The following is a 65,738-nucleotide window of genomic DNA, read 5'->3' as shown; positions in this document are numbered from 1 at the left end:
ATCAAATATTCAACTTGACTAAACAAATATTACATTTGACTAATCAAATATTCAACTTGACTAAACAAATATTACATTTGACTAATCTAATATTCAACTTGACTTAACAATTATTACATTTGACTAATCAAATATTCAACTTGACTAAACAAATATTACATTTGTAATATGACACATGACATGATTTTCTAATACTGGGCTTAACTAGCTTTTTTATCTCATGTTGTACTTTTCTTTTGTATAATGTTTTGTAAAGTATGTATCCTTGGGGATCCATTCAATAAACAATAAACAATAGACATTTGACTAATCAAATATTCAACTTGACTAAACAAATACTACATTTGAATAAACCAAACAAATATTCAACTTGACTAACACTTATTACATTTGACTAATCAAATATTCAACTTGACGAAACAAATACTACATTTGAATAAACCAAACAAATATTCAACTTGACTAACACTTATTACATTTGACTAATCAAATATTCAACTTGACTAAGCAAATATTACATTTGTAATATGACACATGACATGATTTTCTAATACTGGGCTTAACTAGCTTTTTTATCTCATGTTGTACTTTTCTTTTGTATAATGTTTTGTAAAGTATGTATTCTTGGGGATCCATTCAATAAACAATAAACAATAGACATTTGACTAATCAAATATTCAACTTGACTAAACAAATACTACATTTGAATAAACCAAACAAATATTCAACTTGACTAACACTTATTACATTTGACTAATCAAATATTCAACTTGACGAAACAAATACTACATTTGAATAAACCAAACAAATATTCAACTTGACTAACACTTATTACATTTGACTAATCAAATATTCAACTTGACGAAACAAATATTACATTTGACTAATCAAATATTTAACTTGTTTGAGCAATTATTACATTTAACCAAACCCATTTTCAATTTGACCAATCAAATATTCAACTTGACAAAACAGATATTCAACTTGACTGAATGAATAGCAAATTTAACTAAATAAATGTTCTTCTTGACTAATCAAATATTCAACTAGACAAAAGAAACATTGAACTTAATAGACCAAATGTCACAGTGAGTGTGTTGTGATTATTTTACTGTGTTTAGTGTTTATTTCTGTTTCAGCACTCCTCCCGTCCTTAGTTCTTTCCACTTCCTGTGCACCTCCTTGCTGGTCACAGCCAGTGTGGAGTGCTGATTGACACACCTGCCTCAGTTTGGTGATTAGGACACAGACTTGTTTACAATCACCATCGGAGTGCTTTATATGCCAGTGACGGTGCTGGTGCATTGTTAACTGTTCACTAATAGTATTGCCATTTCTTGTGCACAAGTGTGTGCACGGTTTTGATCTGCCTGCTCTTACTGCGCTAACGATGATTCAATTACTGTTAGGGATGTCCGATAATGGCTTTTTTGCCGATTTTCCGATATTGTCCAACTCTTAACTACCGATGCCGATATCAACCGATACCGATATATACAGTCGTGGAATTAACACATTATTATGCCTAATTTGGACAACCAGGTATGGTAAAGATAAGGTCCTTTTAAAAAAAAAAAATTAAATAAAATAAGATAAATAGATTAAAAACCTTTTCTTGAATAAAAAAGAACAATATAAAAACAGTTACATAGAAACTAGTAATTAATGAAAATGAGTAAAATTAACTGTTAAAGGTTAGTACTATTAGTGGACCAGCAGCACGCACAATCATGTGTGCTTACGGACTGTATCCCTTGCAGACTGTATTGATATATATTGATATATAATGTAGGAACCAGAATATTAATAACAGAAAAAAACAACCCTTTTGTGTGAATGAGTGTAAATGAGTGTAAATGGGGGAGGGAGTTTTTTTGGGTTGGTGCATTAATTGTAAGTGTATCTTGTGTTTTTTATGTTGATTAAAAAAAAAAAACGATACCGATATTTTCCGATATTACATTTTTAAAGCATTTATCGGCCAATATCGGACATCTCTAATTACTGTTTTTCCTGCGAGCCATCTCCTGTCTTTACATCATGGGCTCACAACTACTGCAGCAATGCGAGTTCCTGACAACAAATATTCAACTTGACTAAAAAAAAATACTGCAATTTGACCAAACAAATATTACATTTGATTAATTAAATATTCTTCATTTGGAGAAAGATGCTGTTTGTCAAGAACCAGGATATAACTAGGTATGTGTTGTCAGCCAACTGAGCAAGTTCTCGATGTTTGGGGCGGGATGTTATCTATCACAGGGTCTGCAGTCTGCACTCACAGGCCGCAGTGGAAGCCATACACCATTTGTGCATCGTTGAGCGTAAGAGGCCGAAGCCAGTTTGAAAGCGGTTCAGCCTGACCCAAGCGGGCCAGCGAAAGCATATTCCCGATGTTGATGTGCTGACCTCTGGGATGAAAGCATGGAGTCTGGAGGAGTTTTCTTGCCACTCCACGTCTACTTTGGAATCCGCCCAGTTTGCTACTGTGGTAAATTATACCGTATACAATTTTCTTATATGATTGTGAAGTAGCATGTGTTTGTATTTGGGCACAGAATCCTTTAGAGGATTATTCTACTAAGGTCAAAGGTGCACATGTCCATCACAAACACGCCAGAGAGTCAGGGCTTTTGCCCCCAGGACATTGAGGAACTTAAGGGATAGCAGCAGTTGGATTTTAGGAGGAAGTTTAAACACAATAACGACATCTGGTTGGAAACCCCCACCGGTAGGAGTAGAGATCAGGGTTCGGAGGTCACCCGACTCAAACTGATCAGAGGATAAATGTCAGGGAAAGATTGACTGGCCAGACTGACCAGCTCCAAGGCTAGAACTACAAAGAGTAAGGGTCTTCGTGTAAAAGGTATTTAAGGACAGTGGTCCGAGAAGACAGCAGAAGTGTAATCCGACCCACTCTTTCTCCTGGAAACTGCGAGTGAGGCGAGTGAGGCTCGCTGAAACAAATAAAGCTTTTTGTTCGACGATTCCTCGTTGGCGTCTTCTTGGCGCATCACGCATCACACAGTAACTCTGTCCTGGGAGAGTGGCACGACCATCAAGTATACAACACTCTATTGGTGCCTGACTGGTTAAAGGGGAACATTATCACAATCTCAGAAGGGTTAAAACCATTAAAAATCAGTTCCCAGTGGCCTATTTTATTTTTCGAAGTTTTTTTCAAAATTTTACCCATCACGCAATATCCCTAAAAAAAGCTTCAAAGTGCCTGATTTTAACCATCGTTATATACACCTGTCCATTTTTCAAACAAACATGGCGGATAGAACAGCAAGGTATAGCAACATTAGCTCGGATTCAGACTCGGATTTCAGCGGCTTAAGCGAAATTGAAGAAGAAACTGAAGCTATTGAGCCATATCGGTTTGAACCGTTTGCAAGCGAAACCGACGAAAACGACACAACAGCCAGCGACACGGGAGAAAGCGAGGACAAATTTGGCGATCGCCTTCTAACCAACGATTGGTATGTGTTTGTTTTTAAGTATTGTAATGTTTTTAAGCTAAATTATTGGTAAACACAGTTTATGTATAATAATTTACGTAAAACCGCGAGTAATGAATAAAGTTTTCATCCATTAATATATTCTGTAGACATACCCTCATCCGCTCTCTTTTCCTGAAAGCTGATCTGTCCAGTTTTGGAGTTGATGTCAGCAGGCCAGGGAAGCTAGGGTCGATATTCTTCTCTTGATCATCTTCGGTGGCATAAGGGACGGTAGAAGCGATGTGAGCCAAGACATCCAGGGGGTTTAGCTCGCTCGTCTGCGGGAACAAACTGCCGCCATTGCTTGCCGTGCTAATGGGGGTCTGGCGGCAGATTTCTTTGACTTTATCGTTGGAAATGCATCTGCTTTGAGTGTCGCAGGATATCCACACATTCTTGCCATCTCTGTCGTAGCATAGCTTTCGTCGGTAAAGTGTGCGGAACAAACGACTGACCATTTTCGTCGGCTTTCCCCACACCCTCGTATTTTGAACAAATTTCGGCCAATTTCTTGCCACTTTCGCATCTTTGGGCCACTGGTGCAACTTGAATCCGTCCCTGTTTGTGTTGTTACACCCTCCGACAACACACCGACGAGGCATGATGTCTCCAAGATACGGAAAACAGTCGAAAAACGGAAAATAACAGAGCTGATTTGATTCGGTGTTTGTAATGTGTTTGAGAAAATGGCGGATTGCTTCTCGATGTGACGTCACAACTCCGAGAGCGAATAATAGAAAGGCGTTTAATTTGCCAAAATTCACCCATTTAGAGTTCGGAAATCGGTTAAAAAAAAAAAAGGTCTTTTTTCTGCAACATCAAGGTATATATTAACGCTTACGTAGGTCTGGTGATAATGTTCCCCTTTAAGGTTGTTTAGCAATTCCAGTGCAAAGAGGGGACACAATGGGTGTCTCAATTTAAGCTGCCGATGTCCTCTAAGAACAGGAGTCAGGAGCCGGTCACGCAGAAGATTAGACAGTGTGGCCCTCTTACGACAAAGCTCAGATGGTTGGATACCTGCTAATACAAACAGATTGTCCATTGGTGTGGGACGCAGGCATCCAGTCACTTAGCTCAACGCATCGTTTATTGGTTTATCTTTGAGACGTGTGTGAGCACTACAACACCCAGCAGTTGTGTGGTACTCAAGGGTAGCTATGTCCAAAAAGTCACCTCAGAATCCCAACGTGTGTTGTTAGCTCTGTGCGCAGTGACTCCAGGTGTCGGCGAAACGTGAGTGCCCTGTCCAACTTAATGCAGAGGTATGTTGGTTTGGCAGAGTATGTCCGTCAACAGTGATGTTAGGCGCACGTTTTGCCTCCCTATTGTAAAGAGCCTACTCAGTGGCCTAGTGGTTAGAGTGTCCGCCCTGAGATCGGTAGGTTGTGAGTTCAAATCCCGGCCGACTCATACCAAAGACTATAAAAACGGGACCCATTACCTCCCTGCTTGGCACTTACCATCAAGGGTTGGAATTGGGGGTTAAATCACCGATGCTGCCCACTGTTCCCCTCACCTCCCAGGGGGAGAACAAGGGGATGGGTCAAATGCAGAGGACACATTTCACCACACCTAGTGTGTGTGTGACAATCATTGGCAAATGGGTTACACTTGTATAACGCTTTTCTACGCCGTCCCCACCATACTTTAACTTTAACTTAGATGGAAGGCTGCTGTCACTGTTTTGGTTACACTGGGCTTCAGCTTCCATTTCTGGAGGTAAGTAGATAAAGTGGCCATGCCCTGGGCAAGATACTGTATCTCTCTAATGCCTGCCAGTTTCTTGCAAAATGCATGACTGACAAGTCATCCGCATGTGCAAATGTTTTGGCAGGTCGTGTTTGTAGATGTTGAACCAGAATTGATCACTGTGGATTGCCATTTTTCAGGCGTCGCAACCTGCTTTTAGGGGCCATCACCGCTGGTGAGGGTAAAACTGCTGAAGTGAATTATTAACTGATATTATGTTCTACATATTGTGAATGTTTATATTCAACTGGGAGAAAGCGAACCACCAGGTTTGAGTAAATAATGTTTGAGCCCATAATAAATTAAGGAGCCTTAGTTGGATATTTGCATGTGGACTAGAATTGGCTCCCTCACAAGAAGAAGCAATAAAACCAGGCTTCGGAATGCAAAAGCTATAGCTCTATCCTGGAGGAGAGATTCCATTCTTATCTTAATGTCAACCTACAAGTTATGGCATACATCTGTTGTCTTCCCAGTCACTTACACACGAACATCTCCTTACATGGTCAGTTTGTACTATCCTGAATTAACACACACCCAGACAGAGAAATAAGGAATACAAGACTGTGGTTGGGAGTCCTTCATTTTTGACCTGAGCTCCTCCAGGTACTGCAGACCTGTATAATGATGCTCGTTTGAAATAAAACAACTTTTTGTTCAGCAAAGCGTCTCCGATGTCTCTTTTGATCCAGCCGCACTGTCGTGTCGGGGTCGCCCATGCAACCCCGAGAGGGACCAGCAGTAGAAAATGGATGGAATCAAATATTCAACTTGACTCAACAAATAATCAAACTTGACAAAGCAAATATTACATTCAAACAAACAAAACTAGTGTTAAATTTAAATAAACAAATATTGACTAAAAAGGTGCTGAATCAGGGGTTTGCCCTGTTGTTCTGTAGAACGATTGTCTTATCGCAAATATGTTGCTTGGTGATATTAAATTACTTATTTTTATGATGTCTTATCAGTGAGTGTTATATTATGATATGAGATGACCGATGCATCCTCTTTTGTGATATCTGACAGACACACGAAACAAATATTCAGCTTGACTAAGCAAAATTATGATTTTATATATATATATATATATATATATATATATATATATATATATATATATATATATATATATATATATATATATATACACACTATATTGCCAAAAGTATTTGGCCAGCCATCCAAATGATCAGAATCAGTTGTCCTAATCACTTGGCCCGTCAGCAGGTGTATAAAATCAAGTACTTAGGCATGGAGACTGTTTCTACAAACATTTGTGAAAGAATGGGCCGCTCTCAGGAGCTCAGTGATTTCCAGCGTGGAACTGTCATAGGATGCCACCTGTGCAACAAATCCAGTCGTGAAATTTCCTCTCTCCTAAATATTCCAAAGTCAACTGTCTGCTCAAAGGCAACTCAGCCACAAAGTGGTAGGCCACGTAAACTGACAGAGAGGGATAAGCGGATGCTGAAGCGTATAGTGCAAAGAGGTTGCCGACTTTCTGCACAGTCAGTTGCTCCAGAGCTCCAAACTCCATGTGACCTTCCAATTAGCCCACGTACAGTACGCAGAGAGCTTCATGGAATGGGTTTTCATGGCCGAACAGCTGCAGTGGTGTAAAGTACGTCGCCACTGGACTCTAGTGCAGTGGAGACACGTTCTCTGGAGTGATGAATCACACTTTTCTATCTGGCAATCTGATGGACGAACCTGGGTTTGGAGGTTGCCAGGAGGACGGTACATTTCGGACTGCATTGTGCCGAGTGTGAAATTTGGTGGAAAAAAAATTATGGTGTGGGGTGGTTTTTCAGGAGTTGGGCTTGGCCCCTTAGTTCCAGTGAAAGGAACTTTAAATGCTCCAGGATAGCAAAACATTTTGAGCAATTCCATGCTCCCAACCTTGTGGGAACAGTTTGGAGCGGGCCCCTTCCTCTTCCAACATGACTGTGCACCAGTGCACAAAGCAAGGTCCATAAAGACATGGATGACAGAGTCTGGTGTGGATGAACTTGACTGGCCTGCACAGAGTCCTGACCTGAACCCGATAGAACACCTTTGGGATGAATTAGAACGGAGACTGAGAGCCAGGCCTTCTCAACCAACATCAGTGTGTGACCTCACCAATGCGCTTTTGGAAGAATGGTTGAAAATTCCTATAAACACACTCCGCAACCTTGTGGACAGCCTTCCCAGAAGAGTTGGAGCTGTAATAGCTGCAAAAGGTGGACCCACATCATATTGAACCCTCTGGGTTAGGAATGGGATGGCACTTCAAGTTCATATGTGAGTCAAGGCAGATGGCCAAATACTTTTGGCAATATAGTATATATTTATATATATATATATATATATATATATATATATATATATATATATATATATATATATATATATATAAAACAATTATTCAATTATACATTTACACACCAATGCCTGAAAAGGAGCAGGATGAAGAAAAATCTCATATTTTCCTGCCCCCTTCAACATAATACGTAGTCTTACTTAATGATATCATATAAACCAACAATTACATTCAAATATAACGAAAACAAACAAAAAAACATACAAAAACAAACAAAAAAACATACAAACAAACAAAAAAACATACAACTCGTTAGGTCAGGAGACTATTTCATCCCTACAAGCCTGTTTCGCAGGTTTCCCTGCTCTTCAAGGGATTTTATTGAAGCGTCTGTGGTTGTTACATATATATAGGGTACATTACATGGTGGTGTGGCCTTTGTTACACATTAGTGTCTTGCTTCTGTGCCGGCATGATGAGACCAGTTTGTTTAATGTCGACATGCTGGGGTGGTATATAATTGTTTTAAATTATTTCAGGCACAGGTTACATCTTTTAGTTGCACTGTTCTATGGTGAGCTAGATGCGACAATTCGCAATGTAATGGCGTAACCAATTTTATTGTCTTTAAGAGTCCATATGTATTTACTCAGCTCCGTAGAGTTCTTGAGTTGGGGCCTACGGAATGATGCTGTGTAATTGTTATAACGGGTTTTAAAGGTGTTTTCTTTGAGTCCAATACATGTCTCTGTGTTTCAGGTCTCCTTGTGGGTGACGCTGGCTTGGTAAACAAGGACTCACAGAGTACCGGTCTGAACACCACAGGACTCTTTCAGGTTCCTGGGATCCACAATCTCACAGAACCTGAAGTGGACCTCCCACATAGACACAGTTAGAAAAAGGGCACAGCAGAGGATGTACTTCCTGCGTCAGCTCAGGGAGTTCAACCTGCCCCAAGATCTGCTGATCATGTTTTATACCTCCATCATTCAGTCTGTTTTCACTGTCTGGATTGGATCTACAACCAAGCTGGACAAACACAGACTGCAATCGTCAATTGGGACTAGAGAAAACATCATCAGTGTCGACCTTCCCCACATCCTGAACAGGGTGAAGAAACGGGTAGGTAGCATCACTGCAGACCCCAAGTGATAAGTTAGTAGGGTTGTGAAAAAAAAAACTGATACGACCGAATATCCCTTTGACAAGTGAGGGATTTGTAACAGCCACCTCAATCAATAAGAATCAGCTGTGAATCCTCAAGATTAATTGAGTGCAGAAACATAAACCGGGTGTTGCGCTAGACTCGCACTATGCAGTTGACAGTTTATCTTTAAAACAACGCGAGACCCAGGACTGCCTGAAAAATTATTCACGCGCTTGCTGCTTTGACTTATGTGATTGAAGACCAGAACATATGTAAATAATAGCTGCAGCGTTAGCAGGTCACCGTGAAATATATTACGTTTCAAAAGTTTGGAATGTCTTTGGATTTTACAAGAAGGCCCAAAAGCCACTGCATTTTTAAGATACGGTATGCATATTAAGATATTTACATTTTATTGATTGAACTGAAGGCCTTGTGTTCTATTTTATTTGATAATTTTAATATCATCACAGTAGGGTTGTACGGTATACCGGTATTAGTATAGTACCGCGATACTAATAAATCATATTCGGTACTATAACGCCTCTGAAAAGTACCGGTCCACTGTAATGATACCAAGTACAGTAGCGTATCTAGTCGATACTACTACGATTACGTCGATATTTTTTGGCATCACAGCATCTTCTATCGTCTTTTTTTTTAATGCATATTATGTTTATAAACTCAGGAAATATGTCCCTGGACACACGAGGACTTTGAATATGATCAATCCTGTAACGACTTGGTATCAGATTTTTCCCCAAATGTGTGCTATCATCCAAAACTAATGTAAAGTATCAAACAATAGAAGAATAAGTGATTATTACATTTTAACAGAAGTGTAGATAGAACATGTTAAAAGAGAAAGTAAGCATATATTAACAGTAAATGAACAAGTAGATTAATAATTCATTTTCTACCACTTGTTCTTAATAATTTTGACAAAATAATAGAATGATAAATGACACAATATGTTACTGCATACGTCAGCAGCTAAATTAGAAGCCTTGGTTTGCTTACTTACTACTAAAAGACAAGTTGTGTCGTATGTTCACTATTTTGGGGAACATTATCACAATTTCAGAAGGGTTAAAACCATTAAAAATCAGTTCCCAGTGGCTTATTTTATTTTTCGAAGTTTTTTTCAAAATTTTACCCATCACACAATATCCCTAAAAAAAGTGCCTGATTTTAACAATCGTTATATACACCTGTCCATTTTCCTGTGACGTCACACAGTGATGCCAATACAAACAAACATGGCGCATAGAACTGCAAGATATAGCGACATTAGCTCGGATTCAGACTCGGATTTCAGCGGCTTAAGCGATTCAACAGATTACGCATGTATTGAAACGGATGGTTGTAGTGTGGAGGCAGGTAGCGAAAACGAAATTGAAGAAGAAACTGAAGCTATTGAGCCATATCGGTTTGAACCGTATGCAAGCGAAACCGACGAAAACGACACGACGGCCAGCGACACGGGAGAAAGCGAGGACGAATTCGGCGATCGCCTTCTAACCAACGATTGGTATGTGTTTGTTTGGCATTAAAGGAAACTAACAACTATGAACTAGGTTTACAGCATATGAAATACATTTGGCAACAACATGCACTTTGAGAGTGCAGACAGCCCAGTTTTCATCAATTAATATATTCTGTAGACATACCCTCATCCGCTCTTTTTTCCTGAAAGCTGATCTGTCCAGTCCAGTTGGAAATGCATCTTCTTTGAGTGTCGCAGGATATCCACACATTCTTGCCATCTCTGTCGTAGCATAGCTTTCGTCGGTAAAGTGTGCGGAACAAACGTCCAATTTCTTGCCACTTTTGCATCTTTGGGCCCCTGGTGCAACTTGAATCCGTCCCTGTTCGTGTTGTTACACCCTCCGACAACACACCGACGAGGCATGATGTCTCCAAGGTACGGAAAACAGTCGAAAAAACGGAAAATAACAGAGCTGATTTGACTCGGTGTTTGTAATGTGTTTGAGAAAATGTGTGACGTCACATTGTGACGTCATCGCTCCGAGAGCGAATAATAGAAAGGCATTTAATTCGCCAAAATTCACCCATTTAGAGTTCGGAAATCGGTTAAAAAAATATATGGTCTTTTTTCTGCAACATCAAGGTATATATTGACGCTTACATAGGTCTGGTAATAATGTTCCCCTTTAAGGACCAAATTGCAATAAGAAACATATGTTTAATGTACCGTAAGATTTTTTGTTAAAATAAAGCCAATAATAAAATTTTTAGTGGTCCCCTTTATTTAAAAAAGTACCGAAAAGTATCGAAATAATTTTAGTACCGGTACCAAAATATTGGTATCGGGACAACACTACATCACAGGTATTTATGGCCTTCCAAAAATACACAAATATGGGGCTCCCCTCAGACCCATTGTCAGCAGCATTAACTCTGTGACATACACTATTGCTGAGTATTTTGCCAACATCTTAGCACCTTAGGTTGACAAAACACCACATCAGGTTCAAAACTCAATCGACTTTGTAGCGAAGATCCGAACTCTAAAACTTCGCTTTGCAGCGACAGATTGTCAGCTGTGACGGCAGCTCTGTCGTGTTGCCTCTGGTTAAGTACGTTTGTAGATTGAATGTGCCTCGATGGCTGTCATATTTTCTTGTCCACAAACGGGGTATTGTTTGGATTGCAATTGATTTGTTGTTCATTATTCCCTTGTAGTAGTAGTGTTAGGGTTACCCTTACCTTACAAAACTGAATCGTTCTTTTTTTAGAAACTAAAGTACTCGTTCTGTATTGAGCTGTCGAAGGACGCACTTTGTTTCGTAATTTTATAAAAACATTTCAGTAAATTATCAAAAGATTCCATTGAATGACAATCAATAGCTTCACAACAGTCTTCGCTACTCTACTTTACTGCTTAGCAACCCTGCTTTTGTCTTGTCCTGAAATCACTGTTTGTTTATCAAAGTTGTTAAACATAATATTGTCCGCAGCTTTATGATAGTGACACTAAACTTTACGATATTGGCACTACAAAACTCACCAACAGGTAGCTGGTAATACAGTAACTCACCAAAGGGTCAAATAACATTTGCTTTAAGTCTAAAGTGTTTCATGTAAGTGTTCAATTCAGACATTAAGCTTCTAGGTAATGACAAATTACCACAAAAAAGCATCTAGACAATGACCACACTCTTGAAGTGAACGTGTGTTTTGTAAAAAAAATTAAATTAAATACAAATGAAATGTTGCCAGTCCCATAAAAATATATTATTATCTTTGATGTCTTTTGTTTGTGTCAAGTTTCATAGTGATGAAAACTAGGAGACCTGTTCTATCGTGAACATCGTGAACATTGAATATATTCTTTTTTTTAAGCAAAGCAGGACAGATGTCTGTAGAGAAAGATGTCTATTTTTATTATGTTAAGTTAAACAGGAATTATTTTTACATACCGCATTTTCCAGACCATAGGGCGCACCGGATTATAAGGCACACTGCCGATTGAATGGTCTATTTTCTATCTTTTTTCATGTAAAAGCGCACCGGATTATAGGACGCGTTAAAGGAGTCATATTATTATTATTATTTTTCTAAATGTAAAACCCTTCCTTGTAGTCTACATAACATGTAATGGTGGTTCTTTGGTCAAAATGTTGCATAGATGATGTTTTACAGATCATCTTCAAGCCGCTTTCTGACAGTCGCTTCAGGATGCGCCGTTTTGTGGGCGGTCTTATTTACGTGGCTCACCTTCGACAGCGTCTTCTACCCGTCATCTTTGTTGTAGCGGTGTAGCGTGCAAGGACGGGAGTGGAAGAAGTATCAAAAGATGGAGCTAACTGTTTTAATGACATTCAGACTTCAATCAATAACGGAGCAGCATCTCCTCATCCGGAAACAACAACACAGGAAATGTGTACCGTGAAAAAACGTCCGACCGGAACTCTAATAACTAAAGTTCCTTGGGTGAATAATGTAAACTCACTACACCGCTATGTTTTAGCCGTTTCATGGCGAGTTTACTGACAGATATAAGTAAGAACTTTACACTACTTTATATTAGAAATGGCAACAGAGGAGGATGAACGTCCCATAACAAGAAGATAGAGAAAAAGCGGAAGATTATTGACTACGATGTCGGCACAGACTACAAAGGCGGATGCGCGCAATTTTTCAGGATTTATGTAGATCCCAAATACAGATCAGCAGGTACCAGAAGGTAAGAAAAGTTACTTTTGCATAACATTGCGAAACAAAACGCCAGATAATATGTCTTACCTTATACACACACACCCCATAATAATACTTGTATGTTTAATGCGCCGACAATGCACCAAGCGCAGCGGCTTTATAGCTTACCAAAGTCGTATTCAAACATTTTGATGGATTTTTGAGTGCTGTGTGTAATGTTCTATATTTTCAATGGAACATATAAAATGTTGGTGTTGTTTACTTGAGTCATATTGCCATTATACCTCTTTCCACATATCTTTTATGTTTGACTGCCATCTACTGGTACACCATGTACCAAATAAAATTGCTTCGAGGTCGGCAAACAAAAAAGGATTTTAAGTGTGCCTTATAGTCCGGAAAATATGGTAAGAAAAAGATTAATTTTATTCTGTTGATTTTGTTATTTTGCACAAAAAATATTATTGAACAATTTGTTTGCCGTATTATTCCAAATACCTGTGCCTGTTTAAATTCAGGTTGGAGTCAAATAGTATAATAAAGTATGTGTGTTTAGATTATCAGGTCATATAATCCACAAAGGTTGAATGGATGCAACTGGACTCTTCTAAAGCGTCTTCAACAAACAAGAATAATCCAGTTGCTTCCTTTCAAGCTTTGTGGATATTTTCCATCTCCTTTCACACAAATAAAAATGGCAAAAAAAATCAGCCCCGCAAGGTGTCCCTTATTTTGCCAACTCTAAGTAGTGTGTGTGTATGTGTGTGTGTGTGTGTGTGTGTGTGTGTGTGTGTGTGTGTGTGTGTGTGTGTGTGTGTGTGTGTGTGTGTGTGTGTGTGTGTGTGTGTGTGTGTGTGTGTATTACAAAACTCAAAACCAGAGAAGTTGGAACATTGTGTAATTCGTAAATAAAAACAGAATCAAATGATTTGCAAATCCTTTACAATTTATATTCAATTGAATAGACTGCAAAGTCTTTTTTTTTTTTTTTGCAAATAATCATTAACTTATAATTTAATGGCAGCAACACGTTGCAAAAAAGTTGGTATTTTGGTTGGTATTATTTGTGGTATTTTAGGCTTCATATTTCGCCACACATTTTCTATTATGTTAGATCCACTATGGACTGGACCCTCACAATATTATGCTAGATCCACTCGACGTCGATTGCACCGGTCGCCCTGCGGGGGGTCCCCACATCTGCGGTCCTCTCCAAGGTTTCTCATTGTCCCATTGGGTTGAGTTTTTCCTTGCCCTGATGTGGGTTCTGAACCGAGGATGTCGTTGTGGCTTGTGCAGCCCTTTGAGACATTTGTGATTTAGGGCTGTATAAATAAACATTGATTGATTGATTGTTTTTCAATGGGAGACGGATCTGGCCTGCAGGCAGGCCAGTCTAGTATCCGCACTCTTTCACTACGAAGCCACGCTGTTGTAACACGTGGCTTGGCATTGTCTTGCTGAAATAAGCAGGGGCGCCCATGATAACGTTGCTTGGATGGCAACATATGTTGCTCCAAAACCTGTATGTACCTTTCAGCATTAATGGTGCCTTCACAGATGTGTAAGTTACCCATGTCTTGGGCACTAATACACCCCCATACCATCACAGATGCTGGCTTTTCAACTATAACAGTCTGGATGGTTCTTTTCCTCTTTGTTCCGAAGGACACAATGTCCACAGTTTCCAAAAACAATTTGAAATTTGGACTCGTCAGACCACAGAACACTTTTACACGTTGCATCAGTCCATTTTAGATGAGCTCGGGCCAAGCGAAGCCGGCGACGTTTCTGGGTGTTGTTGATAAATGGCTTTGGCTTTACATAGTAGAGTTTTAACTTGCACTTACAGATGTAGCGACGAACTGTAGTTACTGCCAGTGGTTTTCTGAAGTGTTCCTGAGCCCATGTGATGATATCCTTTACACACTGACGTCGGTTTTTGATGCAGTACCGCCTGAGGGATCGAAGGTCCGTAATATCATCGCTTACGTGCAGTGATTTTTCCAGGATCTCTGAACCATTTGATGATATTACGGACCGTAGATGGTGAAATCCCTAAATTCCTTGCAATAGCTGGTTGAGAAATCTTGTTCTTAAACCGTTGGACAATTTGCTCACGCATTTGTTCACAAGTGTTGACCCTCGCCCCATCCTTGTTTGTGAATGACTGAGCATTTCATGGAAGCTGCTTGTATACACAATCATGGCACCCACCTGTTCCCAATTAGCCTGTTCACCTATGGGATGTTCCAAATAAGTGTTTGATGAGCATTCCTCAACTGTCGGAGTCTTTTTTGCCACTTGTGCCAGCTTTTTTGAAACATGTTGCAGGCATCAAATCCAAATGAGCTAATATTTGCAAAAAACAACGAAGTTTTCCAATTCGTACATTAAATATCTTGTCTTTGCAGTCTATTCATTTGAATATAGTTTCAAAAGGATTTGCAAATCATTTCATTTTGTTTTTATTTACCATTTACACAACGTGACAACTTCACTGGTTTTGGGTTTTGTACATGTTATTCTGCTGTGTGATGTTGCCTCATTCTATTTGATATCCAGTTCATTTTAGTGTGGTGCTGGTTGTTGCTTTCACGAATAAAAACATGATTTCCTGCATTGCACTTGCTGTGCTTCTGACACTGTCATGTTGACATAAAACACATCAAAAGTAACGTGCCACGTTACATCAAACGTATCGCTAACGGTGTTGCAAAGTACGTAAAAGTGAATACCGTATTTTTCGGACTGTAAGTCGCAGTTTTTTTCATAGTTTGGCCGGGGGTGCGACTTATACTCAGGAGCGACTTATGTGTGAAATTATTAATACATAACCGTAAAATATCAAATAATATTATTTAGCTCATTCACGTAAGAGACTAGACGTATAAGATTTCATGGGATTTAGCGATTAGGAGTGACAGATTGTTTGGTAAACGTATAGCATGTTCTATATGTTATAGTTATTTGAATGACTCTTACCATAATATGTTACGTTAACATACCAGGCACGTTCTCAGTTGGTTATTTATGCCTCATATAACGTACACTTATTCAGCCTGTTGTTCACTATTCTTTATTTATTTTAAATTGCCTTTCAAATGTCTATTCTTGGTGTTGGCTTTTATCAAATACATTTCCCCAAAAAATGCGACTTATACTCCAGTGCGACTTATACACTGTATGTTTTTTTCCTTCTTTATTATGCATTTTCGGCAGGTGCGACCTATAGTCTGGTGCGACTTATACTCCGAAAAATACGGTAATTAGATTAGTTGCCAGTAGTAAAAGTAACGCCATTATTTTATAACGGCGTTATACAATAACGCCGTTATTCCGAACACTGTCCAACAGTAGAAGGAGCGCACTTTAATCACAGGAAGGAATGCTTTTGTTCTTTAGTGGTGTGAAAAAAGAATGTGTCCGTCAACAAATGTTAACCATAGAATCATTCATAAACCGTATCGAATCTTATCAAATCGCTTGTTTTTTAAAATAGATTGTTTTTCAATCGTATCATAGCCCATGTAACAAGATGCGTATCAAATCGTCCGTCACAAAAATGTTTACCACCCTATAAGTTAGTATTTTGCAATTATTAGCAAGTGATAAGTTGTGATACGTTTGCGCTGACGTTGCTGGTTTAAATAAAGTTTAGGCCTAGTGAGTAGTGTACTATTAATTTTAGTAAACTACACTGACATGTTTATTTCTTATCAATTACACAAATGTTGAAGGGACAAAATGAATTTGATGAATCTGTGCTCTCAGTGTAAAATGTGTATAATTTCAATAATAATAATAATAATTACCATTCAATCAATTGACATCATTGACAAACCTGCACGTGTTACAACTGAGTATTGTGTTTTGTGAATAAAAAGTATGTTTGTGTTCTGACCATGACAATACACACAATGTGTATCTTTGTTCAGAGTTGATTTGTTGTTGGACACTACTTTCAATCGCACAATATGTCAACTGATAGCTGCACACTTATCTCATAAGTGCTGAATGGAAAACCATAATCAGCTGAAGAAGATTAAAGATGGTCAATGGTCAATAACAGAGCGAGATAATTATTTATCACACAACCTATTGATGTTGGATTATTACATTGTACATTGTGAAATCATATATCTGTTTATTCAGATAGATCTTAACAACTGTATTTAGTACATAAGGCTCTATTTGAGATTCAACCCACGTCCAATCAATGTCAATATTAAACATTTGATTAGTTATCAAGACAATCATTATTATTACATAACTTCATAAAACTACTGTAGTTATGCGTACTACTTTCAATTCTATGGTTTTCGTATAAATTTTTCTAATCTAGAAGTTTGTGGCTTTTTTTAAATTAAAAAGCATGTTTAATTCATTTCAAAGGGGAATATTGATTTGAGGTGTGAATATTTATATATAGTCCAAGAACTAATTAAACTTGTACGTCGAGGCAGTACTGCCCCCCTCAGCTCAGGGAGTGGGGTCTGCTTTGACCTCCCGTTTGACTCGGGTTACAATAGCAACGCATCCTTTTCTGATCCACAGTCCACTGAGTTTGGTGTTTTTAAAGACCTCAGAACACCATCTTCTTATTGTTGGTGTGTGTGTGTGTGTGTGTGTGTGTGTGTGTGTGTGTGTGTGTGTGTGTGTGTGTGTGTGTGTGTGTGTGTGTGTGTGTGTGTGTGTGTGTGTGTGTGTGCATGCACATGTACTTTAAAACTGACCACGGGCCTACCCTATGATGTAATACTTATATTATAGTTTGCGTTCAGAAATATGGTGGGAAAAATCTAAATATTAATTGTACTGTATACATTGCATGCAAATATGTAGCTAATATAAGAGTGACCTATATGCGGCCCAGGGACCATCGTTGGTTTATTGGTCCTCTGAAAATGTAATTAATTAATTACAAATATGATACTTTTTGTCACTCTTAAGACAAAAGCTGAAATTAATAAAAAGTTTAGCATACATTTATGTACTTTGAATTGGTTTTAGCGTGATAAAAAATAAATATGTATAGACATACTGTATGTATGTCTATACATATGTAAGCGTGTATATATTGACGGAGATATATGTATATCTACATATATGCATATTTAAGAGTTATTTCTTTCTATAGTCATATTTGTAATAGCTATTGGTTACCAGTTGTACTCTTTCTATTTTTTCTCCATCTCGTGTCCGATGGTACACTGTAAGTTACCTTGAGCTCGGAATGCAGGGAGTAGCAATACTCATTTTTGTTACCTCATCCTGTCTCAAGTAGAATAATAGACATGTGTATTCGCTCTGATGGGTGGGGGCTATTGGCATATTGAAGAAGACAGCACTTCCGTAATGTTTTCAGATCAACTTGGCTACGCAATTGAATGTGTTGTTCTAGGTTGGTCTCTTTCCAAAGCTTTGGGAATGAATTACAAAATACCTATTCTGTTCTGGTGATCATTCAAACTCAGCTTATATGTCATCAAAAGAACTTGGGATTGACCAGTAACTTAAATTCCCTTGGAGGAACATCTGGTCCAGCGCAACAATTTATATATATACTTTATATATACTGTATATATATGTGTGTGTGTGAATATATACACACACACACACACATATATATATATATATATATATATATATATATATATATATATATATATATATATATATATATATAGATATATATATAATTTTTCATTATTGATAAGTGAACCCCAGACAGACTATTTTTACAAGTTTTTATTACTGTGACTGGACAATTAGTTTGCTTTAATGAAATGTTTTTTTCAAACATTATGCCTTTTAAAAAGCTCAAAACAAAAACAAAAAAACGCGCTTTTACAAAAATTACATCTATTGCGTTGATGTTTTGCCAGTTTTTGTATTTTATAGAAATACAGAAATTGTATTCCTGCTGTAGGAGCACTTGCATTCAGAAGAGAGGCGCTATGATTCCATTTTTAGATCCTGTTTTCACACATTAATAACACAAAATGTGGATTGTTACGATCATGATTTGATTGTCAAAGATGTTTGGTAATGTAATCTGTATGTCCATCCATCCATCGGGGTCGCGGGGGTGCTGGAGCCTATCTCAAGTGCATTCGGGCGGAAGGCGGTGTACACCCTGGACAAGTCGCCACCTCATCGCAGGGCCAACACAGATAGACAGACAACATTCACACTCACATTCACACACGAGGGTCAATTTAGTGTTGCCAATCAACCTATATATTTATAAATATATATATATGTATATATATATATATATATATACTACCGTTCAAAAGTTTGGGGTCACCCAAACAATTTTGTGTTTTCCATGAAAAGTCACACTTATTCACCACCGTTGTCACCGTTATTCACCACCGTTGTGAAATGAATAGAAAATAGAGTCAAGACATTGACAAGGTTAGAAATAATGAATTGTATTTGAAATAAGATTTTTTTTACATCAAACTTTGTTTCCGTCAAAGAATCCTCCATTTGCAGCAATTACAGCATTGCAGACCTTTGGCATTCTAGCTGTTAATTTGTTGAGGTAATCTGGAGAAATTGCACCCCACGCTTCTAGAAGCAGCTCCCACAAGTTGGATTGGTTGGATGGTCACTTCTTGCGTACCATACGGCCAAGCTGCTCCCACAACAGCTCAGTGTGGTTCAGATCTGGTGACTGCGCTGGCCACTCCATTACCGATAGAATACCAGCTGCCTGCTTCTTCTCTCAATAGTTCTTGCACAATTTGGAGGTGTGTTTTGGGTCATTGTCCTGTTGTAGGATGAAATTGGCTCCAATCAAGCGCTGTCCACTGGGTATGGCATGGCGTTGCAAAATGGAGTGATAGCCTTCCTTATTCAGAATCCCTTTTACCCTGTATAAATCTCCCACCTTACCAGCACCAAAGCAACCCCAGACCATCACATTACCTCCACCATGCTTAACAGATGGCGTCAGGCATTCTTCCAGCATCTTTTCAGTTGTTCTGCGTCTCACAAACGTTCTTCTTTGTGATCCAAACACCTCAAACTTGGATTCATCCGTCCACAACACTTTTTTCCAGTCTTCCTCTGTCCAATGTCTGTGTTCTTTTGCCCATCTTAATCTTTTTCTTTTATTGGCCAGTCTCAGATATGGCTTTTTCTTTGCCACTCTGCCATGAAGCCCAGAATCCCGCAACCGCCTCTTCACTGTAGATGTTGACACTGGTGTTTTGCGGGTACTATTTAATGAAGATGCCAGTTGGGGACCTGTGAGGCGTCTGTTTCTCAAACTAGAGACTCTAATGTACTTATCTTCTTGCTCAGTTGTGCAACGCGGCCTCCCACTTCTTTTTCTACTCTGGTTAGAGCCTGTTTGTGCTGTCCTCTGAAGGGAGTAGTACACACCGTTGTAGGAAATCTTCAATTTCTTAGCAATTTCTCGCATGGAATAGCCTTCATTTCTAAGAACAAGAATAGACTGTTGAGTTTCAGATGAAAGTTCTCTTTTTCTGGCCATTTTGAGCGTTTAATTGACCCCACAAATGTGATGCTCCAGAAACTCAATCTGCTCAAAGGAAGGTCAGTTTTGTAGCTTCTGTAACGAGCTAAACTGTTTTCAGATGTGTGAACATGATTGCACAAGGGTTTTCTAATCATCAATTAGCCTTCTGAGCCAATGAGCAAACACATTGTACCATTAGAACACTGGAGTGATAGTTGCTGGAAATGGGCCTCTATACACCTATGTAGATATTGCACCAAAAACCAGACATTTGCAGCTAGAATAGTCATTTACCACATTAGCAATGTATAGAGTGTATTTCTTTAAAGTTAAGACTAGTTTAAAGTTATCTTCATTGAAAAGTACAGTGCTTCTCCTTAAAAAATAAGGACATTTCAATGTGACCCCAAACTTTTGAACGGTAGTATATATATATATATATATATATATATATATATATATATATATATATATATATGAATGAAACTGTTGCCTTGCCATTGCCCAGGCGGTATCTCCTTCAAGCTCGGATTCTCTCCCAGAGACCTGGGAGCCTAAGGGTTCTGCACAGGATCTTATCTGTTCCCAGTATTATGCTCCTCTGGACAGAGATGTCAGATGTTGTTCCTGGTATCTGCTGGAATCATTAACCCAGCATGGGGGTACCAGCCCCCAGTGCATCGATCATTTCTGGCACTACTGTTGTTTTCACACCCGATGTTGTTTTTCGCTCTTCCTTCAGTTCTTGGTGTTTCTCAAGCTTTTCGTGTTCCTCGGTCTGGATGTTGCCATCTTCGGATGTTTATTCACCACCATTATGTCAGACTGCTTGGCCATCACCACAGTCAATCTGGATCTAGAAGTCCCACAGGATCTTGTTATAATTGTTCTCAAGTGCCTTGATTCTGGGACCTCCAGTCCATATTTGGTACAAATGTTCTGGTACACTATGCCTGCTACCTGGTAATGATGTTCCATTATTATTATTATTATTATTATTATTATTATCAGAGTAGACCTTAGCTGGGTTGTTGGAGAAGATCATGTTTATTCTCCTGGCATCTACTTCTCTTGTGTAACTCTTAAGGTGGGTAGCTAAGGCTCTAAGACTTTGCTTAGCAGTCTCAACTGCCTCAGCTGTGGACATTGCTGTACTTCTTGGGCAGATTATTGTTGGCGTTTACACCTTTGCTCAGCTCTGCAAAGCCTTTGCTTGAATCAGAGGATGTTGCATTCTTTAAGGACTTCATGATATTCTCTCTTAGGTCAATTGAGCTTGTGCTTAGCTGTTCTACAAAACCCAAAACCAGTGAAGTTGGCACGTTGTGTAATTCGTAAATAAAAACAGAATTCAATGATTTGCAAATCCTTTTCAACTTATATTCAATTGAATAGACTGCACAGACAAGATGTTTAATGTTCGAACTGAGAATTTTTTATTTTTTTTGCAAATAATCATTAACTTAGAATTTAATGGCAGCAACACATTGCAAAAAAGTTTCCACAGGGGCATTTTTACCACTGTGTTACATGGCCTTTCCTTTTAACAACACTCAGTAAACACTTGGGAACTGAGGTGACCAATTTTTGAAGCTTTTCAGGTGCAATTATTTCCCATTCTTGCTTGATGTACAGCTGAAGTTGTTCAACAGTCCGGGGTCTCTGTTGTCGTATTTTAGGCTTCATATTGCGCCACACATTTTCAATGGGAGACAGGTCTGGACTACAGGCAGGCCAGTCTAGTACCCGCACTATTTTACTACGAAGCCACGCTGTTGTAACACGTGCAGAATGTGGTATGGCATTGTCTTGCTGAAATAAGCAGGGGCGTGAAAACGACGTTGCTTGGATGGCAACATATGTTGCTCCAAACTCTGTATGTACCTTTCAGCATTAATGGTGCCTTCACAGATGTGTAAGTTAGCCCATGCCTTGGGCATTAATACACCCCCATACCATCACAGATGCTGGCTTTTGAACTTTGCGCCTATAACAGTCCGGATGGTCTTTTCCTCTTCGGTCCGGAGGACACAACGTCCACAATTTCCAAAAACTATTTGAAATGTGGACTCGTCAGACCACAGAACACTTTTCCACTTTGCATCAGTCCAGCTTGGATGAACTCGGGCCCAGCTAAGCCGACAACGTTTCTGGGTGTTGTTGATAAATGGCTTTCACTTTGCATTAGAGTTTTAACTTGCACTTACAGATGTAGCGACATACTGTAGTTACTAACAGTGGTTTTGTGAAGTGTTCCTGAGCCCATGTGGCGATATCCTTTACACACTGATGCCGGTTTTTGATACAGTCAGAGGGATCGAAGGTCACAAGTATTCAATGTTGTTTTTTGGCCTTACGTGCAGTGATTTCTCCAGATTCTCTGAACCTTTTGATGGTATTACGAACCGTAGATGGTGAAATCCCAAAATTCCTTGCAATAGCTCGTTGACAAATGTTTTTCTTAAACTGTTCGACAATTTGCTCATGCATTTGTTGACAAAGTGATGACCCTCGCCCCATCCTTGTTTGTGAATGACTGAGCATTTCATGGATGCTGCTTTTATACCCAATCATGGCACCCACCTGTTCCCAATTAACCTGTTCACCTGTGTAATGTTCCAAATAAGTGTTTTATGAGCATTCCTCAACTTTCATAGTCTTTTTTGCCACTTGTGCCAGCTTTTTTGAAACATGTTGCAGGCGTCAAATTCCAAATGCAAAAAATAACAAAATTTACCAGTTCGAACATTAAGTATCTTGTCTTTGCAGGCTATTCAATTGAATATAAGTTGAAAAGGCTTTGAAAATCGTTGTATTCTGTTTTCATTTATGATTTACACAACCTGCCAACTTCACTGGTTTTGGGTTTTGTATTTGTGGGTCTTGGTACCCATATTCAATGTTTGGCGTTGGTGGCGACTTCTTGAAGATTTTTAACACCAAACCAGTAGTTTCTTCTTAGTCGATGTGGTTGTGGTTTTTCAAAGCATCCATTTTTCCCAGGTTCTCTGCATGGGATCACTGCCAGAGTAGCACTCCATCAAGTCCATAAATGTCTTATTCTTGTTCCAGTAGCCAATTTCTTGCCAGTCTTTTGGATCCCTAACACCTGACGCAGACCTATATATATATACCCTGCGATGAGGTGGCGACTTGTCCAGGGTGTACCCCGCCTTCCGCCCGATTGTAGCTGAGATAGGCTCCAGTGCCCCCCGCGACCCCAAAAGGGAATAAGCGGTAGAAAATGGATGGATGGATGGATATATATATATATGTATATATATATATGTATATATATGTATATATATATGTATATATATATATGTATGTGTGGGAAAAGAATCACAAGACTATTTCATCTCTACAGGCCTGTTTCATGAGGGGGGGTTCCCTCAATCATCAGGAGATTTTAATGGGAGCATTCACATACCATGGTTTATATAGGGCACAGAGTGGGTGGGTACAGGCTGGCGTAGGGGCGTGGTGATTGGCTCATGTGTTACCTAGGAGGTGTTTCCGTCTGTGGCGGCATGCTGTTACAATTTCGCTGCGCTTGTTGAGGGATGACAGGTCTGGACGGTAAATGATAAACATTTTCTCTTTCAAGCATAGGTTGCATCTTTTATTACCACTATTGTAAGGTGTGCTGGATGCAAGAATTTGCCATGTTATTGAATATTCAACATTATTGTCTTTGAGGTCCCAAATGTGTTTGCTGAGTTCAGTGGTATTCCGCAGGTTTTGGTTCCTGAAAGAAGCCTTGTGATTGTTCCATCTGGTTTTGAACTCCCCCTCGGTTAATCCTACATATGTGTCGGATGTGTTAATGTCCTTGCGTGTTACCTTAGATTGGTAGACAACTGATGTTTGTAAGCACCCCCCGTTGAGAGGGCAATCAGGTTTCTTTCGACAGTTGCAGTCTTTGTTGGTTTTGGAGTCGCTCTGTCTGGGGGCCGACGGCTCATTTGCAATTGTTTTGTTGTGGTTTGAGATAATTTGTCGTATATTGTTCATACAGCTGTAGCTCAATTTAATGTTGTTCTTGTTGAATACTTTTCTTAGGGTGTTGTCTTTGGGAAAGTGTTTGTCAATCAGATTGAGGAATTTGTGTCCAATGTTAGTTGAGACGTTTTTGCTGTATGGGGGGTTGTACCAGATGATGTCGTTTCGTTTTCTGTTCTTTTTTGGCTGGTTTCCTGGCGTGGGTTCATAGGTGAGGGTGAAATTGTATCCGCTTTCATCAAGGGCTTTTTGGTACGGGGGGGTTGCTTGGTCAAATTCAGCTTTGCTAGATGACAGCATCGATAGCCTTTTATTAATTCCGGTAGGTATTCTTTTCGTGGTGGTGGGTGGGTGGTTGCTGTCATGGTGCACGTATTGGAGTGTTGTGTTGGGTTTCGTGAATGGTTGGTAGCTGTTATTTCTCAGGTTGAAAGTGACGTCAAGGAAGTTGACGGTTTGCTTGTTGGCTTCAATCGTGATCCGTAGGCCGTTCTCTTTGAAAATTTGGCATATGCGCTTCTTGGTATTCTCGCTGCTCCTTGGCGAGGCGCGACACACTGCCAGTCCGTCATCACGGTAAAAACCAAGGTTCAGATTGAGGCTAGCGAGCTGGGAGAGGAGGAAACTCCCAACGAGTTCACACGTTTCTGCTCCGTCAAAACTTCCCATTGTTCTTTTTTTGCCATGGTGTACTGTTGTGGATGAGAATGGAGTTTTTTGCGTAGATGATGATGTTTCTTTCGTTGCCTGTGATTGAGTCGTAGCCTGAGGCGAAGTCTAGTGCTTGAGTTAGTAGGTCTTGCGTGATGGAAGGGTAAAATTCTTCGATATCAAAGGAGATAAAGTTGTGCTGTTGTTTGTCTTGGATGTTGTTGAACCATTTGATTACTGCTGCTGTATTTCTCCATTGATTGAGTGGTGTTTTGTCCTTGATTTTTGTGTTGACTCTGTCCAGGATTATTTTGCTGATTTTTCCTATTTCAGATTTAGTTGGGTTTATTAGTCGGCATGTTGGGTTATTTGCGAAGTTGGGTTTGTGGTCCTTCAATGTGATGAAGGCTTCCTTGTTGGCTGTGGCGTCCACCCTGTCCTCAATGTCCAGTTCAGCCGCGATCCTTTTATTTTCCAGGTGGATGTTCTGTAAGGTGTTGGGTTGTGCTTTTTTGTATGATTTGGTGATGCTTCTGTCCAGTAAGGTGTGATGTTCTGGTATGTCCATTCTGTAGAAGTTTGTGGTTTTATCGGCAGCTATGATGAGGTTGTTTACTTTCTTGATGCGTTCCTTGTCATTTTTCAGCTTGGTGAGGAGTGGGTTGCGGATTGGCTTGAATTTGACTGATTGTATCATTTTGAGCATGTCGTTCTCAAAATCCTTTACTTCCTCAACTGTGGGTGGGTTCTTGGTAGATTTGAATCCGTAAGTTTTCTTTTGCGTTCCTTTTGTTTCAGGGTGGAGGAAAAAATGTGCTTTCCACCGCATCCTTCTTAGGAAGTGTTCCGTCTTTTCTATGAGCCTTAGTTTGTAGTCATTCTGCGCGGGTATGGGAATGTTCTTCGTGGAGTAGTCGATGTTGAATTTTTCCATTTCTGATCGTCGTACAGTGCTCAACAAATGTCAATTTGGAGCGGAGTATATGTCTTAATAAGGTTATCCAAAAAATAGTGCTCGATACCATAGTAGAGCGCAATATATGTATGTGTGGGGAAATAATCACAAGACTATTTCATCTCTACAGGCCTGTTTCATGAGGGGGGGTTCCCTCAATCATCAGGAGATTTTAATGGGAGCATTCACATACCATGGTTTATATAGGGCACAGAGTGGGTGGGTACAGGCTGGCGTATATGATATCGAAGAATTTTACCCTTCCATCACGCAAGACCTACTGACTCAAGCACTAGACTTCGCCTCAGGCTACGACTCAATCACAGGCAATGAAAGAAACATCATCATCCACGCAAAAAACTCCATTCTCATCCACAACAGTACACCATGGCAAAAAAAGAACAATGCAACATTTGACGTCACTATGGGAAGTTTTGACGGAGCAGAAACGTGTGAACTCGTTGGGAGTTTCCTCCTCTCCCAGCTCGCTAGCCTCAATCTGAACCTTGGTATTTACCGTGATGACGGACTGGCAGTGTGTCGCGCCTCGCCAAGGACCAGCGAGAATACCAAGAAGCGCATATGCCAAATTTTCAAAGAGAACGGCCTACGGATCACGATTGAAGCCAACAAGCAAACCGTCAACTTCCTTGACGTCACTTTCAACCTGAGAAATAACAGCTACCAACCATTCACGAAACCCAACACAACACTCCAATACATGCACCATGACAGCAACCACCCACCCACCACCACGAAAAGAATACCTACTGGAATTAATAAAAGGCTATCGATGCTGTCATCTAGCAAAGCTGAATTTGACCAAGCAACCCCCCCGTACCAAAAAGCCCTTGATGAAAGCGGATACAATTTCACCCTCACCTATGAACCCACGCCAGGAAACCAGCCAAAAAAGAACAGAAAACGAAACGACATCATCTGGTACAACCCCCCATACAGCAAAAACGTCTCAACTAACATTGGACACAAATTCCTCAATCTGATTGACAAACACTTTCCCAAAGACAACACCCTAAGAAAAGTATTCAACAAGAACAACATTAAATTGAGCCACAGCTGTATGAACAATATACGACAAATTATCTCAAACCACAACAAAACAATTGCAAATGAGCCGTCGGCCCCCAGACAGAGCGACTCCAAAACCAACAAAGACTGCAACTGTCGAAAGAAACCTGATTGCCCTCTCAACGGGGGGTGCTTACAAACATCAGTTGTCTACCAATCTAAGGTAACACGCAAGGACATTAACACATCCGACACATATGTAGGATTAACCGAGGGGGAGTTCAAAACCAGATGGAACAATCACAAGGCTTCTTTCAGGAACCAAAACCTGCGGAATACCACAGAACTCAGCAAACACATTTGGGACCTCAAAGACAATAATGTTGAATATTCAATAACATGGCAAATTCTTGCATCCAGCACACCTTACAATAGTGGTAATAAAAGATGCAACCTATGCTTGAAAGAGAAACTGTTTATTATTTACCGTCCAGACCTGTCATCCCTCAACAAGCGCAGCGAAATTGTAACAGCATGCCGCCACAGACGGAAACACCTCCTAGGTAACACATGAGCCAATCACCACGCCCCTACGCCAGCCTGTACCCACCCACTCTGTGCCCTATATAAACCATGGTATGTGAATGCTCCCATTAAAATCTCCTGATGATTGAGGGAACCCCCCCTCATGAAACAGGCCTGTAGAGATGAAATAGTCTTGTGATTCTTTTCCCACACATACATATATTGCGCTCTACTATGGTATCGAGCACTATTTTTTGGATAACCTTATTAAGACATATATGTATATATATATGTATATATATGTATATATATATATATAAGTGTATATATATGTATATATATGTATATATATATATATATATATATATATATATATATGTATATATGTATATGTATATATATATATGTATATGTATATATATATGTATATATATGTATATGTATATATATGTGTATATATGTATATATACAGTATATATGTATATATATATGTATATATATATATATGTATATGTATATATGTATATGTATATATATATATATATATATATATATATATATATATATATATATATATATATATATATATATGTATATATATATATATATATATATATATATACTTTTTTTTCTCGCATCTCTAAATCTACTTTTTCATGCCGTGTAAGACAAAATAAACCTTTGAAGGCCTTTTGCACAAAAAGTCACAATTTTCATTATATATATATATATATATATATATATATATATATATATGTATATATATATATATATATATATATATATATATATATATATATATATATATATACACACACACACATATATATACCCACACATATATATGGGACAGTTCCTAAATGATACTAAATGACATTTGTAACTTTGTTTGTGCAAAAAGCCTTCAAAGGATGTTTTTTTTCCATACACGGTATGAAAAATGTAATTAAGAGATTTGAGAGAAAAAAAATGTATCCGAAAACTTTTTATGCCCTTTGAAAAATGAAGGACTTATATGTCCCGTTTGGCTTTGGGGTATTGTTGAATAACTACCAGCATATTGCACACTTGTAACAATTTTGCATTTACATTATAAAAACATGTATAATTGAGTAGCACTACAAAAATGAGCGCCAAAATACAGCAAAAATGTGCTGTAAGGACAAAAAAGTTGTCACATGAAGGTTAAAACATGCTTGTGCTTGCCTCTGTTCTTTTGTGTGAAATATAATCTTGTAAAGTTATTGTAAAAAAAAAAAAAAAAAATAAGTGAAATGAGCAGAAACAACCTTTGAGGACTGTAATGAATCAAACTATGATCAACAGAACACCGTGATTATGTAACAACACAACAACCATGTTCTCTTGCGAAGTGCATAAAAAGGTCTCGTCGATGATTGTCCACGTGCACTTCAAAGGTCTCCTTATCAAAGCATGTCTTAATATTAATACCTTTTACAACCCTGAAGCTAATAAACGGCTGGCAAAACTCCCTCCACGGACTGAATAAAAGGCTCCACCGTGCTGCTGTTGTTTGGGTCTTTCCAAGGTGAGTTTCTCACAGACTTACTTTGCAAAAGTTGCTCTAAGTAGGATTATTCTTCTCGCAAGACATGCTTTCCATCTGTTGCATAAATCATGTGGTTCTTTGACAGTTATCCGGTGTGTGGTTCTGTTCGATCAAGATGACCAGGTTGACGATACTTGCAGGTAGTACATATCTGTACTAAGTTGTATCGTACTGTACTTGTGGCGTACTTGACGTGTTTTTTTCTGCTTCTATCAGGCTTGTGTCTGGTGATATGCCAGCTGGGTAAGTTGTTATATTTTCAAATCAACACCTTTTCATTTTGCGCCCTCATCATTAGAAACATTTGACATTTAAACCGATACGATATCAATTCCGACACTTGCTCCCCCGTATTCCACAATACCAATTTTCGCTACTTTTGTGTGTTCATGTGTCAATAATTGTTAATTGTTTAATAATACAATCTCATGTTTTTGATGTAACTTTAAACAGTGAGATAATGTTAACTATGCTGTCCAGTTTGTTTGTATTCTTACACTTCTGAGTCTCATTTGCAGGTATTATATAGTAGACCATGGGTCGGCAACCCAAAATGTTAAAAGAGCCATATTGGACCAAAAATACAAAAAATTATCTGTCTGGAGCCGCGAAAAATTAAAAGCATTATATGAGTGTTATAATGAAGGCAACACATGATGTAAATGTCTATATTAGGTATAATAGCCTACTATCAAAGGCTGACGCAAATCTTCGTTGACAGAAATGTTGTATTTTAATTTTTATTCTACACATTTTTGCAACATTGGAAATCATTAGTAAAATGGAGGCTTCTCACAGGATGAGATAACTTCTGGAAATTACTGGCTCAGAATGGCCAAAGGTATAGATGTGTGTGTCCAAGTTAAAGGAAACGGCAGGCTGTCTTCTAATGGATTTATTACAATCTTTGCAAGCTGGGTAACGTTTGCTGTGGTCTGGAACAACATGGCACACAAACAACTATGAGAAATGCAGCCAATCTTACATACAGCTAATATGTCATGTGACATTCAAATATAAAGGACATAAGTAAAGGAAATTAAATGAGCTCAAATATACCTACAAACAGGGCATATTGATACAATATGTACATACAGCTAGATGGATTGACCAAATATGCCTGATAAGCACTCCAGCAAATCAATAAAACTCACCTTTGTGCATTCACGCACAGCATAAAACGTTTGGTGGACAAAATGAGACAAAGGAGTGGCATGAAACACTTCTCTCTGTGGCAGCATCGGAGAAATTTGTACATGTAAACAAACTACGATGAGTTCAAGGATCGCTAAAATTAGTAGGACAAAACGGTGCTTGCCAAATACTCTCATCAGTGAAGCATGTATAACATAAACAGTGGGATTTATAACAATTAGGAAGGTTTGTGTCATGTTTAGTCTCCTACAGAAAATATATTAAAACAAAAAATATGTTTTTTCCTTCATCTTTTTCCATTTTTACACATCTCTGAAAGAGGTCCAGGGAGCCACTAGGGCAGCGTCATGCAGCTCTAGAGCCGCGGGTTGCTGACCCCTGTAATAGACTTTACATGCAGCTGCAATTCCAAGACATCAGATTGCAGTAGTGGTAAAGTGAAACCTTGATTTCGGAACTTAATTAGTTCTTGAACAGGGTTCGTGAATAGAAATGTTTGTATATTGAAGCAAATTTCTCCACAAAAAATAATGTGATTATTAATAACGGGTTCCAACCTTGACAAATAATACAAAAGTCAAAAAAACAACAACAGAACTGTCCTCCTCCTAAGCAGCCGCCCTGCTGACACACACACTCACAGTTTGAAATCACAAAGCTCCTTTACTTTAACAACCAGGTCGCTATAATGATTAGGACTAACAAATAGATCCACTTTACTTCTTAGGGCAGTGTGCCAGTCTTTTGTTGAGTCCTACATAGTGTCTATACTGTAAATATTGTACTTATTATACACCAGCTGTTTGATTGTAACGCCCTTAGTTGTAGTTTTTTTGACCAAATTTGGAGTTGTTGTAATTACCACGTAGAGCCGCTAATGCTAATCTGTGACATGAATACGGCTTAGCCAATTCAAAAATTAGCATCGCCCTTTTGGAATGAGGAGCTTTGCTTTTGAGCGCTTACTACCGGGCATGCTAGCCTTGTTAGCATGGAAAATTGTAGCATTACCTACAGGCAGCCCGCTACGAATATGCCTGTTTGCCCGCCAGGTGCTTTACTCAGCAACTGACGCGACGTCACATGCAACAAAGATTTCGAAATGTGTTACCGTTTGATTTTAAGTGAATCGATACATAGTAGTACTGACGGAATTCGGTGGATACCGGTATTTATACAAGTATGGAATTTGCCGGAATTCAGAGTCATGACTGTTTCTCTTCCTCTGACGTAGGATCGGCCACCCAGATGATATGCTACTTCACGAACTGGTCCCAGTATAGACCTGGCGAGGGGAAGTACATGCCACAAGATGTGGACCCCTTCCTGTGCACCACCCTGATCTACGCCTTCTCTATCATCAACCATAACAACGAGTTGGTTATGTATGAGTGGAATGATGACGTGCTGTACCAGTCCTTCAATGGCTTGAAAACTAAGTAAGTGGCCAGGCGGAGGCACTCAAACCACAGCACGTGATGGGCAAATAAAACTGTGTGTTTAAACTGTGATCGTGATGATTGATCATGCTTTGATTTCCAGGAACCCTCATCTGAAGACTCTTCTGGCTGTTGGTGGATGGAACTTTGGTTCACAGCAGTGAGTCACATTTCAACCATGAACGATTTTATTCATATCGTCGCAACACAATACATGTTTCCATATTGTGTAGATCTAGAACATGGACATTCAACTAAATAGTTTTGGGGACCACATTTCCAGAAAGCCAACGACCGAGGTCCAGTGTAATTTTGTATATTCCGGATAACCTACGGTAGACATTTGATTTTTGTCTATTACCTGCTCTGTGGCCTTGCGGTTAGAGGGTCCACCCTGAGATCTGTAGGTCGAGAGTTCAAACCCCGGCCGAGTATTATCAAAGACTATAAAAATGGGACCCATTACCTCCCTGCTTGGCACTCAGCGTCAATGGTTGGAATTGGTGGTTAAATCACCAAAACGATTCCTGAGCGCTGCCACCGCTGCTTCTCAATGATCCCCTCACCTCCCAGAGAGTGGAACAAGGGGATGGGTCAAATGTGTGTGTGTTACTATCAATGGTACTTTAACTTTTAACTTTAATTTTGTCAGAGTTACAGGAGCGCTCTGATGCTTTTAAGGACCTTTTACAAAAAAATCTAGTCAAAGATCATCTTTATGACGACACTATAGTGTTTTTAAGAATCTCCTGCAAAAACGTGAGTCTCTCACAAATTCTTTTTTAAGTGAACTCGCAGGCTATCAGTTGAATAACACAAATGATGAAAAAGAGAGGGCCGAAAATGGAAACTTGAGGAACACCACTAATATGACGAAAGAAGTCGCAAGCTACAGCAAGACCTTAGTGACATAAATCACTATTACAAAAAATAACTGCCAAAAGGGGGGACTTCAAGGGGTGCCTTGAGGAACGCCTCAGTTATGTAATTCATCAGTTTAGACCCCATTGTTCTACGCTTGCTAGTGAAGTGTATTTCTGGTCTTGTCATCCTCGTCCGGACAGAAGGACGACACGGCAGTGCGGCTGGATCAAAAGAGACGTCGGAGACGCTTTACTGAGCCAAAAGTTGCTTTATTACAAGCGAGCGTCATTATTCAGGTCAAAAAATGAAGGACTCCTAACTTGGAGAAGCCAAACCATCAGTTTTATATTCCTCCTTTCAGTCTCTGTGTGTGTGTGTTAAGTCAGGAGAGCACATACTGACCATAAAAGGAGATGTTCGTGTGTAAGGGACTGGAAAACAACTGCTGTAAGCCATAACTTAAATGTTGGCGTTGAGCAAGACAGGTAGTCTCTTTTCAAGGATAAAGTTATCACTTTTGCATTCCGAAATCCCAATTAGGGCCTCTTTCCTACGAGAAGTGATCCAATCCACCTGCGAATATCAAACTAAGGGGCCTTATCTTATTATGTGCTCATACTAAAATACCACTATTTAATTAAACTTGGTGGTTTGCTTTCTCCAAAGTGAATATAAACATTCACCATATGTAGAACATAATATGAGTTAATTCACTTCACTAGCAAGGTTTGAATGTCAATGTAAGGATCGACCAATGTGTTTACAGCGATTCAAGTTCCTCTATACAACAGGAACACTCAAGTGTTTGCAGGAATTTGCTGCAAAAATGTTTGACTCCCAAGTTTCATTCCCAGGCTGGATTTAGCAATTGATTTAGCCTTGGTCTACAACATGGTCTGCAACCTTTTGCATCAAAAGAGCCATTTAGGCCTGTTTCCACCCAATCAAAACCCACTTGAAGCAACAAAACTATTTGAGCACTAAATTGTTAAGTACGGCTACATGTACAGTTTCCTTTCAAGATATAGTCATGTTTTGGTCCACGGTCAGGCCTGGAACCAAATAACAGCAATTAACGAGGGATTGCTCTACTGGTTTCTTTCTAGCTCCTCCTGACGAGCCAAAATGTGAAGTGGCAAAACCAGACACACAATGCTAACAACACAAAATGCAAACAACACAGCTAACTGTCCTCACAGTTCGGATAACATTTTCCATTTCTCTCTAGTTACACGTTGAAAAGAAATAACAGAAAGATGAAAGTACATTGCATTGCTAACATACAATGTACATTACAGAACATATTTAAATATCTATATATATATATATATATATATATATATATATATATATATATATATATATATATATATATATATATATATATATATATATATATATATATATATATATATATATATATATATATATATATATATATATATATATATATATATATATATATATATATATATATATATATATATATATATATATATATATATATATATATATATATATATATATAGTCGAGGCTTGTGGTTTATCCGTTAGACAGTGTTCAATACCGGGGGTAGAGCATAATAGACTTTCGCAGGTTTCCCTGCTCTTCAGGGGATTATTCAGGAAAAAACCCTGAAGAGCAGGGAAACCTGCGAAACAGGCTTGTAGGGATGAAATAGCCTCTGTGTTTTTTCCTGACCTAACGTGTATATATATATATATATATATATATATATATATATATAATTTTTTTTTTTTTTTTTTTTTTAAAGAAACCTTGAACAGAAGCCAGACTTAGTGCTGGTTCGAGTTAGTCGGTGGATCAACCGGTTGTACTTGTGTCCAGGTTCTCCATTGTGGTATCCAACCAGGCCAATCGTCAGAAGTTCATCCAGTCTTCCATCAAATTCCTGAGGACTCATGGTTTCGACGGTCTGGATCTGGACTGGGAGTACCCCGGAGCTCGCGGAAGCCCGCCAGAAGACAAGCACAGGTTCACTTTGCTCTGTCAGGTAGGCAACGATATGTCTTGATCATTAGTTTACTGCTGGTGTAGTGTTACCAGGTGTATATGTATGTACTACATACCATATATTTTCAACAGGGGAGGTCCCCACGTTCATGGGGTCCACAGGGTTACTGCAGGGGATTTTTAAGATGTTTTGAATGATTTTACTTTTTTTATATACAGTACAGACCAAAAGTTTGGACACACCTTCTCATTTCAATGTGTTTTCTTTATTTTCATGACTATGACTTGTAGATTGTCACTGTAGGCATCAAAACTATGACACCTGTAAAGAGAAAACCCTTTCAGATGACTACCTCTCATCGAGAGAATGCCAAGAGTGTGCAAAGCAGTAATCAGAGCAAAGGCTATTTTGAAGAAACTAGAATATAAAACATGGTTTCAGTTATTTCACCATTTTTTGTTAAGTACATAACTCCACGTGTTCATTCGTAGTTCCGATGCCTTCAGTGTGTTATATTCATGTTAGCATTTAAGATAGCTCGCGATTAACGCAGTAGTTGCCAGATGGCAATTCGAGATACAAGCTGCCAGCTAACTATTAGCAGCACTATACTGTATTATATGAATTTCTTAGTAATGCACAAAAACAAGGTACTTTCAGTTTAAAGTTAAAGTTTAATTCGAAACACAGTCTTATACAGGATACAGTATGTAAGTAGGGAAACCTGCTAAACAGGCTTGTAGGGATGAAATAGCCTATGTGTACACAGCTGCTGGAATAAAAAATTTCCTGAAGGAATCAAGAAAGTACTATTTATCTATCTATTTATCTAGGGGGTCCCTTTACATCTGTTCATCATGCTATATACAAATGTATACGGTATAATATGATCCGTGTTCCTACAGGAACTTGTTCAAGCCTATGCGGCTGAGGCCAAGGCCACGGGCAACACTCAACTGATGGTGACCGCTGCAGTGTCTGCTGGCAAGGGGACAATCGATGGAGGATACGAAATTGCTGAGATTGCCAAGTAAGAGCATGCTTGGATTGATTATTTCTTAATAAAGGAGTACCATAAATATATACTAGAGATGTCCTTATCCTGATCATGGAATCAGATCATGACCGATAGTAGCCTTATTTCAACTTACCGCAGTTGTGCTCCAGTGTTTACATGCTAAAGATTATACTAACGTGAAAGATTCCTTCACGAGGGATGCACATTTCCATAGTCCTTGTTACACACGTGCAGGAGTTGCATTCATTCCTGAAGGGACCATGTCTTGCCAGAACACCGGCTCCAAATTGAGAGCGAGCTGCAACGAACACGTCGTCTATCCACAGTGCGAAACCGCTTCTAAGATGTTAATCCTCACCACCGTGGCGGAGTATAAACTAAGTTTCTTCTAAGTAGTATTATCACTGGAGGACTCGAGGAAAAGGAATGGCTTAGCATGAAGACACAAGAAGCTAACTATTCTTTGTCTCGTTTTGATGATTAAAAATCATATTTTGGTGGTTATTGCTATTGTGTACAAACTCAGGGCTAGGAATAGGTACCAGATTCGGTACATTTTTGGTACTGACCGAATCCCGCCAGGCAGACTGGGCACAATTCACGTAAACTCCAAGGGTGCCATGTTAAGGTACCTGGGTCGCGCGTGACATCTCACCCGGGGCACTTTGGCACTTGGCAATCACTCCAGCAGCACTGAGAACTGACTCAGCCAAACTACCTCTATGTAATGTGGCAATTTTCTTCGCCAATAGAGAAATTGACTATCAACAAAACGCTCCAACGTAAGTTAAGTAAGGCTGCACTTTTCCACAAATGTGCTAGCTTGAAGCTAATATGACTTTGCTATTGACATGCTACTAATTAGCATGAGTAAGTTTACCTTTTTAATTTAACACCTTCAAATTTGTTGATTGGAACTACAACTAAGATGCACGTTACAGTCAAACAGCTGGTACGTAAAAAGTACAATACTTGTGGAGTATTACCACTTTGTAGGGCGCAGCAAAAGACAGTAAGGTTTGAAATTACCAACACACCATAAACTATACACTACTGCCATCTAATGTCTTGGACTTGCAATTGCAACATGGTGTCATAATTGCAAACGTGATAATGAAACAAGGTATAACAACTGGACAGTAGTTATCACTATCAGATCATGTTAAATGTTGCAATAAAAGTGAGTTTTTATTATCAAAAACTATTCATATTTATTAACACACACATAATTAACGGGAATCTCTACCGTATCGGTTCAAATGTAAACAGTACCCATCTCTACTCAAGGAGTAAGTCACAGGAAGGCTTTGAGAGTAGAACTGAAATGATTTAAATGGAAGCCAATAGTAGTTTTTGCTTAATCATTGTGTACTTTTGTCAAAAAGTTGTATGTAGCATTTAATGCCACAAATTTAATACACCATCTGATTGACGTAAATTCTAGCAGATTCTAAATTTAGAAAGATAAGCTTCATAAAAACATTGTTTACTTCAGTTGCTTCCTATAAAAGTTTTCCCTTCTATAATCTATTGTCAAAGTATCGGATAGACCAGGGGTCGGCAACCTAAAACGTTGAAAGAGCCATATTCGACCAATAATACAAAAAACTAATCTGTCTGGAGCTGCAAAAAATGAAAAGTCGTTTATAAGTCTTATAATGAAGGCAACACATGACGTAAGTGTCTATATTAACTATAATAGCCTACTATCAAAATGACTATGTGTCGCAGGCTGAAGCAAATCTTCGTTGACAGAAATGTTGAAATGTAATATTTATTCTACACATTTTTACCACATTAGAAACCATTAGTAAATCTGAGGCTACTCAGAAGGTGAGATAACTCCTGGAAATTACTGGCTTTTAATCGCCAAAAGTATAGATGTGTGTGTCCAAGTTAAAGGAAACGGCAGCCTGTCTTCTTCCAGTGGATTTATTACAATCTTTCCAAGCTGGGTAACGTTTGCTGTGGTCTGGAACAACATGACAAAACAAACAACTATCAGAAATGCAGCCAGTATTACACACAGATAATGTGTCATGAGACATTCAAAACTAAATTATATACAAAGAGGATAAAAGTAAAGGATATTAAATGAGCTCAAATATACCTACAAATGAGGCATAATGATGAAATATGTACATACAGCTAGCCTAAATAGCATGTTAGCATTGATTAGCTTGCAGTCATGCACTGACCAAATATGCCTGATTAGCACTCCAACAAGTCAATTACATCAACAAAGCTCACCTTTGTGCATTCACGCACAGTACAGTATAAAACGTTTGGTGGACAAAATGAGTCAAAGAAGGAGTGGAAGAGTTTACATGTAAACAAACTGTTGCGTCACAGTGCACACTATGGTGAGTTCAAGAACCGCCGAAATTAGTAGAACAAAACAATGTTCACCAAATACACTCATCAGTGAAGCATACACATAAACATATCAAACGGTGGGCTTTCTAACAATTGGGAAGGTTTGTGTCATGTTTGTCCTCAAACAAAAAACATACTAAACCAAAAAAAATATTTTTCTCCCATCTTTTTCCATTTTCAATCATTTTTTAAAAATGCTCCAGGGAGCCACTAGGGCGGCACTAAAGAGCCGCGGGTTGCTGACCCCCGGGATAGGGGGGTCGAAATTGGATAGGGATCATAGGCCAAAAACTTGATGGGGACAGCCCTACTATATCCTGTATACAGTTTTTATATACATGAAGTCATTGTTTTTCATTGATGATAGGGAACTGGACTTCATCAATGTCATGACCTACGACTTCCACGGAACTTGGGAGCGCTTCACAGGACATAACAGTCCTCTGTTCCGTGGTTCACAGGACTTTGGGGACCTCATTTACTTCAACACCGTAAGTAGGAGGAACACAACCCGTTTTCAAAATGTTTTTAAAACACTGTAAATCCCTCTTCAGGACTACGCTATGAAGTACTGGAGAGACAATGGCACGCCGGTGGAGAAGCTGAGGATGGGTTTTGCCACCTATGGTCGTACCTTCCGTCTGACATCAGCAGACACTGGTGTTGGAGCTCCAGCTAGTGGACCTGCAGCTGCTGGTCCATTCACACGAGAAGCTGGATTCTGGTCCTACTATGAGGTATTGTAGTTATAAACTAGTGATGGGAACTATTTTGGTATTTAAACAGCTAACATTGTGGTGTGTGGTTTAGATCTGCGGCTTTGTTAAAGGCACTCAACTTCAGTGGATCGACGACCAGAAGGTGCCCTATGCCACTAAAAACAACGAGTGGGTGGGATTTGACACCAAGGAAAGCTATGAGACCAAAGTACGTCGGCGTCAAGTGTGCACCCCAGGCCTGCTGTCGGGATACCTTGATTAAAAATGTCCTTCTGTTCCCACCAGGTCCGTTACCTGAAGGAGCAAAGGTTTGGCGGTGCTTTTGTGTGGGCCCTTGACTTGGATGACTTTGCTGGACGATTCTGTGGCGAGGGCAAACACCCTCTTCTGTCTCACCTTCGCAAACTTCTCAATATTGGTACGTTTTTCCAACTGTGAGGGAAGTCAAATGTGTCCTACTTGCAGACTGTACCTTAACGTGTATAACTTCTTCAACTGCCATTCAGAGCTGCCCCCACTTCCTCCGACCACGACCCCCAAGCCCGGCGCTAGCACCACCGCCCGTCCCACCACGGCCACCACAGTGACCACCCATGCCCCGGGATCCGGGTTCTGCAACGGCAAACCCGACGGCCTGTACCCCCACCCAGACGACAGGGCCAGCTTCTACATGTGTGCAGGTGGCATCACTCACGTGAGGCAGTGTGGATCTGGATCTGTCTACAGTGACGCCTGCAAGTGCTGCGTGTGGCCATGAGCAATAATTGGACAAACTTAAAGTAATATCCTGTATTAAACAGACTAAAATATCATCATGCATCCACTGTGTATCATTTCAGAGTATATTGTTAGACTAAATGAGCAGATGCCCATTTTCTGCAGCTGGATTCTATCCCAGCGGACTTTGACTGAGAGTACACCTTGGTCTCGTCACCAGCCAAACACATCACACATACACAAAAAAACATTTACAATTTTTTGTCAAAAAAACTAAATACTAACATGTCTTTATTATGCAATGAACACAAAATCTTTTCATTAAATATACTATATTTTATTAGGTATACTTTACAGTGAACATAATATGTTTATAATACATGTTTTTATAAAATTATAGAAATAAACAACATGAATGATTACACGTGTTTGTTATTTTTATTCTGTGTTGATGATGGCACGGGCAGGTTAATATGAGCTACAATTACTGGAGGACTTGATCTTAGCTTGACAGAATGCCACACAGTGCATTTTATATATATATATATATATATATATATATATATATTTATATATATATATATATATATATATATATATATATATATATATATATATATATATATATATATATATATATATATATATATAGTCAAGGTTTCTGTGGTTTATCCGTTATACAGTACTCACTACCGGGGTAGAGCGGAATATACGTTAGGTCAGGAAAAAACACAGAGGCTATTTCATCTCGACAAGCCTACTCTGCAGGAAATCCCCCAAAGAGCAGGAAAACCTGTAAAACAGGCTTGTAGAGATGAAATAGCCTCTGTGTTTTTTCCTGACGTAATGTATATATATATATATTATGTACCGTATTTTTCGGACTATAAGTCGTAGTTTTTTTCATAGTTTGGCCGGGCTCCAGTGCGACTTATATATGTTTTTTTCCTTCTTTGTTATGCATTTTCGGCAGGTGCGACTTATACTCCGGTGCGACTTATACTCCGAAAAATACGGTATATATTGTAATAAATGTATGTATATATATATATATATATATATATATATATATATATATATACAGTAAGTCACTGAAAAGTCTGACCACCTGAGAGCTTACGTTGCACAGAAGGAACAGGCAGATGCTGTCAAAGAATCAGAGAAATACTTCACAGGACATTAACAGTCAAAAAGTGACTCCACCATTTATTGTTATCGAAAGAAAAACAACTTTACCTCATGTAACACCTCGCGGTAATGTCAGTCTTACTGAAAGTCACCCTGCTAAAACCGCCGGTGGACGTCTTGTTATTAAACCCAGAAACTTAATACAAGAATAATTAATATCGTACCATTATTTGTATGAACAGTTTTACCAGATCAAAGGTCCCTTGAGTAGTGATGCTTATGCTTAGAGTTATGTAACTTTTTTTTCAGGAAGAGAAATGTTTTAATTTCATTAAATGGTTGGTTTTGTGACGGATTCTCAGTGATGGGCAAGCTACTTGAAAAATGTAGTAAGCTAAACTACAAGTCTATAGGCCCACATGTATAATATCAATGTTCATGTAACTGAGTGTACAAATGGGCCCAATAAGGGTCCATTACTATTAACTATCTGTCGTTTTGCTGGGGACACCCTACAACTACCTCCGGGGGTCCCCGCTCCCCACTGTATGTATTTATTTAGTTTGCCTTTTCTTTGGCCCACCTCCATAATGTAAACAGAATCTATCAAAAGCTCGACTAAAAAAACAATGACTTGCGTGTTGTTTGGGAACAGTTGGTAATAGTTATGTGAAGTAAAAGTTTTCATGAACTCAGCTCACCTTAATGTGTGTTCCTAAATTTGTGTTGGACGTCTTTGATTAGGGGTGTCAAACTCATTTCGTTCTGTGCACACGCGGGCCCGACTATCAAAATCATGGCATTAAAACTAAAAAATAAAGACAACTTCAGATTGATTTCTTTGTCCCCAGGCTTTGACTTTGACACCCCTGTCTTAGATGAAGAGAGCAGTTATGATTTTGATTTATAGAGTAAACAACTACAAAATAAGGTATTGGGTATCTTTAAACACATACATTTGTGAGTGAAGTGAATTATATTTATATAGCGCTTTTCTCTAGTGACTCAAAGCGCTTTACATAGTGAAAACCCAATATCTAAATTACATTTAAACCAGTGTGGGTGGCACTTGGAGCAGGTGGGTAAAGTGTCTTGCCCAAGGACACAACGGCAGTGACTAGGATGGCAGAAGCGGGGATCGAACCTGCAACCCTCAAGTTGATGGCACGGCCTCTCTACCAACCGAGCTATACCGTATATGTCTATAAATGGCCAAGGACACTCATTATTGTGGGTTTCCTGCATGTCATCTTCATCACTAAAGGAATACTGTAATGCCCTCTGCCTTGAAAACTATTGTTTTTTTTTTTTTTTGAGTCGTCAGCTTGAAGCGTCCCTCTGTCTCTGATTCCCTTGTCGTCATGTGACATGAGTGCGTGTTCGTTATGATTTTGCTTTCTGGTTTCGATGACCAGCCTTATCTTGCCTCGGATTGGCCAGTCCGTACAGGAATAGCTACTTGTTAAAAAAGTAGCTATACTACCGCCAAGCTACTGAAAAATGTAGTTAAGCTACGTAGCTTAGCTTGTGACTGCCCATCACTGCTGATTCTTTTGGGGGAAAAGGGTGATGTACTGATATATTGTTAAATTATATTTAAATTGACAAGTGTGGCCATAGGAAGGCACAGTTGGACTAAGGTAAACATTGCTGCCACCTAGATTATGTGTGTTTGGCTTTATTGTAACATTGCATATCAAAACAGTAGTCTCTCTCTCTCTCTCTCTCTCTCGCTCTCTCTCAAACTACTCACTAGTAAATATTGGCTGACTACTTTTTACTTTTACTTGAGTCATATTATTAAAGTAACAGTACTCTTACTTGAGTATAATTTGTGGCTCCTCTACCCAACTGGGACGGCGTGGCGCAGTGGAAGAGTGGCTGTGCGCAACCCGAGGGTCCTTGGTTCAATCCCCACCTAGTACCAACCTCGTCATGTCCGTTGTGTCCTGAGAAAGACACTTCACCCTTGCTCCTGATGGGTGCTGGTTAGCGCCTTGCATGGCAGCTCCCTTCATCAGTGTGTGAATGTGTGTGTGAATGGGTAAATGTGGAAGTAGTGTCAAAGCGCTTTGAGTACCTTGAAGGTAGAAAAGCGCTATACAAGTACAACCCATTTATCATTATAACTCTGTATATTACCACATTGTAAACATAATAAACCAATAAGGTTAATTAATAAATAAATAAATGATAAATGGGTTATACTTGTATAGCACTTTTCTACCTTCAAAGTACTCAAAGCGCTTTGACAGTATTTCCACATTCACCCATTCACACACACATTCACACACTGATGGCGGGAGCTGCCATGCAAGGCGCTAACCAGCAGCCATAAAAAAAGATAATCATTTTTGAAATAAATTGAATATTGAGTGTATTTTAGGAGCTGTGGGAGAGGGTTGAAAACACATGTGGGATGTTGTATAATGTTTGAAGAAACATAGCTATCTATAACATATTTTTTATGATTTACTTTTGTTTGTTTATGTGTATATTCATCTTTTAAAGTCTTGGTTGTGACACACTATTTTTATTTATTTTTAATAATATTTGTATTTATTCATTTGATAGGGAAATCATAATACAGGTATTGAGAAAACAGACACTTTTTTTTGCCCTCCCCCTACCCTGTTGTAGTAGTGTTTATATCCGTAAAAGCAGACTCCAGAGACTTGTAAACTTCACACAGCTTCCTTTACTCGTGCTTGTTAATTCACCTTGTTAATCAATCAATCAATCAATCAATGTTTATTTATATAGCCCTAAATCACAAGTGTCTCAAAGGGCTGCACAAGCCACAACGACATCCTCGGTATAGCCCACATAAGGGCAAGGAAAAACTCACCCCAGTGGGACGTCGATGTGAATGACTATGAGAAACCTTGGAGAGGACCGCATATGTGGGTAACCCCCCCCTCTAGGGAGACCGAATGCAATGGCTGTCGAGTGGGTCTAACATAATATTGTGAGAGTCCAGTCCATAGTGGATCCAGCATAACAGTAAGAGTCCAGTCCACAGTGGGGTCAGCAGGAAACCATCCCGAGCGGAGACGGGTCAGCAGCGCAGAGATGTTCCCAACCAATATACAGGCGAGCGGTCCAACCCGGGTCCCGACCCCGGACAGCCAGATGGCCACCGGATCTGTGTGTCTTCCCCTCCACAAGGGATAGGGGGGAGCAGAAGAGAAAAGAAAAGAAACGGCAGATCAACTGGTCTAAAAAAGGGGGGCTATTCAAAGGCTATAGTATACAAATGAGTTTTGAGATGGGACTTAAATGTTTCTACTGAGGTAGCATCTCTAACTGTTACCGGGAGGGCATTCCATAGTGCTGGAGCCCGAATAGAAAACGCTCTACAGCCCGCAGACTTTTTTTGGGCTCTGGGAATCACTAGTAAGCCGGAGTTCTTTGAACGCAGATTTCTTGCCGGGACATATGGTACAATACAATCGGTAAGATAGGCTGGAGCTAGACCGTGTAGTATTTTATACGTAAGTAGTAAAACCTTAAAGTCGCATCTTAAGTGCACAGGAAGCCAGTGCAGGTGAGCCAGTATAGGCGTAATATGATCAAACTTTCTTGTTCTTGTCAAAAGTCTAGCAGCCGCATTTTGTACCAACTGTAATCTTTTAATGCTAGACATAGGGAGACCCGAAAATAATACGTTACAGTAATCGAGACGAGACGTAACGAACGCATGAATAATGATCTCAGCGTCGCTAGTGGACAAAATGGAACGAATTTTAGCGATATTACGGAGATGAAAGAAGGCCGTTTTAGTAACACTCTTAATGTGTGACTCAAAGGAGAGAGTTGGGTCGAAGATAATACCCAGATTCTTTACTGAGTCGCTTTGTGTAATTGTTTGGTTGTCAAATGTTAAGGTGGTATTATCAAATAAATGTCGGTGTTTAGCAGGACCGATAATCAGCATTTCCGTTTTCTTAGTGTTGAGTTGCAAGAAGTTAGCGGACATCCATTGTTTAATTTCATTAAGACACGCCTCCAGCTGACTACAATCCGGCGTGTTGGTCAGCTTTAGGGGCATGTAGAGTTGGGTGTCATCAGCATAGCAATGAAAGCTAACACCGTATTTGCGTATGATGTCGCCTAGCGGCAGCATGTAAATACTAAAGAGTGCAGGGCCAAGAACCGAACCTTGGGGGACTCCGCACGTTACCTTAACATAGTCCGAGGTCACATTATTATGGGAGACGCACTGCATCCTGTCAGTAAGATAAGAGTTAAACCACGACAAGGCTAAGTCTGACATACCAATACGTGTTTTGATACGCTCTAATAAAATATTATGATCGACGGTATCGAAAGCAGCGCTAAGATCAAGAAGCAGCAACATAGATGACGCATCAGAATCCATCGTTAGCAGTAGATCATTAGTCATTTTTGCGAGGGCTGTCTCCGTAGAGTGATTTGCCCTGAAACCGGATTGAAAAGGTTCACAGAGATTGTTAGACATTAAGTGTTCATTTAGCTGCTGTGCGACAATTTTTTCGAGGATTTTCGAGATAAACGGAAGGTGGGACACCGGCCGGTAGTTTACCATGAGGTCAGGATCGAGGTTAGGTCTTTTGAGCAAAGGATGAATAACCGCTTTTTTGAATGCTAGTGGAACAGTGCCAGAGGAAAGTGATAAGTTTATAATATTTAGCACTGATGGACCTAATAATACAAAAAGCTCCTTAATAAGTTTCCCAGGAAATGGGTCAAGTAAACATGTTGTTTGTTTTGTCCCATTTACACATCTTAACAATTCCTCTAATGTTATTTCATCAAAGAGAGAGAAACTATTTTGGAGGGCGGTATCCTTCGTAGATACAGTCGTATCTGTGTTAATAGAACCCAGTTGTAGCTGCGATGCATTGTCTTTAATCTCCTTTCTAATGAGTTCAATTTTCTTATTAAAGAAATTCATAAAATCATCTGCTGAGTGGGTGGAGCTACTGGGAGGAGTCCCTTGTTGGGTTAGCGATGCTACTGTACTAAACAAAAATTTCGGATCATTTTTGTTGAGGTGGATGAGATTTGAGTAATATTTAGCTTTAGCTAGGGTAAGCATGTGTTTATAAGTTGTTAAACTATCACTCCATGCTTGATGGAAAACCTCAAGTTTAGTAGCGCGCCATTTGCGTTCCAGCTTTCTACATGATAATTTATGGGCTCTAGTTTCTTCTGTAAACCATGGGGTGCGCCTTTTAGGGGCTCTTTTAAGTTTTAGCGGTGCTATACTATCAATGGTGTCGCGCAGGGCGTCGTTAAAGTTGTTAGTGAGGTTATCAATAGAGCCGACATAATTTGGGAATGGTGCCATTACCGAAGGCAGTAGGCCAGCAAGAGTCATCGTTGTGGCAGCATTAATGTTGCGGCTGCTATAGTAGTTATTATTATTAGTTTGTTGACAATGAGTCAGAACTTCGAATTTTATAAGGTAATGATCGGACATTACTTTAGTATACGGGAGTATCGTAACTTTGGAGGTGGTGACACCCCTGACCAGCACTAGATCTATCGTATTTCCGTTGCGATGCGTAGGTTCATTTATTATTTGTGTAAGACCACAGCTATCAATTATAGTCTGGAGCGCCATGCACTGAGGGTCCGATGGGGTATTCATATGGATATTAAAGTCCCCCATTATGATTATATTGTCGGCGTGCATCACTAAATCAGCAACGAACTCTGAAAATTCACTGATGAAGTCCGAATTGGGTCCTGGGGGGCGGTAGATAACAGCCAGGTGGAGAGGCAGCGGTGTGACAAACCTCATAGTAAGCATCTCAAACGAGTTATATTTGTTATTTAGGTTCGGGGTAAGATTAAAGTTTTTATTGTGGATGAGTGCAACTCCCCCACCCCTTTTAATGGGACGGGCAATATGCGCTCCCGCATAGCCAGGAGGAGACGCCTCACCCAGCGCAAAGAAATCGTCTGGTTTGAGCCAGGTCTCGGCGAGACCAATAACGTCAAGATTATTGTCTCTAATGACCTCATTAACTAATAACGTTTTGGAAGATAATGATCTTATGTTTAAGAAGCCCATATTATAGGTAGTTGGCTGTTTTGAGGAGTTTTTGTTGAAATTATCCGTAGTAGCAATATTAATAATGTTGTGTTTATTATGTGTAGTGCAATTTAAATAATTTCGACCATATCTAGGAATTGATATGACGGGAATTTTCCGATTGTTTGCTTGATGTTGTGATAAACCGAACGCATCATAACTTGCCACCTCAGTAGAGTGCATGTCTACTTCTGACACAGAAAAAACATTTTTTGAGTTGTGTATTGTTCTAAAATAGTTGCTATGTGTGCAGGTATTATCCAGCCTGGCGCTGGCTAGTTCTATTTTAACTAACTTCTCACCCGGACTAGCGCTTCTTTGAGGATTAGCCTTTCGCTTTGTTGTTAGCCCCGCTCGGCATCCCCGCTTCTGCTTCCGCTCACACCGCTTACGTGTCTTCCGTTGACGGTCCACGCTGGTACTTAACTCCGCTGCTTTCGAGGCCGCTGGATGTAGCCAGCGAAGAATCCCCATGCTAGCGAGGAGGTCGAAAGTACCCGCATCTTTCAGCCTATAACGGCCCGATCTATCCACATGCAGAATCGTCTGTCGGTCGTATCTGATCACGAAGTGTCCACGCTGTGAGCCAGCCATGAAATAGACAGAATTGACGGGTATTTTTGCCAAATCGTTCTACACTTCCAAGAGCGTCTGCAAGCCGCTGCCATCAGGGCGCCGCCATCTTGCCAGTCTTATAATCCCCACAACACACTCAACGGCGCCCCCTCTGGACACTATGTAGTATTGTACTTAACATCTGTACATCCCCCCCTTTTAGCTTCTAAACCTCTTTTCTTTATTTTAAAGATTGAACTGTTTCAAAATAAAATGATTCCAAAATGATAGTTACTTCTATCTTAATCACCAGGTATTAATAACTGAGCATGTTCAACTCACATTCAATAACATTAGTACCCAACATAACGCACATGTTTTTAGGAACAACAAACAGTTAGGTCTACACCATTCTTTCCCAAAGACCAGGGAAAACTCTCTGGTCAATTAGAATGTTCATAAATCCAGTCTATCTGGAGGGCGGGAAACTCTTCCGGACCTGGTCACTGTTTCACCTGAATCTGTCTGCCTTTGAACAGTCTCTATCTCATCAGAGCAGGACAGACCTCCCTCAGGGAGCACTGTCAGGTGAGCCCTGTTACGTCTTAAGCTCCCTTGGTCTGTTTCCACATTGTACGACCTTGGTGTTGAAGCCGGTCCCTGGACAGTAGCTGTGGTCTGCGCTGTTTTAATCCACACTCTCTGTCCTGGAACCAGAACTGGTAAGTCTTTTGTCCTGTGTCTCAGGTTGAATGACTCTCTCTGCTTCACTTTTAGTTCTTTGTCTTTTTCCTTGAAAGCTCTGAGGTTTGGCCAGGCTGGTTTCAATGCTTGTGGAGCGGTAGGAACTGTTGATCTTATCCTCCTCCCCATCAGCAGCTGCGCTGGACTCAGCCCGTGAGCCAGTGGTGTAGCTCTGTAAGCCAAAAGAGCTTTCTGAGGGTCTGGACTTTTGTTGAGCAGCTGTTTGACCGTGCGGACAGCTCTCTCTGCTTCCCCATTGCTCTGGGGATAGCGAGAGCTGCTGGTCGTGTGGTTGAAACCATAGTCCTGGGCAAAAGTGGCAAAGTCTGTGGAAGCAAACTGTGGCCCGTTGTCAGTCACCAAGATTTCAGGCACTCCAAATCTTGCAAAGATTACCTTGAGTCTCTCCACTGTTGTAGATGTTGTCAGGGTCGGGAGGTTTGCTACTTCAATGTATCGGGAGTAGTAGTCCACCACCACGATATAATGTCCATTCTTCCACTGAAAGATATCAGCCGCCACTTTTTCCCATGGTCGTGCTGGTAGGGGTGTTGTCATTAAAGGTTCTGTCTTTTCCTGTGAATATTGGCAACAGATTTCACACCTTTCCACCATCTCTTTAATCTGTCTTGTTATCCCTGGCCACCATAGGGATCCTTGTGCCCTTGCCACACACTTAGTCACACCCTGATGGCCTTCGTGCAACCTTTCCATCATTTCCTGCTGCATGCATCCAGGGATCAGAATCCTTGTTCCCTTAAGAAGCAAGCCCTCTGCCATGTTGATGTCGTTCCTCTCTGACCAGAATGGCAGAAGATGCTCAGGAACGCTTCTCCTGTGAGAGGGCCAGCCTTTTTCCGTCAATGTTTTCAGCTGCCTGCAAACACTGTCTGTGCTCTGAGCTTCCTTGATGCAAGCTAGTTTACTGTCAGTGGCGGGGAGGTGGTGTAGAATGGGATCAATGTATGCACAGCATTCTTTCTGCAAGCTGCTATTGGCCTCTCTGGCCTCCATTCCCAGGGGAGCTCTAGAGAGAGTGTCAGCAGTGACGAGTTGTTTTCCCGGGACATGTATGATTTTATAGTTGAACCTCAACAGTCTTAGCCTAAATCTAAGAATTCTTGGAGGAAGATCATCCAAAGACCGAGAGCCAAGCAGCGAAATTAAAGGTTTGTGATCGGTTCTCACTGTGAATTGCAAGCCTAGCAGATATGAGCTGAGTCGCTCACAGGCCCATGTTGCCGCTAGTGCTTCTTTTTCTATTTGCGCGTACTGGACCTCCGTGGGCGTCAGGCTCCGTGATATGTACACAACAGGTCTCCACCTACCATCTGTCTGCTGCTGCTGGAGGACCGCCCCAAGTCCGTATGACGACGCATCTGCCGATACCAATGTTTCTTTTTTAGGACTGTATTGTGCAAGGACTGGAGGAGAACTCAGCTCTTTTTTAATTTTTTCAAAGGCTGTTTTCTGTTGTGCGTCTCAGGTCCATGTGCTGTCACTTTTTAGCAGGTCACGTAGGGGTTTTGTGAGAGCTGGTAGGCTGGGTGAGAACTTGCCAACATAATTCACCATTCCCATGAACCGGCGGACCTCCTCCACATTGCGAGGTTCTGGCATGTTTTTAATGGCATTGATTTTGTCTGGATCAGCCTCGATTCCTGATGCGCTTATGTGGTGTCCAAGAAATTTCACTTTTTCCACTGAAAATTCACATTTTTCATTGAGGGTGAGGCCCGCTTTTTCACACCTTTTCAGTACTTCCTGCAGCCTTTCATCATGCTCTTTTTTGTCTTTTCCATAGACTAAGATGTCATCTGCATGGCACAGAGCGCCCTTTGCCCCTGTGATTATTTGTGAGATTCTCAGCTGAAAATGCTCAGGCGCGGAAGAAATGCCGAAGGGGAGCCTCTGAAAGCAATATCTTCCGAAGGGAGTAATAAAAGTTGTTAAAGGCTGTGATTCTTCATGTAGAGGAACTTGCCAGAAACCAGATGTTGCATCTAATTTCGAAAAGACTCTTGCCCCCTCCAGCTGCGCCAGTGTCTCATCAACTGCAGGCAGTATGTGTCTCTCTCTGCACACGCTGTCGTTAAGTCGGGTAAGGTCCACACAAATGCGAGGTTTCTTATTTGGCTTGGGGACCACTACCATCCCCGCACACCATTCAGTTGGCTCCTCAATTTTTCTTATGACTCCCATTGCTTCCATCCTGTCTAACTCTTCTTTAACTTGTTCTTTCATAGGTAATGGAACTCTGCGCGGGGCCGAGAGAGCATAAGGAACTGCTTCATTATTTAGTTTTATCTTGTAGTTTCCTTGTAGCTTTCCAAGCCCTGAAAACACTTTTGGGAACATAGCTCTGTATTGATGCCTCGCTTCTTGTTTCTCCTCCTGTACTGAAGCTACCTGTTGAACCAGGTTCAGCTTTATTAAAGCAGGAAGTCCCATTAGTGGCATCACCAGGTTTGTCACCACATATACATCTTGCCTTATTTCTCTTTTTTCTGTTTTAATGTGTGCTTTCATGATGCCCAAAACCTTCAATGGACAGTTATCTGGACCTTTAATCTTTTTAGGTGGTGTCTTCAGCCTGCCGTCACGTGCTCTCAAGTACATGGCAGATGGAATAGCTGTAACTGATGCTCCTGAGTCCAGTTTAAATGTTACCTTCGTTCCGTTAAGGCTGATTTCTTTTAACCATTCCTCTTCAATTCCTTCTGTGTTAACTGTCCCCATGAAAGCTATGTCTTGTTTACAGTGCTTGGCTTGGAATTAAACAGCTCTGGTCTGCGTGGGGGAGCTTGTCTATATTGTGTTTTCCCTCTATTTGTGTTTATGGCATCCATATTAGCACCTTTAATTTCTGTGTGTGTCCCTCGTAGCAGTTGCTGTTGTTTCTTTATTTCTTCCTGCTGCCTGACCTGGGTTATTGTTTTTGCCAGCGTCAGGTCAGGGTCTAACTGAAGTCTCTCTGACAGCCGGGAGTCTCTTATCCCGACCACTATGCGGTCTCTTATCATTTCCTCCTTTAAGGCACCAAATTTGCAGTGTTCAGCCAACTTATGCACATCTGTGATAAAGTTCTCTGCAGACTCGCCTTGTTGTTGCTGTCTGCTATTAAACGTAGCACGTTCATAAATTACATTGTGCTTACCCACAAAATGTTCATCAAAGGCTTTTGTCACCTCTGCATAGACTGTCTTCTGTTGGTCGCTTAGTGGTAACGTAGTGAGAATGTCGTCACTCTTTTCACCCATCACATACAGTAGGGAGTTGACCTGATAGCCGTCCTCTTTTCCGCTCAATCCTGACGCAATCCTGAACCTCTCGAACCGTCTCAACCATTGCGGCCACGAGCTGGGCTCCTCGAAGTTGAAGCTGCCAGGAGGCGCGATGGAGAATATTTGATCTGTCATCTCCCGCCCTTATCCGGGCTCCGATGCTGATCCGCTGCTCTCCGTGCTCACCTTAGCCTAGCGTAGCTTAGCCTGTCGCCGGCCAGGTAAACAATGACGACCTCGGCTGGACTATTTCAGCCTCACTTTTCTCAACTACACCTACTTTTTACCCACAGTAGGTTCGCTTACTTCTGACACCATGTTGTAGTAGTGTTTATATCCGTAAAAGCAGACTCCAGAGACTTGTAAACTTCACACAGCTTCCTTTACTCGTGCTTGTTAATTCACCTTGTTAATCCCCACAACACACTCAACGGCGCCCCCTCTGGACACTATGTAGTATTGTACTTAACATCTGTACAACCCCCCCTCCCAAATTAAAAAAAAATACAAAAATACAAAAAAAAATTCAAAATTACAGAAAAATAATCAAAGTAAAATAATAACACCCCTCCCACCCCCCGTCCTACATTTCAGTCACAGTGGGTAGCAATGTACTGCCTTCCTATCTTCCAAGGAGATAGAGAATCACTATAACTGATTAAAAGGGGAAAAAACAGTAACGACAACAATAAAAATCACAATCAAACAAGAAAAAAAACAAGAAAAAAGAGTTGAGGTAAGTGAAAAGGTTAATTGTCAACAGTGAGTGTCACATATATCCTATAGTGTATTTAATATAGCTTTGTAACTAATTATGCAGCCCCAGGTCAAGTCTAATTGTTTTGGTGTACCCCTCAGATTATATTTTATTTTCTCTAAATCTGAGAAAAACATGAGGTCCTTATGCCTTAGGGAGTGATTTCCACTCCAATAAAATCCTTCTACGAGGTATTAATGATGCAAAGGCGATACTATGCAACACACTATTAAAGTGAAAAATAAACTGGATCTGGGAAATGAAGTTTTTTATTCAGTTAAAAGCCATACGAGTAGAGCTTTGTAAACTTCATTTCCCACAATTCCTGCAATCCTGCTTCCTGTTTACGTCGCACCACAGCCATTTTCGAAGTAGCAGTCGACATTTTTACTTGGTTTTACCTCTTCAGTTTTTTTAAGCTACACGAACATAATAATGAAATTATTTAATCAAACAAAGGAAGTACATTGCTGTGACTATCGATTGTCAGCGTTAAATCTAAACTAAACGAGAAGAATCTCAATAGTTTGACGTATTCAGTAGTTGACATTGTTTGTCGCCATGTACACTTTACTATCAGGCTTGTATAAATACATGTTTCAAAAGGATGAATATTGCATTTTAATACTTGGACTGGATAACGCTGGCAAGACGGTGAGTTCACAGACTTTTATTTTCATTTGTTCACAATTGTTATATTGAGGCCTGTAGCTCCTTGAAATACAATGAATTATGTTAGTTGTTTTTAACCGGCTGTATTCTATTCAAGCTTGCAGGCTGTATACATATGTATTTTTTTATTATTAATTGTACATCATCTTGCTAAATGCTGAAATCATCTTATTTTTTTCAACATTTTATGATGGTCTATGAATTAAGCAGCTCCACAAATAAACTATATTGCCAAAAGTATTTGGCCACCTGCCTTGACTCACATATGAATTTGAAGTGCCATCCCATTCCTAACCCATAGGGTTCAATATGATGTCGGTCCACCTTTTTCAGCTGGGAAAGCTGTTTTGTCCAAAATGTTTTGGTATCCTGGAGCATTCAAAGTTCCTTTCACTGGAACTATGGGGCCAAGCCCAACTCCTGAAAAACAACCCCACACAATAATAATTTCTCCTCCACCAAATTTCACACTCGGCACAATGCAGTCCGAAATGTAGCGTTCTCCTGGCAACCTCCAAACCCAGACTGGTCCATCAGATTGCCAGGAGGAAAAGTGTGATTCATCACTCCAGACAACACGTCTCCACTGCTCTAGAGTCCAGTGGCGACGTGCTTTACACCACTGCAACCGACGCTTTGCATTGGACTTGGTGATGTATGGCTTAGATGCAGCTGCTCGGCCATGGAAAGCCATTCTGAGAAGCTCTCTGCATACTGTACGCGGACTAATTGGAAGGTCACATGAAGTTTGGAACTCTGTAGCAACTGACTGTGCAGAAAGTCGGCGACCTCTTTGCACTATGCGCTTCAGCATCCGCTGACCCCTCTCTGTCAGTTTACATGTCCTACCACTTGGTGGCTGAGTTGCTGTAGTTCCCAAACTCTTCCATTTTCTTATAATAAAGCCGACAGTTTGGAATATTTAGGAGCGGGGAAATTTCACGACAGGATTGTTGCACAGGTGGGATCCTATGACAGTTCCACATTGGAAATCCCTGAGCTCCTGAGAGCGACCCATTCTTTCACAAATGTTTGTAGAAACAGTCTCCATGCCTAAGTGCTTGATTTTATACACCAAGTGATTAGGACACCTGATTCTGATCATTTGGATGGGTGGCCAAATACTTCTGGCAATATAGTGTATGTAGTATGGTGTAATGTGTGTTACACAAACTACTGTAAACACCCTGGTAGTCAGTGAGATTACAGAAAAAAGTCCAGAAAAAGAGGATTTGGAGAGGGTAAGAAAAAAAATATGACTGTCTTTTCTCATTTTTGAAAACTTTTATGGTCCGTCCATCCATCCATTTTCTACCGCTTAATCCCTTCGGGGTGACGGGGGGCGCTGGAGCCTATATCAGCTACAATCGGGATATCTTAAAATGTGGATATACTGCAGTCTTTAGAATATAAAGTATACAGTGTCTTGTAAGGTGCATGCACAATCTTTAAAATCTATAGTATATCTTTAAAATATGTAATACATTTTAAAGGTGGCTATACTGCACAGCTCTGAATACCGGTACATTCAACACTGAAGTGAAAATAATGTACTATTATGTGTATTAGGGAATGGAATGTAAATCTTACAACAACTTCACTAATTATTATTTATTTATTTTTAATTTTCAATCAATCAATCAAAGTTTACTTATATAGCCCTTAACCACAAGCATCTCAAAGGGTTGCACAAGCCACAACGATGTTATTACTTATGGAGTATATTGTGGATGAATTGAGAACAGGAGGTGAGCAAAAGTTTTAGCAACTGCTGTGTGAAGGAAAAGGGGTAGGATTAAATAAACTCTGTTTCTTCCTACTCCTTTTCGAACATGTTGAATAGAGAAACTAGAAATTGTGATGTATCATGTTGTATGCATGCATGTTTGAAATAAACACAAACTCAACTCAACTCAAAAATTAGATTCAGATTCTTGGGGTGACAATTTGATTCATAATCGATTCAAACGATTCTCAGAATGTATTATTTGTTATACAAATGATAATAAAATCTTTTCAAAACAGGATAAAGGTTATAAAGCTCATATTGGATGCTGATGTGTGACGTATGCGTGCAGTGACTATGCATGGTGATGATCTAAAAAACTTTTTTCTAAAACTCTTTTTTTTAAACGTGTTCTTAAAAATCATAAATCAGTCCAAAATCGTAATATATAGGAATGGCGATTCGGATGTACCAGTTATCATATTTGTTCTGGCACCCTTAACGTATTTTGTAAATACAAAGTGTATAATTTTGTTTTAATTAACAAAATGGCTCACAGTTTTGTAATGCATAAATCAGTCAGTTAATGTCATATGTATAAAATACAGGTAAAAGCCAGTAAATTAGAATATTTTGAAAAACTTGATTTATTTCAGTAATTGCATTCAAAAGGTGTAACTTGTACATTATATTTATTCATTGCACACAGACTGATGCATTCAAATGTTTATTTCATTTAATTTTGATGATTTGAAGTGGCAACAAATGAAAATCCAAAATTCCGTGTGTCACAAAATTAGAATATTACTTAAGGCTAATACAAAAAAGGGATTTTTAGAAATGTTGGCCAACTGAAAAGTATGAAAATGAAAAATATGAGCATGTACAATACTCAATACTTGGTTGGAGCTCCTTTTGCCTCAATTACTGCGTTAATGCGGCGTGGCATGGAGTCGATGAGTTTCTAGCACTGCTCATGTGTTATGAGAGCCCAGGTTGCTCTGATAGTGGCCTTCAACTCTTCTGCGTTTTTGGGTCTGGCATTCTGCATCTTCCTTTTCACAATACCCCACAGATTTTCTATGGGGCTATGGTCAGGGGAGTTGACGGGCCAATTTAGAACAGAAATACCATGGTCCGTAAACCAGGCACGGGTAGATTTTGCGCTGTGTGCAGGCGCCAAGTCCTGTTGGAACTTGAAATCTCCATCTCCATAGAGCAGGTCAGCAGCAGGAAGCATGAAGTGCTCTAAAACTTGCTGGTAGACGGCTGCGTTGACCCTGGATCTCAGGAAACAGAGTGGACTGACACCAGCAGATGACATGGCACCCCAAACCATCACTGATGGTGGAAACTTTACACTAGACTTCAGGCAACGTGGATCCTGTGCCTCTCCTGTCTTCCTCCAGACTCTGGGACCTCGATTTCCAAAGGAAATGCAAAATTTGCATGGTTGGGTGATGGTTTGGGGTGCCATGTCATCTGCTGGTGTCGGTCCACTCTGTTTCCTGAGATCCAGGGCCAACGCAGCCGTCTACCAGCAAGTTTTAGAGCACTTCATGCTTCCTGCTGCTGACCTGCTCTATGGAGATGGAGATTTCAAGTTCCAACAGGACTTGGCGCCTGCACACAGCGCAAAATCTACCCGTGCCTGGTTTACGGACCATGGTATTTCTGTTCTAAATTGGCCCGCCAACTCCCCTGACCTTAGCCCCATAGAAAATCTGTGGGGTATTGTGAAAAGGAAGATGCAGAATGCCAGACCCAAAAACGCAGAAGAGTTGAAGGCCACTATCAGAGCAACCTGGGCTCTCATAACACCTGAGCAGTGCCAGAAACTCATCGACTCCATGCCACGCCGCATTAACGCAGTAATTGAGGCAAAAGGAGCTCCAACCAAGTATTGAGTATTGTACATGCTCATATTTTTCATTTTCATACTTTTCAGTTGGCCAACATTTCTAAAAATCCCTTTTTTGTATTAGCCTTAAGTAATATTCTAATTTTGTGACACACGGAATTTTGGATTTTCATTTGTTGCCACTTCAAATCATCAAAATTAAATGAAATAAACATTTGAATGCATCAGTCTGTGTGCAATGAATAAATATAATGTACAAGTTACACCTTTTGAATGCAATTACTGAAATAAATCAAGTTTTTCAAAATATTCTAATTTACTGGCTTTTACCTGTATCTTGCAGACTTTTCTGGAACAAACCAAAACAAAGTTCAGCAGGAACTACAAGGGGATGAATTTATCCAAGATCACCACCACAGTTGGACTGAACAGTAAGTGTCTTTTTACATTTCATATACATGTTATATATGGGTGGAATAGCTCACAAAATCCATGGTTTGGATCTTATCACGGTTTTGTAAGACTGTTTTCAGTTGGGTTCAGAACACCATATATACCAATAATACAACATTACAGGTATATATTTAATATGATATAAATCAGGGCTGGGCGATATGGACGAAAACGTATATCTCGATATATATTTACTTAAACTCGATATTCAATATATATCTCGATATATTTTCTGGTGAAAGTATACATGTAAAGATATTCAATTTTGAGCGAGATTCACTGAAATTGAAGTGAATGACAACTGTACTGTAAACAGTCAGTTGTACTTTTATTAACCCAGTTAGTCAAGATGGGTATTAACAGCACAGAAAATAAACAGTTTAAAGTAGCACAAAATTACATAACATAAATAAAATTATCTATCTATGATCTTCCTCACTTCGGCATACATTTTTGGCAGCGTTTCTCGTGCGAAATATGCTCGGCTTGGCAACTCGAGAACAGTTTTGATTTTGCCTTACATGGTAAACAACTCAAATGAATATTTTATCCAGAGGCAGACATTTGTCCAAATGTGGCCAAGTAGACGCATTGTGGGTTTCCTGGACGTTGTCTTCATCGCTAAAAGAAAAATCTAAAGAAGAGAATCCCTTTGCCATCTTCCACTAGTTTTTTTAATATATAAATCGCCCGCTTGAAAAGTCTCTCTTCTCTTCTAAGACTCTCTCGTCGTCATTTGGGATGTCTTTTGTGATTTCCCTTCCTGGTTCCATGACCCGCCCTATTTTGCCTCTGATTGGCCTTATCTCAACCAATCGTAACTCATAGTAAACAACCAACCAATCATGGATGTTCTTATACTGCAAGCACCTCTTGGAAGGAGGAAGGGGAGGGGTTTAGTAGCCCATGAGAGGGAGTGGAGAGCGGGGGAGAACAAGGAACACAACAAATAAGCAATGTTTTTAATAAGCCATCATTTTAACATACCTGCCAACTACTCCGGTTTTCCCGTAATTAGTACGGTTTTCATCAACCTATTCCGGGTTACGGTTGCAGTTATAAAAAATACGGTTTTTCATTCATTAAAAAAAAAAAAAATTTTTAAAGTTTTATTCACGAAATCGCGTAACAACATTGACAATCGACACTGCTTCCCGTAACTTCCTATCGAGCCATTCCGAATGCCATGCGCGAGGCTATTTATAGCACCGCTGCCAAGCATGAGGCACCAGCTGCCATTGTTTCCAAACGAGCGAACGATCATGGAATCAGCCGGAGAAAAATCACAAACAAGTCATAAACCGAAAACAAAACTGCAGCCATTCCATGAAGAATATTCAAAAGCCTATCCGGGAATAATTATCCGTTCCAAAAAGGGTGAAAACTACGCGAATTGCACCTTGTGCAGACAAGATTTTTCGATCGGACACGGAGGAATTAGCGATGTAAAAGACCACGTTGGGACAAAAAAACACAAGTCTAATGCCGATGACCAGGAAGATGATGATGACAGCTTCAGGAAGCCAATGTCATAGTATGACCCACTCAAAGGAGCAGCTCAAGAAAGCGAAGAGGTGCACCATGGACAATAACAAAGCTGTGTCACAATGATTGACTGTGATGTGACCATGGAAGATGTGATGTGCTGCATTTACAACTGTCTTGATTGTTAAAATTCATTTTCATTAATTCTTCCTCAATTCTTTTGAAAGGCTTACAGAAAACTGCAATTGAATTGTAGTTCCATGCTAATGATGCTATTGAATTACATTTGAATGAAGTAAACTTATCATAAAGTTACCATATCATTTTTGCAGTATGATCAATCTGATAGAATACATTTGGATTTTAGCCACAAAAAGGTAATGACACCAATGTTATCTATTGGAATTGTTTAGTACTGTTATACTGTTAAAAGTGTTTATACTATTTATGCTTTCAAGTCCAAGTTGAAGAAATCTTGTTAAATGTTGACAGCATAACTACCAAAATACAGAAGTATGTCCTTAATATTTTTGCAGTGCTATTTCTGTTGAAAAGTTAAAATGATTACATTAGAGATGTGATGTGCCACTTTTCAAGTGTCTGATGGCTTAAATTAATTGTCATTAATTTTTCATATTTTGAATTCTTTTGAAAGGCTTACAAAAAAACTACATTTGAATTGTAATTCCATGCTATTGACAGGACTATTAATTTTAATGAAGTTAGCTTACCATGTTTACAGTATGATAATTGTGATAGAAATGTGAATTTTAGGCACAGAATATTTTTTACAATTGAACAAGGCAGTAGATTATACAAGCTTGGACAGAAAGTTAATAATGACACCAATTTTTTTTTTTAATGGAATTGTTTAGTACTCTTTTACCATTTGTTTACTGTAAAAAGTGTTTATACTGTTTATACTTTCAATTAACAAATTGAAGTCTTGTGAAAGGTTGACAGGATAACTGGCATTAACTGTCAAAATAATTTCAAACTATTGAAGTTAGCTTACAGAATAAACATGTCAATCAACCCATATGATTTTTGCTGTAATATTTTTGTTTTGAAAAGTCACTGTGACTGATAGAAAAGTGATGGTTTTAGCAACATTTTAACCTGTCTGAATGCTAATAATCATTTTGCGCCGGGGGGCAAAGCTGAACCCCCCACCAGGACTTTGTCCTGGACCTACCGGGGCCTGCGGCCCCTGGACTTTGGCTACTAGGTTTTTCTGATTTCAAAAGTTGGCAGGTATGTTTTAACATAATAAATTAAATCGATATTACGATATTTTCTTAATTCATATCTTGTTTAAAAATATATCGATATATCCTACAAACTCGATATCTCGTCCAGCCCTAATATAAATTATGATATGATATACAGTCCCGTGTAAAGGTCTGTAATCATTCAATGATCTTGAAAATTTGAAGTACCAGTATCAGCATTGGTCAAACCCAGGGGTCGGCATCCCTCGGCTCTAGCGCCGCTCTAATTGCTCCCTGGAGCTTTTTAAAAAATTTATAAAAATGGAAAACACTGGGGAAGGAATATATATATTATTTGTTTTAATATGGTTAGTACAGGAGGACAAACATGACCTAAACATTTTTAATGTTTTCCAATGCTGTAACATTGTGCAGAATAAATATTACATTTCAACATTTCCATCAACAAAGATCTGCGCCAGCCTGCGATACGTTTCTTTTAGCACGGCGTAGTGCCAGGCAGGTGGTTGTTGTAAACAAAGCAAATACCTGTGCGAGCAGATATTCTCAAAAATGAATTATGAACCGTATTTTCCGGACCATAGGGCGTACCGGATCATAAGACGCACTGCCGATAAATGGTCTATTTTTAATCTTTTTTTTTTTTCATATATAAGGCGCACCGGATTATAGGGCGCATTAAAGGAGTCATATTTATTTATTTTTTTTGTAAATGTAAAAATGTAAATGTAAATGTCCTTGATGTCTACATAACATGTAATGGTGGTTCTTTGGTTAAAATGTTGCATAGATTATGTTTTACAGATCATCTTCAAGCCGCTTTCTGACAGTCGCTTCTGGATGACCCATTTTGTGGGTGGTCTTATTTACATGGCTCACCTTCGGCAGCGTCTTCTCCCCATCATTTTTGGTGTACCTGTGTAGCGTGCAAGGACAGGGGTGGAAGAAGTTTCAAAAGATGAAGCTAACTGTTTTAATGACATTCTGACTTGACTTAAATCAATAACGGAGCAGCATCTCCTCATTCGGAAATGTGTCCCGTGAAAAAACGTCCGACTGGAACTCTAATAACTAAAGTTCCTTGGGTGAATAATGTAAACTCATTACACCGGTATGTTTTAGCGCTTTCATGGCGAGTTCACTGACAGATATAAGTAAGAACTTTACACTGTTTCATATTAGAAATGGCAACAGCGGAGGATGAATGTCCCATAACAAGAAGATAGAGAAAAAGAAGAAGCTTATCAACTTCGGGTCGGCACGGACTACAAAGGCGGATGCGCACAATTTTTCAGGATTTATGCAGATCCCAAATACAGATCAGCAGGTACCAGAAGGTAAGAAAAGTTGCTTTTGCATAATATTGTGAAACAAAGCGGCAGATAATGTCTTACCCTATACACACACCATAATAATACTTGTATGTTGAAGCACATCAAACGGTGCAGCCTACACTTATCTCTTATCTTTGACTGCCATCTACTGGTCACACTTATCACTACACCATGTACCAAATAAAATTCCCAGTTGTTTTCTTGCATGCGCATTATGCACATACCTAGGCGGAAGAAAAACTAGTTCCCACCAATCATGTTTCATTGAGACAAGATAAGTTACTTTACACTATGTTGCTGCTTGTGATACATTATCTCAAATAACTAAAGCATCATTCAGAAGTATCGATATTTTGATTTGAGAATCAATATTATAGCATAAAGATCTGGTATTGATATTTTAGTATCAATTCGCACATCACTAGTGAGCGCACGTCGCAGGAGGACCAGCCGGTAGAGGAGGTAGGCGTATTGCCTCAACATGGGTTGACTTCATTAAAAGACGTATATATAATATAAGGCTTTTAATTTTTTGCAGCTCCAGACAGATTTGTTTTTTTGTTTCAGTTTCAACATTTTGGTCTAACCAATACTACCCCTGTAACTACTTGGTATTGCATCGATATCCAAATTTGTAGTATCGCTCAAAACTAATGTTAAGTATCCAAACAACATAGAATAATTGCTCATTATGTTTTAACAGAAGTGTAGATAGACCCATGTTACAACAGAAAGTAACCAGCTATTAACAGTACTGTAAATTAGCAAGTAGAATAACAATAGTTTTGATAAAATATTACAACCGGAATTTATGTAATATGTTACTGCATGTGTCAGCAGCCAAATTAGGAGCCTTTGTCACCCAATTTGAAATGGGTATGCCACATAATATATTGTGGTATGATGTATTTTCCGGACTATAAGGCACACTTAAAATCCTTGTTTTCCCCTCAAAACTCGACAGTGCGCCTAATAACCTGGTGCGCCTAATGTACGGAATAATTCTGGTTTTGCTCACCGACCTCGAAGCAAATTTATTTGGTACATGGTGTAATGATAAGTGTGACCAGTAGATGGTAGTCAAACATAAAAGATACTTGGTAAGAGGCATGATGGCAATATCACTCAAATAAACAACACCAACATTTTATATGTTCCATTGAAAATATAGAACATTACACACGGCGCTCAAAAATCTATCAAAATGTTTTAGTACGACTTCGGTAAGCTATGAACCCGCTCCACTTGATGGATTGTCGGCGCATTAAACATACGAGTATTATCATGGCGTGTGTGTATAAGGTAAGACATATTATCTGGCGTTTTGTTTCGCAATATTATGCAAAAGCAACTTTTCTTACCTTCTGGTAACTGCTGATCAGTATTTGGGATCTTCATAAATCCTAAAAAATTGCGCGCGGCTGCCTTTGTAGTCCGTACTGACGACGCAGTCGATAGGCTTCTTCTTTTTCTCTATCTTCTTGTTATCGGACATTCATCTTGCGCTGTTGCCATTTATAATATAAAGTAGTGTAAAGTTCTTAAAGTTAAAGTTAAAGTACCAATGATTGTCACACACACACTAGGTGTGGCGAGATTATTCTCTGCATTTGACCCATCACCCTTGATCACCCCCTGGGAGGTGAGGGGAGCAGTGGGCAGCAGCGGTGGCCGCGCCCGGGAATCATTTTGGTGATTTAACCCCCAATTCCAACCCTTGATGCTGAGTGCCAAGCAGGGAGGTAATGGGTCCCATTTTTATAGTCTTTGGTATGACTCGGCCGGGGTTTGAACTCACAACCTACCGATCTCAGGGCGGACACTCTAACCACTAGGCCACTGAGTAGGTAGTACTTATATCTGTCAGTAAACTCACCATGAAAGCGTTAAAACATACCGGTTTAGTGAGTTTACATTATTCACCCAAGGAACTTTAGTTATTAGAGTTCCGGTCGGACGGTTTTTCACGGGTCACATTTCTGGCCTTGTTGTTGTTTCCGGATGGTTATTGATTTAGGTAAAATCTGAATGTCATTAAAACAGTTAACTCCATCTTTTGACACTTCTTGCACGCTACAACAAAGATGACGGGGAGAAGACGCTGTCGAAGGTGAGCCACGTAAATAAGATCGCCCGCAAAACGGCACATCTGGAAGCGATTGTCAGAAAGCGGCTTGAAGATGATCTGTAAAACATAATTTATGCAACATTTTGACCACACAACCACCATTACATGTTATGTAGACCACAAGGAAGTGTTTTAAATTTAGAAAAAAAATAATAATAATATGACTCCTTTAACGCGTCCTATAATCCGGTGTGCATTTTATATGAAAAAAGATAAAAAATCGACCATTCATCGGCAGTGCGCCTTATGGTCCGGAAAATACGATATATTGTTATCGCAGGAGATCGCAATATATATCACAATATAGATTTTAGGTCATATAGCTAATCCCTGTATAGTAGTGATGCACTGAAATTTCGGCCACCGAAAACTTTTGGAAGAAACTTCTTTCCCAAAAGTTGTCTTTTTGGTCGAAAGAGTTTCATCAGTGCAACAGCACTGCCAAAACAGGATGTTTTGAACAGCAGTATAATTTTATGGAAGTTAGCGACACAAGTTAAAAAAAAAAAGTACAGTCTCCAATAACACCAGGTCGTTTTTAATGAAGGAAATGTCATTAAAAGGATTGTAAAAGTATTTACAACGGAATGAAAGTTGAAAAATGCTCCAGTCGTAGGGGTTTATATTTTGTTCATTTCGCTATCAATCAATAAGCGGTTCAACCTCGGACAGATCATCCAATCCTCAAGCGTAAACTCATGCCCACTGTTCCTAGGCTCGCAGAGACACTGAACGTCTGGTGGGCGGGACAAAGCATTTATCCAATGACTGTCTTGTCTTGCTGCAGTGGAACAACCTCCTCTATGCTCCCCGTTGACTTCTTCTTTGGATCACGTCAACTCTGTCTCTGGCACCATTCAGTATTTGGCCTATCCGTTATTTCGTTAAATGTATAAAATATATTGGTATTTTTGGAAAATTTCCGTTGGTGAATATTTTCATAATTTTTTGATTGTTTCCTTTGATTGATAAATAATGATTTGTGCAATTTCATTGCCTTAGTTTAAGTGAGGTTCGTACACAGTCATAGACATAAAACAATTGGTAATAATAATTGGCGTAATCATTTATTTCAGTGTTTCACTTTTCGACCTTGGTTTCCTAATTTTTTGGTCTTCAGTTTTGGACAATAACTTTAATATCGGTGTATCTTTACCGTGAATCAACTTTATATATTTGTGTGTATTAACATATCTGTGTTTGTTTCCACGTTTGTAATGTTTGCATATTTTTCTAATGACTTCTTTGATAATGTCTTGTCCAGTCGGTACGATTGACGTGGGTAAAGCTCGTCTCATGTTCTGGGATCTGGGAGGCCAAGAAGAACTTCAGTCTCTGTGGGACAAAGTAAGTATCTTTTAAGTATTACTGCTGGCTATTGTGTTTGTAACGTATGCTCATTGTTTTTCCATGTTTCTTCATGCTTTTGAGTGCTTTAGTAGTACTTTATAATAATACTATATATAGATGTGGGCAGTTATTCACAACAACTACTACCTTGCATGATTGAACATGTCGTAGTACTCTGTTGTGTCTTGAAGTGATGGTGTACCTCAATGACTTGAATACAGTGTTGTATTTTTGTAGTACTGAATAATTACCACTTGTGACATATTGCTTTGTAGTACTATGCAGAGTCACATGGAGTCATCTATGTCATCGACTCCACCGATGAAGAACGTCTCTCTGAATCGAAGGAAGCCTTTGGTGAGAACAACTACTCTCAGTACTATTTTTACATGTGTTGTTACTAGGGATGCAACGGTATGAAAATCTCAAGGTACAATATTATCACGGTATTAAGCCCTCGGTACGATGATATTGTGGTATATGTCCAAAGAAAACCCACTTAAAAATTCCAGAGAGTAAAATGAAGTGCCAGGAATGTTTAGGATAAACACACTGACTGTAATTTAACACAAACATAGTGCTAAAATGTTATAATCTTACTACCGTATATATAAGTACAAAAAATGGTCCAGGGTATCCACTGTTTCAAGCAAATGTAAAAAAAAACTTACAGTTCAGTGTATTTAAAGTGACAATGGAAGTGGTGGAAAATGAATGATGTATTGAGGATTTATCAAGTAGCTTTTCCATTTACTCCTATTTTCCGCGATGTACAATTTTTTTGGGTGATTTCCCTCTGTGCGGTGCTACGTTACTGGCTGGCTGTGTTGCCTTGGAAAGGCTCGAGACGAAAGTGGTGCACTTTGCTTTGCCGAACGCAGACTTTCTTACCTCCGCCAAAGAGGTTATGTTATCTCAAGGGTTTTGTTTGTCTGTTAGCAACATAACTCAGTTAGTTATGGATGGATTTTAATTATTTTTTTAGGAACAACCAAAAAAACAATTCCTCTCATCTTACAAACACGCTTCACTTCCTGCTTACGGTGTTCAATGCCCCCACCTTGTCCGCCCCACGCTGCGCAGAGGTTTATGGGAGATGTAGTTTATTTTCAGAGCCGGCCAACGCTAAAGCGCAAAAAAAAAACTACACCGTCATGCGTCACATCATTATTGTAAAGACTTTGAAACCGCAATACTGCGTTATCTACAATACCGTCACACCAACGTTCCCTCTAAGGTGCGCGCCTGCGCAATTGTGCACTGCTCAAGCGTCCTCTGCGCACAGCAAATATATGCCGCGGCCCAAATCAAACCCATCTGAATTCTAAACAAAATAAACACATTTATTCTGTGTAATTTTGCAATGCAACTCTGAGTGACAGTGACAACAAGCGGCTTTAACGGTGTTCGTCAACACCGTTCAATTGAACACCGTTCAATTATTGTAACGTCTATCGAGATGCTTCGAGGACAGGAATTATATCGATCACTTTATTGAGCAAAACTGTTTATATTCGGCCATAACCACACCAAAAAACATGAGTAAAAAAACTTCTATCTC

At 39.6% G+C, this 65,738-nt stretch overlaps 2 protein-coding genes across 2 annotated transcripts in view; both read left to right on the top strand.

Moving 5' to 3' along the window:
• Positions 1-8,632: 8,632 nt before the first annotated feature.
• Positions 8,633-39,426, top strand: LOC133576222 (acidic mammalian chitinase-like). Its single transcript, XM_061929298.1, has 13 exons — positions 8,633-8,688; positions 29,022-29,101; positions 29,208-29,262; positions 29,339-29,365; positions 31,512-31,716; positions 31,820-31,876; positions 34,430-34,595; positions 35,462-35,586; positions 38,318-38,441; positions 38,505-38,687; positions 38,761-38,877; positions 38,955-39,087; positions 39,176-39,426. The coding sequence occupies exons 3-13, from the start codon at positions 29,238-29,240 to the stop codon at positions 39,424-39,426; spliced, it is 1,413 nt and encodes a 470-aa protein (XP_061785282.1). The 5' UTR covers positions 8,633-8,688; positions 29,022-29,101; positions 29,208-29,237.
• A 12,832-nt stretch (positions 39,427-52,258) lies between these two features.
• The window catches only part of arfrp1 (ADP-ribosylation factor related protein 1), a 21,278-nt gene continuing 7,798 nt past the window's right edge, over positions 52,259-65,738 (top strand). The window contains exons 1-4 of the mRNA XM_061938220.2: positions 52,259-52,590; positions 56,539-56,626; positions 64,092-64,174; positions 64,453-64,534. Coding sequence (XP_061794204.1) covers positions 52,498-52,590; positions 56,539-56,626; positions 64,092-64,174; positions 64,453-64,534 — 346 coding nt within the window. The 5' untranslated portion in view covers positions 52,259-52,497. The remainder of the gene's footprint in view (positions 52,591-56,538; positions 56,627-64,091; positions 64,175-64,452; positions 64,535-65,738) is intronic.

This window comes from Nerophis lumbriciformis, linkage group LG03 (assembly GCF_033978685.3).
Source record: "Nerophis lumbriciformis linkage group LG03, RoL_Nlum_v2.1, whole genome shotgun sequence".
NCBI lineage: Eukaryota > Metazoa > Chordata > Actinopteri > Syngnathiformes > Syngnathidae > Nerophis > Nerophis lumbriciformis.
This window is presented reverse-complemented; position numbering and strand designations above follow the sequence as displayed.

Excerpts from the sequence above, each read along its gene's own strand:
- LOC133576222 (XM_061929298.1), top strand. The coding sequence starts at position 29,238 with ATGACCAGGTTGACGATACTTGCAG. Across the intron at positions 31,877-34,429 it reads TGGAACTTTGGTTCACAGCA|GTTCTCCATTGTGGTATCCA; the intron begins GTGAGTCACATT and ends ACTTGTGTCCAG. Across the intron at positions 34,596-35,461 it reads GGTTCACTTTGCTCTGTCAG|GAACTTGTTCAAGCCTATGC; the intron begins GTAGGCAACGAT and ends GTGTTCCTACAG.